Here is a 72,089-nt window from a genome sequence, read left to right as displayed (position 1 = left end):
CATCACGGTCCTGTTAGAGGGCCCGGGACAAGATAGTGCTATGACAGGTATAATACAGGAAGAATGTAGACCCAGGTGTAAATAATTAAAGTTGTAATTCAAACACAGCTTACCGGTGACATCATTTGTCAATGTCACTAGAATCCTTCAATGAAATTACAGCTTTATGTGTAGAATTTAGATGTACACCGTTCGTTGCAATACATGAAGAATGTTCCCATTAAACGTAGATGCTGGATACATTAACGTCAAGGGGCAGGACTCGATTAGAATAACTGAGCCCCTATTCTCTTTTCTTCTTCCACCAAAGTGAACCCATATATTGCTTACTTCTAGATTCAACGAACGTAACCTTAGTTTAAAAATGATTGTCCTCTCTTTGGAGGGCAGTTCAGAGAACAAAAAGCAAGGTTAAAAAGGTGAAGAGGTCAAGTGGTGGGCACGGATGAGTTAGTGAGTCAAAAAGTAAAAGCTGATGTCAGGTTGTTACTATGTATCAGAGACTACCTTGAGTTGCATCCAAATTTTTGTCAAGATTTACATTTTACCAGATTGGGGAAAATGTCAAAAGAGAACTTGGATTTCTGCTAACAGATATTGTAAAGTGAGTACGTTATAAGGCTGTAAGATAAATTATGCCAGAATATGGCTATTTCAAAACAGCCTTGGTATCATGCGCGATAAGACAAAAAGAGGAAAACATAACAGAAGTTGGAAAACAAATTGTTCTAAATAGAGTTGAAGGCTAGGGTCTATACTTGTCAGTTTTTACTAAGCTTTATCAATCTGAGATGCCCACCCATAGATTGTTTCGGTAGAAACTGATCTTGGAAGAGTGCAAAAGTCATCCACACTCTTTACATCTATATTCCTCTCTTCATTTATCCCTCTGCCTCTTGTCTTCCCCCAAAAAGAGTATCCTAGGCATATCTCATGCCGAGAGAAACCATGTACGTTCATGGGGATTTAATAAGACAACATCACATTAGTATGACGTATCTACTACCGTTCAAGTTTTCTGGAGGACAATTTAATATCAAAAGCTTTAAAAGTATGCATATCCTTCACTTCTCAGAAAGTCGGCTTCTAGAAATCTATCCCAAAGCTAAGGTGCACACACATGTTGGTCACTTGCAGCATTCTATAATTAGAAAAATCGAGAACAATGTAAATGGTTGACAATAAGAACTTGGTTCTTTAGGTTATGACAAATCCACCCATAGAACCATCTGCAGCCCTAAATGATTGTGCCATAAATGCACAAAAATATTGAATGACATGAGAAAATCTTTGCCGTGTGTGAAGTGATGAAAAGGAGGTTCAAACCTATTTGTACAGTACGATCTGATCTTAGTCTGTTTGGGCCGCTATACAACATGCCATTGACTAGCTAGCTAAAGCAACAGACGTTTCTTTCTCACAGTTCGGGGAGCTGGCAAGTCCGAGAACAAGGCACCACCAGATTCAGGGTCTGATGAGGAGCTGCTTCCTTGCTCATGGACAGCTGTCTTCGTGTTGTGCCCTCACATGGCAGAAGGCTGAGAGGGCTCTCTGGGGTGTCTTTTATAAGAGCACTAATCCAATTCATGAGGACTCCGCCCTCATGACCTAATCACCTTCCAAAGGACCCACCTCCTAATACCATCCCACTGGGGATTAGATTTCAACATATGAATTGGGTTGGGGGGGCACAAACAGATTTCAGTTCTGCAAAAGAAGCTACATACTTTATATACGATTTTAGATACATAGAAAGGACTTCAGAAAAATTGTCCTTAAATTTAGGGATTATGTGTAATTATATAATCATAGTAACTTAATGAACAATGTTGTCTGTGCCAGGCTGTCTTCCAAGTGCTTCATACGCACCATTTAATTTATTGGAATTCTTCAAACAACCAAGAAGAGAGGCTTTATTGTCCCACTTAGAAGATAAAATCAGGTACACAGAAATTCAGAGGTCTGCTCAAACTAACAGTGGTGGACACGGGGTGGAACCTTAGCGCTCGTTGCCAAGAACACATTTTTAATCGCTATATTATAGCAACATCCCAATCTTTATTCGTTTAGGTTTTATGCTTTTGTCCAAACTTTCCAGGTTAAATATGGATTATTTTATAACCGGATAACTATCTAATCCAATCTTATTATTAAAATTATATTTAAAAAATCATACTAGCTATTGTGAAAGAAAAGAGAAAAGCTCCTAAGTACTATAGAATAATATTTCTATTTCAAGAAATAGATGTTCTGAAAACAAATTGATGGATTCGAGTTTCCTTAAATTTTCTTTTGAGTTTTAATAAAACCACGTAAGTGATGAAATAATAAATGACAACATTTCTGCCTTATTAATCACTTTTTTACTTTTTACTTTTTTGTGTAGATGATCAACCCACCCAAGAAACATGATATTTCCGTAATATGACTGTGTCTGTGCTTGGTTGCCGTCTTTCCCCTATGTTTTCCCTTCCCGAAGAAGCCTATACACCTCCTGGAGACACATGACAACTTGTTCTCCTTATAAATAAGGAGAGAACAGAGTACAGAAAATGACGCCGTTGTAGAATTAAGCTTATCATCCTTCTTTCAAAAAGAATTGGTCACAATTTGCTTTGTTGGTGCAATCGGTCCCTTGTTACAGATTTATATTGCTCTGTGGGACTGTGTTAGAAAAACATTATTATTATTAGCAGTAGTAATACTTGGCAGCCAGTCAGCACATTTCATCAAAGACTCCAAGAGCTTAGCCATCAATCAAACTTGCCTTGGTGTGCTCCTGGGAGGAGGTGGTATTATTTCTGTTTGGAACAGAGGTTAAGTGACTTGCCCAAGGCCTTGAAGCTAGTGAGGTTCAGAGCTGGGAATTAAACCCTGGAGACTTGACACCCAGCATCCCACTCTCCTTCCGAGAGCACATTCCCTCCGCCTGTCTGAAAGATGTAGGGATAAAGAAAGCATCTAATAGAAAAATGTCCTGCTCCCCAGCATGCGTGCTTACGCTCAAGCTTTTCTGACATTAAATTAGAAAAGCGCAAGTCATTTCCTCCAGAACTTGAGCTGCTACTTTTCAGTTTGGGCGCTGGTTTCACGCATTCCTTCATCAAATATTTGTTTAGTGCTACCGCGTGTTAGCAACAATTCCATCGTCGTGAGCGAGACGGCCATGACCTGCAGGGAGTTTGCAGTCTGGCAGGAAAGAAGGACTAATAAACAGACCATGGTGACACCGCGTGATGTTGCTTACCGTTTGCTACTGTGTCATGGTCCACATTTGAAATCTAGATTCTTTCGCCGAATTATAGATTGTAATGATGTACCATCTATATCCCAGCAATCTGAAATCATATACCATACGTGTGTGTGTATATATATATCCTCAGATTTTGTACTTTAATCTTCAATAAAGTATAAATAGGTAATAATCACTCTCCATCATTTTTTAGAAGTTACTAAGAAACTTTAGAATTAGAGCATGACTCCTGAGGGGCAAAATTATTTTTTGTTCTTCCCCTTTGCTGTAATAGAAAATAACTATTAGATGTAAAAATCTGTTATTGGATTTGAGTTTAGTACTTTCTCTCTGAAGAAGCAGTAGCGTGCAGTATTCCTGGTAGTGGCTGAAAAGCTCTGTGTTCTCATTGAGGGGATGGTTTCCTGGGTACACATATTAGTCAAAATTCATCAAATTGTGCACTTAAAATGTTCACATGCATTGTATTGGATATGAAATTCATCTTAAAGTTTATTTTAAAAAATCTGACATAAATGTAACATTCAGGAAATATAAATGTTTTGACTTAATAACTGAACCTAATTTATTTTTATTTTTTACTAAGTTTTAAATTTTAATTCCAGTATAGTTAAGATACAGTGTTATATTAGTTTCAGGTGTACAATATAGCGATTCAACACTTCCATACAACACATTGAACTCATCACGACAAGTGCCCTCCTTAGTCCCCATCACCTGTTTCACTCATCCCCCCCCCACCTCCCCTCCAGTAACCATCAGTTTGTTCTCTATGGTTAAGAATCTGTTTCTTGCGGGGCGCCTGGGTGGCACAGCGGTTAATCGTCTGCCTTCGGCTCAGGGCGTGATCCCGGTGTTACCGGATCGAGTCCCACATCAGGCTCTTCCGCTATGAGCCTGCTTCTTCCTCTCCCACTCCCCCTGCTTGTGTTCCCTCTCTCGCTGGCTGTCTCTCTCTGTCGAATAAATAAATAAAATCTTAAAAAAAAAAAAAAAAGAATCTGTTTCTTGGGGCGCCTGGGTGGCACAGCGGTTAAGCGTCTGCCTTCGGCTCAGGGCGTGATCCTGGCGTTATGGGATCAAGCCCCACATCAGGCTCCTCTGCTATGAGCCTGCTTCTTCCTCTCCCACTCCTCCTGCTTGTGTTCCCTCTCTTGCTAGCTGTCTCTATCTCTGTCGAATAAATAAATAAAGTCTTAAAAAAAAAAAAGAATCTGTTTCTTGGGGTACATGGTTGGCTGTTGGTTGGGTGTCTGCCTTCCGCACGGGTCATGATCCTGGAATCTCGGGATCAAGCCCCACATTGGGCTCCCTGCTCAGCAGGGGAGTCTGCTTCTCTCTCTGTCCCTCACCTGCTCATGCTCTTTCTCTCTCTCAAATAAATAAATAAAATATTTTTTAAAATCTGTCTCTTGGTTTGTCTCTGTGATCTTTCTTTGTTCATTTGTTTGTTTTTTAAATTCCACATATGAGTGAACTCACATGGTATTTGTCTTTCTCTGACTGACTTATTTTGCTTAGCATAATACTCTCCAGTTTCACCCACATCATTGCAAATGGCAAGATTTCATTTCTTTTTATGGCTGTCTAATATTCCATTGTGTGTGTGTGTGTGTGTGTGTGTGTGTGTGTATTACATCTTCTTTATCCATTCATCTGAACCTAATTTCTAATATTAAAGTGACACTGTAACACTTTTTGCCATAAGATGAACTTAGAGTTAATACAATTGAAGATTGACTCTTGTCCTCTACCCTATTCCTGATCTCAAAGAGGGAAGCGGAACGGGCTGAAGTTTTTTATCTTTTTATATGCCCGTCTGTGCGTGGGTATGAAAGATAGGAAAAAAACTCATGATGACATATGGAACTTTTCAGTTCAGTGTATTGGTCTACACTATAATTTTCACCATCCGTATTCTTATATAAACCCCAACTAATTTTATTAACCTTTGTTTTATGCACCCCATTATTTTACATGACTACATTTTATATACTCCACTAATTGCTTATTTTTTAAAATTTTTCCTATGCTCTCTTTTATCACTCTGTAGTAGAATTAATCTTCAGTCAATTTAGTGTTTCTTTTTCCTCTGGTGTTATGAATCCTAAATTCTGAGAAGCTTCTTCACATAATTGCCAAAGCATGGAGAAGGGTAACTGCTGGCGTCCGATGAGATGTCCTCATTCCTGCTCTCTATGTTTGCTCTTGTTACATGGTCCTTTATTTGTGATGCAAGATTCCTTCAGCTCTTGTACCCGGCTGCAGCCCGGCACTCCTCCCCTGGCATGGGAGACCTAGCAGGACTACCTATAGACTTCACAGTCTCCAAGATATTCTCTGGCCACATTGGAATCATTCTACTGTTCTTACATAATGCTAAGCAGCTGGTAAACAATGTGATTTTGAGTCCATAGGCTTAGACCTACACCACAAATACCTGTAGTAGCTAGATGGGTAAAGAGGGAGCAGAAGTAGGCGGATAGTGGGTTCCATGATGATCTGGAGAACAACTTGTCCTGTTGGAGGAGGAGGGTGTTTTTAGTTCTAATCAAATACTTCTATGTGCTAATGTAGACTGATGTTCACAGATCTTCTGAGTTTTCAAGAAAGTAGACATGAGGTTTAATGTGAAACTTGCCAGCTGTAGGGCACATCCAGCCTGTGGGCGGCCATAATCATTTTCTATTGCTTTTGTAAGAAATTACCACAAACTCAGTGGCATATAACAGTATGAATATATTATTTCACAGGTCAGTAGGTAAGAAGTCCACCATGGATCTCACTGGGCTAAAATCAATGTGTTGACAGGCTATGTTCCTTTTTGAAGGTTCTTGGTGATTCTGTTTCCTTGCTTTTTTCAAGCTCCTTGAGGTCACCCACATGCCTTGGCTCAGGGCCCCCTTCCTCTGTCTTCAAAGCCAGCAACGTCATCCCTCTCTGGCCCCTTCTCTATTGTCACAGCTCTCTCTGACTACAGTTGGCAAAGGCTTTCCACATTTGATTAGATTGGATTAGACTCATTTGATTAGATTGGACACATGTGGATAATCCGGGATAATCTCCTCATCTCAAGGCCTTTAATCAAAGCCAAATTTCCTGGGGCACCTGGGTAGCTCAGTCAATTAAGCTTCTCTCTTTGGCTCAGGTCATGATCTCAGGGTCCTGGGATCGAGCCCCACATTGGGCTCCCTGCTCCCAGGAAACCTACTTCTCCATCTCCTCCTTGCTTGTGTTCACGCTTTCTCTCTCAAATAAATAAAATCTTAAAAAAAAAAAAAAAAACGAAACTAAATTAAATTTCCCTTTGCCATGTAAATTAACATATCGATGGATTCCAGGGATTAGGGTTGCAGCGCTGGGGGGAGGACTCATTATTCTGCCCACCACAGGTGCCAATTTGACCTCTGACCTAAATACTCTATGAAGTCTTCTCTATTTTGGGATTCTTTCTACTCCTTAGAAAAAGGCTTTGGGCTTCTTATGCTTTCTAGTTTTCCTGGCCCTACCAAGTTGCTGTCATTCTTGCACAAGTGAAGTTTTGTTTGGAGTGATTGTGAACACTCAGGCTCCCCTATCCTGGGACCCACAAGCACCTATTGCTTCCTTGCTCACTCCCTGCCATATGAGGCGGGGCCCTGGTCTTGGGGAGCAGAGCAAAAGTCTTACTCTGGCTTCATCTGAGTGCTCTAAATCCCTAGTGAACTTGGGGCTACGCTTTGGAAAGCTTATTTCAAAGAAGGTCACAGTTTGTTTTTGCCTGAAGGCTATGGATATTAGAGGGCAGCAAGGTTTGGCTGCCCTAATGAAAAGAAGATCATAAAGCAAAGAGAATACTAAGGGAATGGATTAGTTAAAATTTAATTGTTTTGTAAAGAATTTTATTTGCCTCTATTTCCTTTAAATGTGAGACTTTTACATGTGTATTCAATAATAAGTAGACAACACTTAACTATTGAAGATGGGATTGAGGGGAAAAAAAAAACAATTAGCAAATATGAGCCCTGAAGGTCCTTTGTTTTAATCGTAAAAGCTGTAGTTTATGTTCAATTTTCTGTTCCGCTTGAACAAAATGCTTAATTATCGTGAGTCAATAATAATACATGAAATTTGTTTTCTCATAATTTATGCTATTATGTTAAACTTAAAGTCTCATAGAAAATAATAAATCTATCACCTTAATTCCTTAGAATGGGGTAATTTTAAATAAAGTAATATTATTTTCTTATTTCCTTTGAATATTGGGTGCTCTATTTGCAATACTTTACAATTTCCAATTTGCTAAAAGTCAATATTACTACTAACACTACCTTTAGGATGGCTAGTGATTAGAGAACAAGATTCAATATTTTATTTCAATTGCACTTACTTATGAGTGTGTGAAAAAGCATTCGACCTCATTAATAATTAAAAGAGGCAAATTAGAACAAGGGCATATCATTTTTCACTTATTTGATAAAGAGTTTTCAAAAGATAATAAAATCCCAATTGTCTATTGTGTAAAATAAATTAGGAAGTTATTTATTTTGGATGTCATTATGACAATAAATATAAAAGTTTCAAAGTGTATGTATTGGTTAGAGTGTCAGGTAGGTCCCCAACACATAACAGCTCAAAATCATGGAGATTTATTTCTTGTACATATAACAGTGTTGAGTCAGGGACCATGTGAGTCAAGAGCACTTCTCTACACCGTCCTGCCAGCATCCAGGCTGACAGAAGCCTCACCAATTTTTTTAAATTATTTTTTTATTTTTTAAAGATTTGTTGTATTTATTTGGGGGGGGGAGTGGCAGAGGGTGAGGGAGAGAGAGAATCCCAAGCAGACTCCCTGCTGAGCACAGAGCCCGATGAGGGGATGGATCCCAGGACTCTGTGATCAGGACCTGAGCAGAAACCAAGAGTTAAAAGCTCAGCCAGCTGAGTCACCCACGCGCCCCTCACCAACTTGAAATACAGGGCTTCCAACCTTGTCCCAAGGAACACCGTCACTCCAAACGACTGAAAAGGAAAAAATGTACGGACGAGTATGCATAAGAGGTTTGTATGGGTCACTGTTGCTGGGCAATCATGAACTGAAACTCATCCTCATGATCACATACCGGTGCAGTGTAGACAGGGAAATGTAACCTGGCTGCGTCCAAGATGAAGAGGAGAAGATGAATTTTGGTGAGCAGGTCAAATTCTCTACTATGTTATGTATAATGCTTGACCCAGCATTTCTACATTTATCCTAAGAAGACATAAGGTTCAATCTTTGCATTACCACGTTGCTAATTAAAGCAATGTTTATAATGGTGCACAACTGGATACCATTTGAACGTTCAGCACTAAACGGTGTCCTGATTAAGAATTCAGGATGATGTATGTATCATCAGAAAGAATGGAATATTGTGCAAGAACCACTAAGGCATCCACCAGTGTTACGGGTAAATATTGAACTACTACATAGAAAGCCATCTGTGGTAGATCATTAATTTTAACAACCAGGTTATGAATCATATGTGCAGTTGGTGCCGGTTTTCCTAGTAACATAGACTGATGCGTGAAAAGCATCCTGGAATAATATTCACCAAGCCTATCATGGTAGTTACCTCTAGATTGTGGGACAATAGGTGCTTTTATTCCCTTAGCTTTGCGTATTTGTTGTTTCTCCTTCTGTTTAGGTCTTCAGCATTACCTTGTATTTATGTTGTGGCCTTCCAGATAAAGAACACCAGCTCTCCGGTAAAAGCATCTAAGCACTTCCTTTCACTTGTTTGCATAGGTTACACAGACACCCCAACCCGAGAACCGTGTTCGTATCTATAGCGGGTTACCTGTCTGCTCCAAGGCGCTCTGCCCGTGAGCACTACCTTGAGTGATGCAGGCCGTATTTGCACGTGGCGGCGACGGAGCCACACCGTTCTGCTCACACAGTAGCTAAAAGTACTTCAGAACTCTTCTTTTGACTTAGGCTAACGTGCTCTTACGATCAAAGGCGGAGTGTGTCTTCTGTGAGCAGCCGAACTGATTGGACCTGTCTCGGATTATGGAGAGCACGCCCCCTCCTCGCTTTCCAGTGAAGTGTTGTGTAACGTAGTGCAGAAGAAACAGGGGCATGCTGAGAGTGCTGCTTATCGTGAACGAACGGAGCACACCTCACTGTGACCTTGTGCTTGCGTCCAGGGGTTCGCAAGCTTTCTTAAGTGTAGAACGTACTAATTTTACAGTAAATTCTCAATTAAATGTGTTGGCTTAGTACTGAAGTGCCCTGGCTTTTAATTTTCACAATCAGCATGGTCCTTTGTCTGTAAGTCTCATTTGGTAAATCAGGGGAGAGTCCTTGTTTAATGTTTTCAATTTCTTCCTTGAAAAAACTGCTCAAGAGCACAAATATATACTTATAACTGAAAACATTAGCAATTTAAAAATCGTAAGCCTTGGAGAGTGATAGCTTAAATAGCCATCGAGGATCTATTAACGTTAAATCATTATCCTATCTGCAAAGAACAATTCCCTGCTAAGTTATAAAGATCAGCATAGGGGGCTTCGGTGGGGTGGTGCTCCGAGGTAAATCTCTCTGAGGCTTGATGGGGTCTCCACGTTGCACTCTGCTCTAGGGCTCATGACCAAGGGCCTGTATCAGGGCAGAGATCCAGACTTTATTCACTTCAGCACGCTGTGCACCCTTGTGTGAGCCTGTGTCTGTCTAAGCCCGTGAAGGAGAACTATCCTTAGTAGCACACAGGCTCTGATTGGTTTTTGCTGTCTTGGGTGTTATTTAAGTGTGAAGCTGCAATACACTTTATTAAGCTTTTTTTCACAGTTAGAACCAAAAGATTTCTCAGTACAGCCTTGAAGGTTAGGATGAACACGAACTACGTATTGACTTTGCTAGTGTGTTCGTTCATTCAATCATTCATTCATCCATCCATCTATTCATTTACCACATAGGCGCTGGCTTCTTATTATATGTCAGTCATTACACTAAACTCAAGAGATGCAGAAGTGAACCTAGGGGACCCTACCTTTGAGGAATTTACAATCTGGCGGTGGTATCATTTGAAAAAATGGTAATTAACAGGGAACAGAAGCACGCTCATGAGAAATTGCTTGCTTCACAATGTCTAGAGGACAGGAAAAGTTCTCTGGGGTCCAGCACCAGCCATTATCCTAACTGAGTTCTAAGGTTTTTGGAGCATAGCTGTGAGTAAGAAAATGCCCAGGTTTAAGCAGTCTCTAAATAACGTTCATGGTTCTTTTTCAACCCTTTACCTCCAACATCCTCACCTCTGTTTTATTTAGCTTGAAACTCAGCCAGTGAGCTTTCATGTGAGTCCTTAGCCCATCCAGGCACTGAGTAAGCTCTAAAGCCGAACTGTCAGAACAGATGAAAAGAAGGTTGCAGAGTGCAGGGTACCACTAGTGTTCTGATGATATTCCAATATTTGCATCAAGAGAACATAAATATTTTTCATCAGAATTCAGAAATTCCTTGTGCCCAGCCCGATTTTTAGAGGAATACCCAAAGAAATTTTGTGGAAGTATGCTACAGAATCAGTGGGAGAAGATGAATTGATCTTGGCTGGAAAGAGTCAAAATAAAAGCTACGAGCTAGCATAGGTCATGTATTTCTGGGCTTTTTTTTTTTTTTTTTTCTTGTAGGTATGTATGATTCTATAAAATCGAATTTGATGAACTCTTTTTAAAGTGACTTCTAAAGAATGATATTCTTTCTTGTGCAAAACAGAAAGGATCCATTTTTTCCCTCCCTTAGACACGAGTGTAGCAAGTAAAACAGAATGCCAAAACATTCTAGTTAAAATGCACGATGTCAGAGATTGAGCTTCGTTGCTATTATGCCAGAGCAGCCTGGTACCTAAGAACAACGGAACCCGAATGAACTCTTCCCGGTGCGGTCTGCTTTTTTGAGCGCGGCGCTTCTCTTAGCACTAATTTCCCTGATTGACAGCAATACCCGCAGTGGGAAGGAGTTATGGGTATCATTAATGGCGAGCAATGGAAGCTTTTAGGTACTTTCTTTTTGTAAGAAACGTTCTGCCTTTCAAACTAATATGGTTCGAGGTCCTTTACTAAGATGAGATTCATAGAACGTAGAATGGAAATCGAACACGCTCCATTCCGCCGGTATGCGGAGGCAGTTTCGAAACTTTTCTGAGGCTGGGTAGGTGGCGGTTTGTCAACTGTAAGGGTGACAAAGATGAGAGGCCATCGTGAACGTTTCTCCCTCCCCCCTTGGTCTGTGACTGGTTATCCAGACAAAGCTCTCCTTGACGTGGGTGGTGCTGGGTCAGTATTAAACACTGCACTCAATCTGATGCTGGGCAAATGAGATTGTTGTTACAAACAGCCAGAAACGATGTACTTAAATTCCAGGAGATTACATTAATGTTACCATAAATGGAAAATCAAATTGTCATTGTCTTAGAGGAGCAGAGAAGGGGGAAAAAAAAAGTATACCAGACACATCATAAAATTAAGTTACCTCACAGAAAATATGAATTACTTGAGTCTCAAGAGAAAACCATTAAATATAGGCATATGCAAGATTGTTTTGACTATAACAGAAGCGAAATGAACTCAGGATCTGCTTGGGTCGTCACACGAAAGCAGAGTTGCTAAATAGACCCCGGCAATGGCAGAGCAGTCCATTTCTGAGAGGCTGAGGACTCTTCACGGCGGAAAATTTGGTGACAAAGAGAAGGAATAAGAGGGTGGGAGAGGAAGTTCCAGGAACAGCTGTGTTAAGTGCCACTTCCCATTGCCTGGGTCCAATTCTGATTCCTTCTGCCATTGGGAAGGCTCCAAGCCCAAGAATTCGATAAGGAAATAGACTAAAAAATTAAACCTGCATGTTAACTATTTACAGGTTTGCTAGCCCAGAGGAATAGGATGAGAAACAGCAGCAGCGGCAAGTTCAAAATTGGCTATAAATCTCAAATGGGAAGTCTAAGGCTCACATTGGTCATGGCATACTAGGATCAACTTTAGAACTAAGAGGTTCTATATAGATATATACAGAGAACATCTTGCATTAGTTCTCTCAGCTTGTTGAAAAAAAATTGCAGCAGAGAATTGGGACCCATGGAAAAGGCCTATTACTGAGGAAAAGCATTGTTGATATTCTCTGCTTTGTTACTGTAAGTGTTTAAACTATTAGCTACTTTGCTGAAGTAAAGAGGGTTATGTTCCAAACAAACAAATGGGGTCAGAGGAGAACTCAAATATGGGCTCTTTCTTTAGTCTCAGGCAGGTCCTTTAGACTTTGTCGATTTCATCTGTCTACAAAGCTCATTGGAAAAGTATCCAACCTCCCTCAACAGAATTGCTAATAGCCTAGGGGTAGTCATGCCATCTTGAGGGGTCATCTGATACTGGGGGACAAAGTGAGTGTCCATACACTTCCAAGAGCGATCAGGCATGTTTGAGGTGTTGGTCTTAACCCTAGGGCCATTGTCATATTGGCCCTGGGCATTTTGCTCTCTGTAGTCTTGTGTGCTTGCAGCTGTTTTCAAATGTTGGAAGTTCTTTCTACAAGTAAATATGTTCTGAGATTCAGCTGAGCCAGTTACATTTTATCTGTGTTTTCACTCATTGAAACAGATTTTGAGAACAAACACGATGGTGGGCAGTGTGTTTGAAAAGGGATTAGAAGAGAAGCTATGTTGTCCAACCTTCAAGGATGTAACAGTCTAATAGAGGAAGCAGACACAGAAATTAACATTACCGTGTAACGTGATCAGAGCTATGAAGGGTCACGTGAAGTGTTTTCAGAGTACGAAGGGTGGTAGTAGCAGACTTGATCTCAGGAAGCTGGAGGAAGCTGCACAGGGGAGGGTGCAGAGACATTGGAACTGGGTTTGAAGAGTGAGGTAAACAGAGTCCACTCTGTGGGAGCCATGTGAGGGGTGCTCTTACATGAGGTTAGAGGAAGAGCAAGGGCCCAGAGGAATGAAAAACATAATGTGTTTACAATAATTAGAGATTTTTAATGTGTGAAATGGAGAGTGATAAAGAAGAGATTGGAAAGGTAGGTTGGTCCTGAGCTTAAATGCACTTTGAATGCAATTCTAATGCCAGGTCTCAGTCTGTTAGCTCATCGTGGAATCAATTCACTGACTCACCTTGCCAAGACTACACACTTGCAGTCTGAAACATAATTGTTTTACCTTTCTTCTGAATCATCTGTCAACATATATACATGTACCCACATTTACCCTCTAAATAAAAATTCTTTCTTAATGCTAGGTTTTCCCTAGTCATCCCTCTGAGCTACTCTCTGTATCTGTCCATAGTTAAAGTTACCTTTACAGATATTTCTCAAAATTACTTCTTTTATACATATTTTAGCCTTTACCAGTTGTGATGGTTAATTTTGTGTCAATTGACTAGGTCACAGGGTGTTGGTCAAACATCATTTTGGGTGTGTCCATAAGGTTTCTGGATGAGGTTAACATTTGAGTGGATAAACCGTGTAAAGCAGATTTCCCTTCCTAATCTGGGTGGGCCGCATCTAATCAGTTAAATCCCTGAACAGAACAAAAAGACTGACTCTCCTGTAAGTCAGAAAAAATTCCTCCTGCCTGATTGCCTTTGAACAGGGGCATCAGCTTTTTCCTGCCTTCTCATTCTAAGAAACATCGGTTCTTCCTGGGTCTCAAGGCTTCTGGCTGTTAGACTGGAAGTACACCCTGGGCTCTCCCTGGTCTCCAGCTTGCCAACTCACCCTAAGTATCTTGGGACTTGTCAGCTCCCATAATCGTGTGAATCAAATCCTATTGGTTTTGTTTCTCTATACAATCCTGACTAATATACAAACTAATACTCTCTGGGTCTCTCTGTCTTTATCTTTATAATGGAGTTAACAGTATTATCTACCATTGGGTTTATTATAAGAAAATGTTACTAAACTGTCTACGTGTGTAATATACGTATTTATAGTGCTAAGCGTCTGGTGAAAATAATTGTAAGCTTTTATCATTCTTTTATTTTCTGCCTACATTACTATTTGGGCTTCTTTGTTCACACTCTATGATCGTTATATTACACACCTCTCAGGGTGTGCCTCCTGTCTTTTTGGATCACTTTTTTTTTCTTTTTTCCAGTTATTTCTAGGCAAACAGCTTAGCAATGTGCAACACAGCAGCACCTTGCCTTACCTGTACCAAGTATCACTCTCCTTTTATTAGCTTTATGGAGGTATAATGAACATACAATAAACTGAACATATTTAAAGTGGACACTTCGGTAGCTTTTTTAAAAGAGATTTTATTTATTTATTTGACACAGAGAGAGAGCACGCATGTGAGCAGTAGAGGGAGAGGGTGAAGCAGACTCCCAGCAGAGCAGGGAGCCCAATGCGGGGCTTGATCCCAGGATCCGGGAATCATGACCTGATCCAAAGGCAGACACTTAACTGTCACCCAGTTGCCCTCAAAGTTTGTTTTAAAATAAGTCCACGTGAGCTTCCTGACAGATATGAGGTAACCACAGCAGCTAGCAGCCTGTGATATGCCATGGATTGCAGACGCTGATGAGTGCATTCTATGCATCAAGCTGGAGGAAAGGAACCATCCAATGTCAAATGTCACAGCTTCCGTGACATACTCTCCATGGAGATGATTCCTGAGGGACAAGTGAAAGGAAGAGTCAGTTCGAAATGACTATCATTAGCATTATAGTGAGTGCAAGAGACTGAACACTTTCCCTTGAAGACTGAGAATAAGTAAGGATGTGTGCTATTACCACATCTATTCAACTTTATACTGGAAGTCCTAACTAGCGCTATGAGATAAGAAAAATAAAGAAAAGTACCTTCAGTAGACAAACCCAGTAAACAACTCAAATGTTTATTACCTTGTTAAAGGATAATGAAATTTGTCATGTTCATACATTGGAATACCACTCAACAATAAAAAGAGAAAAAAATACTGATACAGATGACATTGATGAAATACAAAAGCATTTTCTTTTTTAAAAGATTTTTATTTATTTTATTTGAGAGAGAGAGAGCACAAGCAGGGGGAGCAGCAGAGGGAGAGGGAGCTGAGCAGAGAGCCTGACATGGGGCTTCATCCCCGGACCCTGAGATCATGACCTGAGCTGAAGGCAGACACTTAACTGACTGAGCCACCCGGGTGCCCACAAAAAGCGTTTTCTAAATTAAAGAAGCCAGATACTAGAGGCTAGATACTGTATGAGTGTATTTATATGACATTCTGTAAAATACAAAACTAGAAGGAGAATAATAGTTCAGTTGCAGGATGGGAGTAGAGGGAGAGATTTGAGTAGGAAGGGACCAAAAGGAACTTTTAGGGATGATGGAAAATTTCTGTCTTGATTGGGGTGGTAGTTACATCTATATACGGTTGGGAATTTTTCTTAAGAAATTCAATAAATTTCACTTAAAAAGTTAATTGTGCAAAGAATTGTAATAGAGATATGTAGAATGGGTGGGGAAAACATAGACAAGGGAAATACAGCCCACAATAAGGTGATGGGATGCTTTGACATAAATACAAGGTGTCTACTGTTCTACATGACATTAAGCATCAGGTGTCCAAATAGTAAAATATCTGAGCTGCTGGGGCTCGATAAGATGTTGGATTATGTTACATAAAAGCATCACTACACTCATGTTTCTGCCCACTTGACTATATGCTCCCTGAAAGCAAAGGTTTCATCTCATTCATCATATTATCGGCTGTGCTTAGCACAGTGTTTGGAAATCCAGTGGCACACCATAAATGTTTCTTGATTGACTGAGCATCTTGTGCGAAATCAGTTTTAAGTTCTCAAACCCCATTTACAAGGTTACTCTTCTTAAAAATAAAAATGGAATGTAAAATTGGTACATTTCCACATCAGGAACATAACATAAAAACAATAGTCAATGGCTAAAAAGTGTTTGGGTGGGAAAACAGAGGTAAATCTGAAGCAAAAAGAGTTATTGGTAATAAGCTGCAGCAAGAATTTTGCAGAGGGAACTGCAAGAAGAAGAAGGAGGAGGAGGAGGAGGGGAGGAGGAGGAGAGGAGGAGGAGAGAGGAGGAGGAGAAGGAGAAGGTGAAGGAGAAGAAAGAGAAGGAGAAAGGGGAAAAAAACACAAAACACAAGAAACCAAAAAACCATGTCTCTACTAATCTCAGTAATGAAAAGTAATCTAGTAGATTTCAAATGGAGTCATAGAAGACCTGGAGATACTAATAAGTGCCCTGTACAAAGACCTCCTAGACTTGTGTGTGCGACACACACAAGGAGAACAGTGTGGAACATATAGGAGAGTTTCGGCCAAATTTAAAGACAAAAAGAGGAAAGAAACATAGTCTTCCCAGGAGGGGACCTTTCTCTTTTTCCAACTTAACTGGGTAAGAGGTTTTATTTATTAGGGAAGAATATGAAATTAAACTTTATGTCATTATAGTTTAAATGTATATAATTTTGCCTCCTTATATTAAATTCAACTCTTTTTTGTTCTTTCTATAAAGTCCCAATGATAAGTACTCCAAGTTCAGGTACCCGTATATCAGGACGTAGGCTCTTGAATCATCTCACGTGACACTGAACCAGGTGGGCATCACGAGGCTAAGAAAAACGAGCAAGTAAGACCTCTTTAGGGGCTATCATAGTAATTAGATTTATTTCAGACTGGGAAGAGGTTGGTCCCTTAAGACCAAGGGTTGTACCTGTGGTTCAGGAATCCAGGTTGGACTCCAAGTCGACCACTTTCTTCCCAATATTTTTTTTTTTAAAGATTTTATTTATTTATTTGACAGAGATAGAGACAGCCAGCGAGAGAGGGAACACAAGCAGGGGGAGTGGGAGAGGAAGAAGCAGGCTCATAGCAGAGGAGCCTGACGTGGGGCTCGATCCCGGAACGCCGGGATCACGCCCTGAGCCGAAGGCAGCCGCTTAACCGCTGTGCCACTCAGGCGCCCCCCCCGCAATATTTTTAACATCCTTGCTCAGTATTTCTTTCGCAAATGTAATTCAGACCTGGATTAATTTAATGTCTTCTTTTATTCTAACAGTATCCCCAAAGAGATGTTATTCATCTCCACTTTCTTTCACCCCTCGACCGATTCTTAATGTCCAGCTACATCAAAATGTTTACTGTTCTTCAATTATGTTCACCCAGTCTCCCCACCAGAGGCAGGTTTGCACACTTCCTCCCAGAAGGATGCTGGTCTCTCAGGCCTGGATGAGTGCTCATCAGGTGTGTTCTTTCTAATTTGGTGCTTATTACAATGAATAAACACATACTTATCTTCCCCTCGAAGTAAACTGTAAGTGTATGTGGCCAGGATCCAAGACTCCATTACTCATCTCTATATTCCACAATGGAATATCAAGCCTTCCTCATACTGAACACGCTATCGATAGTCACTGAAAAGAAATGGATAGTCATGAACTTTAATTTTCCTTATATTAATGATTCAGTGAAAGGACTAAGCAAACAGAATCTTACTGAAGCGGAGTAACTTGTATCTTGCTGAAGAGTTTTCTTAATCAGCACCCTCTAGGGTCTGAACCTATTTTTATTTCTGTACCAGTTAAGTACAAAGTTAAGTAAAGAATAATGCCAGACAGAGAATACAATAAATTCTCACAGATTTCTTATAACCTCCCACTAGGAAACTAATAAGCTGAGGCAGGGGCAGTGGTAGTAAGGAAAGAATAAAATATCCTCTGAACAATGGCTCTACTTAAATATTTCCTTAATAAATGCCACAGCATTTGGGAATTCATTAAAGGGAAGAAGTCTTTTCTATATGTTAACTGCAGCTTCAGCAATAGGAGAGATAATTAAGAGATTCTTTGACTGAAACCCAACTTTCTCAGCAGCAGACTAATAGCTACGATTTTCCTAAAAAGGACTTTCCTAATAACCTGTAAGCTTTCCTAATCCCTGGTTCAGGCCTGTTTTCTGTCTATGAATAAAAATAGAATAGTTCTAGAACCCAACCTGAAGTGCTCAAAATGTAGAATCTCGAAGACAGTTTGGCTAATAAGTCTCTTCACTTGCTGAATATTTTTCTTCCTACCCCTATTTCTTACCCACACAGGGCTCCAATTCAAGATAGAAATTTCCAGCAATAGGCATTCATAATATTTACCCTAAAATTGGGATGTATTTTAAAGAACTTGGATAATTTAGTTTAAAAAAATCATTTGTAAATAGGGGTGTCTGCATGGCTCGGTCAGTTAAGAGTCTAACTCTTGATTTTGGCTCAGGTCATGATCTCATGGGTCGTGAGACTGAGCCCATGCCAGGTTCCGTGCTGGGCTCCAACCTCAGCAAGTAGTCTGCTTGAGATTCCCTCTCTACCTCCCCCTCTACCCCCCCAAACCAGGGTTTCTCTCTCTCTCTCTCTAAAATAAATAAATCTTTGAAAAAATCATTTATAAATATTATTTGAAAAAAGAACAAATTTCAGATCAATAGAATACATTTTAAAGTAAAAACACAACATCTGAAAAAAATGTAGACCTCAGATTTATGAGATCTCAATATTGGGAAAAGATTATGAATTTATTTGGATACAACACTGTTAGCGTTATATGACTCCATGGAATGTTCCAGGTATAGAAGATGAATCAAAGATGTTAAATAATTGTCTGGATACAAAAGGCAAAGCATTGCATGATTAACTCACATTTCTCACAGATAATTTAAGATAAAAATTTAAAATGCTTATATACCAATGTAATAAAAGCAAAGTGAAGGAGAAAACAAATAATTATGTAAATGCTTCAAGTTCTCATAGAATTTCTACCTATAACTTCTAAATTATTGGGCAGAAGGCTGCCTGATAATTTCCTCAAGTTTCATTTTGTGAAATTAGCTCTCTATGTGCCCAATCCTATCAATACTAATGTAGAAAGGGTGTTAGAAATTTATATAACAGCATTAAGAAATCACATGCTATAGCATAGTAGGCTAAAAAATATAGATATTCCAGTGAAACTGTTCCAGGTGAAAACTATTTCTAACTTCCGATGATCTTCTTGATAAAACAAGAATGAGACTCAACAAAGAATGAGAATGTCTTCTCTCAATAAGTTTTCCAGATGGTAGCTACTACACTTGTGGTAGGCACAGCATGATATAATGGGTTGTTGAATCACTATGTTGTGTACTTGAAACTAATGGAACGTTGTGTGTCAACTACACTTCAGCTTAAAAAAAAAAGTTTTCCATGAGCTTTATACTAAATCAAATTTTATTTTATTTTTTTTAAAGATTTTATTTATTAATCAACAGAGACAGAGACAGCCAGCGAGAGAGGGAACACAAGCAGGGGGAGTGGGAGAGGAAGAAGCAGGCTCATAGCGGAGGAGCCTGATGTGGGGCTCGATCCCATAACGCCGGGATCACGCCCTGAGCCGAAGGCAGACGCTTAACCGCTGTGCCACCCAGGCGCCCCCTAAATCAGATTTTAAATTTGGCACAAATGCCAAAAGATATTTGAATACTTTGATCAACTTTCAATTTTTGAAAGTAGGTATTTGTATGTATATATGGATGTGCAAATGGAAAGTTTTATTCAACAAATGTTTGATTGTATACAAACATGTGATTTTGATTGCATAAAAACGTTTGATTTTGATTGTATACAAACATTTGTTGTTCAAAAATTGGAAGTCGGTCGAAGTATTCAGTCAAATAAAATGATATATAATAAAGAGATTTAATCAAATCAAAAGAACATTTAGGGGATAGAATGCTTCCCTTTGGTTCACCTACTTTTCAAACCCCGGCTACTCATAAGAATTATCTAGGAGATTCTAAAAGTTTGATGCCTAGACTACACTAATTAAATCAGAATCTCTAAAGATAGGACCTAGTTGGTTTTCAAGTTCTCCAGGTGATTCAAGTGTGTGCATGATTTCAATGTGAGACTCGTTGACCTAGAACAAGTAAGAGATAATGAGATGAAGTTTTCAGTGTGTGCGTGATTTCAGTATTGACCTAGAACAAGTAAGAGATAATGAGATGAAGTTTTCAGTAATTTAACAGGTAGAATCAACACAAGTGGAAGGAGTGATTAAATGGCTTATCCTCTTGATCTAGACATTCAAAATTCGTTCTCTAAAAGCTGTCAGTCTTTCAAAAGCTCTTGCATGACCTTGAACAAGTCACTTCAACTCTTCGTGCCTCAGTTTCTGATCTGTGAAATGAGGATTATCATATAAGGATTAAATGAATTATCTTGTGCAAAGTATTTAGTAAGAGTCTGGCAAAATACAATGTAAGTATCATATAGGTGTTTATTCACTTTTTTTTTTTTAAACACAAGCAATACATGCACCATGGGGAGAGGAATGCAAGCATAAATATGCAAAGAAGAAATATTTATATACCCAGAGATAATTGTTATTTATATTTAGGGCATATGACTCAGCACAAATATTCATACTTAAATATCTGGAGTCAGACAACACTTTTTTGAATCCTAGCTCTGTCCCTTCTTGGTTTTGTGAATGTAAATCGTATAAACTATCAGTGATTTTCTTTGGTATTATATCATTTGACTGTTTATGTGTTAGCATATCATGTTTATTTTTCGTTTCCCCACTACAGAATGTTAAAGCTCCAAAGAGACAACAGGAACATTGTCTTGGTCACCCATGCTGAGCCCCGGTGTCTGCAAAGATGTGTAAAGCCCTGCCTGCGTACATGAAAGTTGTTTGACGAATATTTGTTGACTGAATAAATGCTTAGATCAGACAGGCATTCCTTGTCCTCAAGATTATGTAATTCTCTACCTGGAATTTTATTTTTATTTGAAATTCATCACACAATGTTGGGTTTTTTCCCCTCAACAGTAAGCCAGCTATTTCAGTATCACTTATTGAATATAACTGTGGCTATTGCATTTGAATTGCCACCTTTATCATGTTTACATTGTTACATATATATGGTTCTGCTCTGGGCTTTCTTCTGTTGTGCTAACCTGTCTGACTATGACTTAATTGACTGCAGCCGTATACTGCCTTTCATTCCAGAAAGAGCATATCCCCCTTATTGCTCTTCTTCAGAATGGTACTGCCTATTTTCACATGTTTCTTGTTCCAGATGACCTTTAGAATAACTTAGTGAAGTTTAAACATAAATCGTTTCAGTATTTTTGGAAAAAAATGAAAACTCGATTCTTATTTTACATGTTACACCAATATTCAAAATGAATTATAGAACTACACATAAGAACTAAAAACATAAGAGCTAGAAAACATGCTAGAAGAGAATATAAGAGAAAGTCTTTAGACAGGATACCCACATCATGAATCATAGAAGAAAAACATGATAAACTGGACATCAAAATTTGACTTGCTTATCAAAAGATGCAATTAAAGAAATGAATGAAAAGACAAGCCACGGACGGAGAGAAATATTTGTAAAACACATAATTGGCCAAAAATGTATATCCAGAATTTCTAGAGAACTCTCATAATTCAATATTAAAAAGACAAAAGAATAAAAAAAATGAGCATTTTAAAAAGATATAAATAATCAGTGAATACATGACAAAGTGTTCAACATCTTTGGCCATTAGGAAAATGTAAATTAAATCTACAATTACATAGCACATCTTTAGAAATACTAAAATTAAAAAGACTTGGGAGGGTAAGTGGAAATCTCATATATTGCTAGTGGAACTTCAAAATCAGAGTCACTTTGGAAAACAGTTTGGTAGTTTCTTAATGAAAGTTAAACAGAGGGGCACCTGGGTGGCTCAGTCGGTTAAGTGTCTGCGTTCAGCTCAGGTCATGATCCCAGCATCCTGGGATGGAGCCCTGCATCGAGCCCGGCATCGAGCCTCGCATTGGGCTCCCTGCTCACGGGGGAGTCTCCTTCTCCCTCTTCCTTTGCCCTTCTCCCTGCTCATACTCTCTCTCTCAAACAAATAAGTAAATAAAATCTTAAAAAAAAAATTTAAACAGAAAGTCCATACAAGGATTTATCCACTAATATGCACAGCAGCATTATTCATGATAGCCCAAAATTAAAATAACCCAAATGCCTGTTAGCTAGGAAATGGATAAACAAACTGTTGTCTATTTATACAATGGAATACTATTTAGGAATAAAACAAGAATGAACTACTGATAAACGCAACAGTGTGGATACATTTCAGAATCATTATACTAAGCAAAAGGAGCTAGACACAAAAGATTACATTGTATACCATTCTATTTACATGAAACTCTAGGAAAGAGAAAGCTGTAGCAAGTCGAAGATGTGGAGAGAAGAAGGGGGTGACTGGAAGAGGGCATGGAGGAACTTTTGAAAGCCCCAAAGTTGGAATGTGGTGGTGGCTGCATTACTCTGCTTTTTCACCAAAAGTCATCAAGATGATGACTGAAACAGCTGAATTTTGTTTCATGTAGTTTACATTTTAATTACAGGTCAATAAATTGTGAAAGGATTATCTTGGTATTTTGCATAAATTACGTACTTGAAGAAGAGTTGAAATCTAAAAATACATTACACAGATATAAGATATAGATAGATAGATAGATAGATAGATAGATAGATAGATAGATAGATGTAAATATTTTATTGTTTTCTCCATAGAGGTCTATTCCTGGGTAGCTTCTATTTTGCTTATTATTTGATATAGACTTTATTTTCTGTCATATTTTAACTTATTAGGAACTGAATTTCAGTGGTGAAAAAGGACTTTTTTTTTTTTTTTTTTTACCAAGGAACTTAGATTGAAGTTAGTATGTAAGAAAGCTATTGAGTTTGTTATGTGACCAATTTAATGAAATCTCTTGCTAGTTCTAATGGTTTTTCAGGTAATTCTCTTGACTTTTTTTCCATGTGGATAAATCATATCATTTTAAGATTTAAAAAATTGCTCCTCTCTTTCCAGAATCGTAAGACCTCATTTCATTTTCCGATTGCATTACTTAGCATTTCCAGAAAGACGTTAAATACTAACAGTGAATTGAGTACCTTTGCTTTATTCTTAACTCTAAATGGAATTACTTTCTATTCCAACATTAAGCATGATGACAGTTATTATGATGACATAGATGTTTATATCAGGTTAAGAAACTATTCCTCAATTCCCTTTTGCTAAGCATTGTTTTTGTTTTTGTTTTCTAACATGAATATATATTAAATTTCTCAATTGCCTTTAGATCATCTATCAAAATGATCTTTGATTTTGCTCTTTTGACCTATTAGGAGAATTAATTATATTGATTCTTAATATTATAGTTAAACTCTCTTTTTCCTATATTGCTTGGTTTATTTGCTATCATTTCATTTAGGAGTTGATCTATTTTCAAAAGGCAGATAGTTTTATTTTTTGTCACTATCTCTTGTTAGGTTTTGTTAATAGGGTAATTTCACTATTGCATTTTTTTAATTTATATTAATTTAAAAATTTCCCCTATTAATTCTATGGAACATTTAAAAAGAATGGGATTTACCTTTTTCTTGGAAGTTTTGAATAATTTGATTATAAAACAGTGAATCACAAGGCTTTCGAAGAAAATTCTTTTATAGGATTTTAAATATCATGTTTATTGATCTATTTAGACTTTTTCTACTTTTTTTTTAAACTTTTTTTCCTTGACTCAGTTTTGGGATCTATATTCTCCATCAATATCATAAATTTCTCAAATTTTCAAAATTACTATTCAATTTTATTTATAACATTTCCATACACTTCAAAAAAATCTGTCCAATAACTTTGGTTATATCAGATCTCTTTTTTCATAATTTTTAAAAATTTGTTCCCTTTCAATCTCATTCATTTTCTTTGTCTCTCTCCCTCTGGGTCATGGATGAACCTCATCAGATGTTTTTTCTTTGATTAAAAAAAAAAAAGAGCTTTTGAATTTGTTAATTTTACTTTTTTTGTTTTCTGTTTTATTTCTACTTGTATTGGTAAGAGTATATTTCCCTCCAAATATATTTCTATGTGGCCTAAGATTTGGAGCAGAGGCTTTTAGCTCACCTTTTTAACTAAATAATGGAATCCTGATATTAATTTGGACAGCAATATGTTTTGTCTGAAAACCACCTTCTTCACTCTCCTTTGTAGTTAGATGTGACCATGTCCCTAAACCTGGCTAACAAGAAACGTAAATGAAAGGCGGTGGGTGGCACTTTCAGATAGACTTTTTAAGGAAGGTACCTGTTGACTTTGCTTCCCTACTTCCTCCTGCTGGAATTGTGGATTCGATGGCCAGACATCCAGTAGCCACCTTGTGACTTTGAGACTGGAATCAATGTTCAAAGGATTATAAAGAAGGATAGCAGAAGGAACGTGGGTCTTTAATGTCTTATGAGACCTTCAAATTGGCCTTGGAATGCTTACCTCTGAAATTTTTTCAAATGAGAGAGAAATATACTTGCCATTATTATCCTGTTCTCACCAAGATCTATTCTCAACATGATAGCTTCATTAACTTTTTTAAAGGAAAAATCAGATTATAGTTCCCTTTTGTCCTACCTCTTATTATTTGTCTTGCATTCTATATTGTTGATTATTTATATTGGCTCTTTGTGGTTTAATAACTTTGTTAGTAATATCTTTGGCTATGCTTTAATTTTTGGTCTTTTCTGTCATTTGGCTTTAAGTATAACTTGTAAATTGCTTATTATAAAGTTTAATTGTTTGTTTCAATTCCCCGTTTACTAATATAGTTACTTTTATTGAATACTTATGATATGCACTATGCAAGGCCCTTAGATGTTTTTTTCTTGTTTTAATCCTTAAAACAATCATAGATTTTGTCATAAATTATCAGAAATACTTTTATCACCATTTTGCAGATGTGAGAACTGAGGCTAAAAAGGGTGAAATGATTTGCCTAAGATAAAGCATCTGGTAAAAGGTGAAAAACATTTGAATCCAGCAATTGGATTTTTTGCTGCCTCAGAAAGCCCGAAATGTATACACATGTATTATGGGAAGTACTGTTTTATTACATATGGAATTATCATATGTTTGTGATATTTTGCTCAATAATTTTTTATCTTTTGTTTTGCTCAAATTTTCCCCTAATCTCTGTAAAGAGCTTCATTTCCTGAAAGCTTGTACTAATAGATAAAGTCAGAGATTATCTGGAAGAGCAGGACTAGTCCTTTCTAGACCAGAACAGCTTGGAATAATAACCTGGTTGTCAGGATGCTTACTATTTCATGTAGGAAAAACCAATGAGCCATTAAAGTCTTACAAAGTGAAATATAGGCAAAATACAAGTGGAAGTCTCTAATTATTGTCTAATTTGTGAGCCAGTAATTTAAGGTCAATATTCACTAACCACTGGAAGTCTGTGTTCTTTTTCCTTCAGCATATGTGCCTCCGACAATGCAACTAGTGTAGCTTCTTGATTCCCCTCCTTTTTTAAGACTACTTGTAATTCAATGGTATTCTCACACTCACACCCTGAGTCCCTTGCTAGAACATTAAAGTGGAGGTGCCATGAGGTCCCTGGCCTGAATTTAGTGAACTGAAAATGTAGTAAGAGTACATAAATAGGATAAAGAACAGATAGAACCGATTCTTGGAGAACAAATTTTTACAAGCTTATTGTTTTGGCAAATAGGCACTTACTCACTAGACATTGGTGATTATCAATTTCTTCCAGGGACGAAGTAATAAACGCTGCCTTCATTCGTCAGTGATCTGCTTTGGGGACAGGGAACTGTTAACCTTGAAAGTGAATACACACTATTTACATTCTTACATAAATCTGATCAAGAATTATCAAGGAGGGGGAAAGTTTCAGCTCAACACATACAAAAAAACCACATATAATGTCACTCTCAATCTTTGGCATCAACAGAATATTTTGCAAAATATTGCTCATGTCCTTCTGCTTTAGAGATCTCAGATGGCATCTTCTTTTGCATATAATTTTGGTTTTGGAGGAAGGAGTCAGATAAGAAATAATTAGAAATAGAGAAGAAAACTGAACATTAAGATCGGTGTATGAAAATTATGAAAGATCAAGGTGACAAGAGAATATTTTAACCAGATATAATTAATTTCACAGTATATTTCCCTAGATTTGGCTTGACATGCAGGTGTGACCCCAGAGTTAGAAAATTTTCATTTATCTGAAAAGGTGATGTAATAGAAGGTATATAAACTACCCTATTTAAGATCAAAAGCATTTTGTTGTTGAAAGTGTTTAAAAAAGATCACCTTTCAGAGTTATTTTGCGATGGAATTGACCTAGAATGAAGTTTATGACTTCTGGAAAATTAAAATTGTTAGAATATGACAGTTTCAAGTTTTGGTGACAGCCACATTAAAAATCAGTGCGGAAGACTGCTTTTTGCTCATGAGCAAAACAAAGAGAAAGATAATGCAATGACCTTCTCCTCATTCTCTTATGAGTAGGATGAAAGTGCAACTTTTCTTTGAAAGTAATTATCCTAAACCATAGCCTAAAAAGTTTTGAATTACATTTTAAAACATTAAATGAATACAAATGATTCCAGATTGAAAAGACAGTGTTTTTCTACAAGAAGAAAATAATCACTGTCAAAATGTCACCAACATTCAATTCAAGCATCATATCATTAATGGTATTCCTAGACATGGGGCAGGGGGGGACTATAAGTATAAGTAAGATATCCTTCTATCTTTAAGGAATTTTCAGTGGGGGAGACACACAGATCATATGTAAGTATAAATCAAAGCAGAAAAAATTCCCAGACTTCTTCGCAGGTGCACCCCCTTCCATACCAACCCCTACCCCTGCACACAAAAATTCACACCTTATAGGTTTTTATGTGGTGATATTCCTCAAGGACGGGTCCTTGGCTCTTATCCCCTCTGATACTATATATTTTCTAAGAAATTAAATTTTTAGGCCAATGAATCTCAAATTTACATCAAACACAGACTTCTTCCCTGGTCTTAAGTGTACCTTAAACAGAAGTTTCCCCATTCTGAAAGAATCTTCTCTCTTACACCTGATCTTCCAGTGTTCTGTCTTGGTGGATGGTACCACTACTCATTAGGCATAATCGCAAAACATTGACATCTTCCTCTCTCTCACCCTCTATATCAAACCATCCCTAAGTCTAGATGATTTCATGATCTCAATATTTCTCAAATATGTACACTTCTTTTTATCACTACCACAACCCTAGCTACCAATTCTCACCTGAGCTACAGTAGTTTTAGGAATGGTTAGTCTGCATCCTGTTCTGTCATCCTCTGATAATTTTCCATATTACCACCAGAAAGTTCTTTACAAAACTGTGTCACCTCCCTGCATAAAACTCATCAGAGGTTTTCCATTTCTGTTAGAATTAGGACAAAATCTGGATGGGTACTCCTTGTCACAACAGATTCTTTCACATCATTCAGCCCTTGCTTTCTGCACTTTAACCTCTCTTTCAGTTCCTTAAATAAGCCATTGTCATTCCCGTCATGAAGCTTTTTGCATTCTCAGCCCCTCTACCTGTGATGTTTCTTCCCTCTTCCTTCCAATTAACTCCTAGTAGTCCCTCAGATCTGTTTGCCTGTCAATTCCTCAGCCAAGTTCATCCCAACTGTCCAAGAAAAACTAGTTATACATTCTCACAAAACACTCTCCTCTCTTACAGAGCTTTTTTCTTAGTTCATGTCACTTTTTCCTTATATTTTGGGGTCATTATTTGATTAATACCTGTCTTCTCCATTAACCTGAGCTCCATGAGAGCAGAAACTCTCACAGGACAGAGCAGAGTGCCTGGTTCACTCGAGGTTTTCAATAAACTTTTGTTGAATGACTTGATGGGTGGAGGAATGGAGGAAAAGATGATTGAATGAGTAGAGGGATAATCAAGATGAATTAAAAGTAGAGGGAGAACTGATTTAATTCTGAAAGTAGGATCAGGATAGGTTTCTTCATGTGATGGCTTTTGAGTGAAACTAATAGAAAGTTCTTCTAAGCTAGGGGAAGAAAAGTTTTAAAAAGAGTATAAAAGTATTTAGATGTTGGCATCACAAATTAGCCGGTATGGCCAGAGTAGGAATCTGTGAGGTATTATGTAAAGAGCATATGATGACATGCTAAAAATATTTTTGGTTGGTAGTGAGAAACCAATGAAAATTTGGAGGAGGGATGTGTCATTATCTGACCTATTGAAAGATAAGCTGAATTAGAAGAATGGACTAGAGAGTCAAGAGATCATAAAGAGAAAAACTAGTTGAGAGGCTACTCAGGAAAGAAAATGAATGTCCCAGCTAGGGCAATGGAATTGAAGTTGGAAAGAAGAAAAGGGCTAAACGCATTTCAGAGATGAGCTATATTGTGGGTGACCATATGAATGAGGGGAGAGGGATGTGATGAGGTTGAAGATGACTTGGACTTCTCTGACCTGTGTGAGAACGTAGATTGGATACATTATAGGACCATAGTGGAGAGGACCAGGATTAGAAAGAATAATCCTGGTGAGATAAGATCAGATTGGGAAAAAAAAAATGAAAATTGGATACACCACTATAACATTCTTAGAGATGATTGGCAGGTAATAATTGCAGTCCTGTCCTTAGATCCTGGCAAAGGAGTCTTTGCCCTGGGACCCACAACTGAGAGGTGTCTGGTTTGGATATGCTTGCCCTTGGCGGGGACTTCACAGGTCCAAGAGGGATGTGCCCTGGTGTCCACTGCCCATGGATAGATCAACTCTGGGTTCCTGAGACCCTTTCATGTCATGATAAAATAGCCCCAAGCCCACTTCTGGGATTGATGCAGCCCTCCTCATTGGGTCCATCCTCTGATGTACCTCCCCTAGGCCCAAGAGATGATCAAAGGTTGCAAGGATATGGTTGAATCCTTCACCTGAGGCATGGAGGTCCTCATGCTTATACGTGAGGCCCTATGTGGTATTGGATAGGGCCAGAAGGTAAAAAAGAAAAGGAGAGGGGACAAATCTAGAGTGGTTGCCCCCTTCTGTTATTCTGGAGAGGAATTCCCAGAAATATAAGAGGTTAAATTTGAACCTGGCCTTCCAAGTTTTTTTGGAGGAATACTTGTCAGGATAGAAGAATCAACTATACATATTTTTAGCAGTTTGTTAGGTGAATTTATAATTTTAACATATTTAGAAAAATGGTACGTCAGCTTCCATTAGTACTCTTGAACCAAGCCCTGCAAAGGTTGAGAGAAAGCTTGCTTAAAGATTCAATATGGGGCATCTGTTAAGCTATCAGGACTGGAGATAGAGACTCAAGAGTAATCAGCTCAGAGATATTCACTGACACCGTATATATGGAAGAAGTCTCCTCTGGACCAAGCACAGACGGAGAGGTCATTATGGAGGATTGGATGTGGAACAGACAGAAAGAAAGGAGTCAGTGAAGGACTTAGCAGGAGCAGTCATAAATGTAGAATGCTGCTCATATGAGCAATGAGAAAGGTACAACGCCGACATGAAAGCCAAGGGAGAGTTTCAAATATAGCAGGATTATTAATAGCATCTTTTTATAGAGAGGTCAAGCTGGATGAGAACTGAGAAGTGACCAATAGATTCTCAATGACCTTTTAAATAATTGTTGCAATGATATTTTATGGGCAGTCATAAGATCTTAAGGGATTAAGAAAGAAATGAGATAGAGGAAAGTGAATTTCATAAGTAATGAATATTTCCATGAAATATTTAGTAGTGAAGGGAATAAAAGAAACAAATGGGAAAATTTTTATTAGAATAGGAGACAATCAAACTTGTAGCCAACAGTGTAGAAGACATGGAAGATGCAGGAAAATGTAGATAATTGACGGAGCAAGTATAGACACTTGGGAAGTGGCAGTGTTCATAAAGTGGGTTAAAGTGAGTGGCAGAGTTAGCCTAGAAAGTAGGGATTGCCATTACAAGTAAGTTTGGAGAGAAGTAAGTGATAGAAATTAAGAGAATTTGTACCTGGTGATCTTCATTTTTTCTGTGATGTACAGTATGGGTTGTAAATAGGGATAAGAAAAGCAGAAACAATATGAAGTTATCAATGTAAAAAGAGTAGTAAGTTAACTAATTAAATGAATTAGTGAGCAGTACTGGTCTAGCAAAGGCTGACATATGTCCTGGTCATCAAATAATTCAGGTTTGGTGATGTCACTTTTTGACAACTTTATTCAGAAAGTCAGGGAATTCAAAAAGAGAAAGTAGATTTTTGGGGTTTGCCCATGTTTATTTAACCACCTAATATTTATTGTTTTGCCTAATTAATGACTTAGGAAAGCACGGAACCTTTATTGGGGCACTAATTGTACAGTGGCATTAGTACAAAGTCAAGTAGTAGAGAAAATTTTGAATACTTGTGAATAAACAGTTGAAACTTTTCATGAGGATCGGGGTGAGTAGGAAGGAAAGTAAAACCAGATTGTAAACAGATCAGGAACAACTGAACTGTCTCTGCAAAATCTGCATTGACCAACACAATGTCTAGCAGAGAATATATTTTATTTTATTATTATTACTTTTTAAACTTTGAAGTAGGTTCCACGCCTAGCATGGAGCCCAGTGTGGGGCTTGAACTCACAGCCATGAGATAAGACCTGAGCTGAGATCAAGAGTCAGACACTTAACCAACTGACCCACCCAGGTGCCCTGAGAACAGGTTTTAAATAACTACTTGATCAATAAGTTAACAAATGAGGTTGGTCTGATTAAAATTAATGAGTCTGATATAAATGATGATGAGAGTAGAGAGAAGTTTGACCGGGAAGACTGGATGGAATTATAGAGAAGCCTTGGTAGTAGTGCAGGATTGGCAGTGGAAACTCAACAGTAAGGGTCAGAGAGAAAGAATTTACAATTTAATATTTAAGACTAAAAGAGTCTAAAAATTGTAGGTACTAGGGTATGGCTGAATTAAAATTGAATAGGGGTAAAAACATGTTGGATTTCATCCAGGAACTGTTATCTGAGTATTGGGCCAATGGTCTACTGGTTTCAGGAATTCCAAGCATGAAGGGGAACATCCTGAAATTAAGTAAAATCATCATGATAAGAATAGGAATAGAAACATACACAAAAATTGGGAAGAAAAATTAAAGGATTCTGGACAAGCAAAGACTAACTGGCAACAAGAAAAGGTGGATTTTTACTGTATCTTCTGGTTCTGAAATATTATAAGTTTGGGGCAATGAACCATTTTCATTCGAGAGTTACTGGAAAAGCGGATCATCTGAAGGAATCCAGTTTTCCTTTACAGTGGAGGAGCTGCGGCAGGCAGAATAGTGGTCTCCCAAAGATGCTCACATCCCAATCACCAGAACCTGTGCATATATTACCTTACAAGGCAAAAAGAACTTTGCAGATGTGATTAAGTTTAAGGATCATAAGATAGGGAAATTATCTTGGATTATCTCCACGGACCCGATCTAATCATATGAGGTCTTGAAGGTGAAACATTTTCCAGTTGTGGTCCAAGATGATGGCATGGGAAGACCCGACACCCTGTTGCTGGTTCTGGGAAGTAAGAGGCCATGTGCAAAGACTGTAGACAAAGACCTTCTCTAGGAGCTAAGGTACCTGTCAGCTACAGCCAGCAAGGAAGCAAAGATCTCAGTCTTGCGAACTGTATAACACTGAAGTCTGTCCAGATCTACGTAAGCAAGACACAGATTCTCCCTAGAGTCTCAAGATAAGAACACAGCCTGCCAGCACTTCATGTTGTCCCAGTGAGACCCATGCTGGACTTCTGACCTACGGAACTGTGAGATAATATATTTATGTCATCTAAGCCACTAAGTTTGTTATTTGTTCATTTGTTACAACAGCAATAAAAAACAAACACGGGGTCCGTTACAGGAATAAATTGAGACTTTAAGTAATTGGCTGACAGAAGAATGGGCATTTTAGAAAAACATATTGAAAATATTTAGGAGGATAATTGATAAAAGACTTCTCAGATTTCTAAAAATGTGTGGATAATTTACTTTTTAAGTGCCATCCACTCTTTGATAAAGTTCCTTGGGGGTAAAAGATCTCAAATTATATGCATTAAAATAGAAATTAAGTAATATGTCAAAAGTGAAATGTCAGTTTGACAATTAGTTCTAAAAAAGGTTTATAATCTATTAATACTATCAAAGTTTAGCTTATTATTTTACTTATTATTAGTACTATCAAACCCCACCACAAACCATTATTTTTTATAAAGAAAACCTTTTTTGTAAAAATAAAATGGGCTAATTTCCATTGTTACAGAAGATTGACAAAATAAAAAATGATTGATTTCTTGGCTTCCAGTTTACTATTTACATCTTTAAATGGTCTAGAAAAGATTTAGTCTTAGCTCAGAGTTTAGTCCAGCTCATACACCAGTTTTGAAAATTTCTCAAGAAAAAGGAAGGCAAAAACCAAAAATGTCTCTTTGTACCTTTCATGGTTTCACGGCAAAGACAAATTTCAATCCATCCATTTCCATTCTAGTCCTACATGCCCCACTGGTCTGGGAAAATTGTTCCTGACAGAAGGATGAAAACAAATGAGAACTTGCCTGTGTTTTGCTGATGTGCAGGAGAGATCTTTCCCAGAATTTCTTTTTGGCGAAAGCAGACCTTTCGATTTACATAAAAGTGACTGTGTTTTTCCTTTCACTTGTACCCTTTTGATTTACATTCTTCCTTATTGACTCACTTCTTCCTGGCGTGTTAAAAATCACTCCTCAGATTCTAGAATGACTGTGAGTCCTTTTTGGCTGTTCTTCAGGACGTGCTTCTTCATGACCACACTCATTCTAATCTCAGCTGTTTCACCCCCTATGACTGGCCTGAAGAATGGGGCTCATTTGGGGGTGCTCCCTGTGGACCTATTCTCTTCACATGTTGGGGAAGTAAAAACATATTTATGGCACAAGACCCTGTATGGTATTTGAGTGCCTAAAATATTTCAAAAAAGCATTATTTTTGTAAAAGAGATCAAATGTAGTAAAGTCTTAGCCTACTAGATAGTAAAGTCATTTTTTAAGAAGAACAGATAAGGATGGTTTCAGGAAGACTTACAAACAAATCCATTTTTAAATGTCGACTGTACATTTAAACGATAAAGGAAAGCAGAAAGCAATAATTAAAGGCCCATAGGTTTGGGGACTAGATAAAACTACCCTAGGTATGAACACAAGTTCTGTAACAGATTTGCTCCGTGACCTTGGACTTCATATTTACCCTTTATTTTTGCTGTTGTCCCCATCTGTAAATGAGGATGGTGACATCTACCCTATAAGGCACTCGTTGTAAGGATTAAAGCACAGTAAGTCCTGACACATTGAACAACTGCTTGTCATCTTGTATGCTTGTTGAGAGTGAGAACTGTTTCTTCTCACTTTGTTTTTCCCATGTTAAATACAGCAGCAGCTGGTAGACAAGCAAAAGATATACCTTGAATGACTGACCAAGGCAGCAGTGTGAATAATCTAGAATAACAGGTCATTGGAATGAGTGTATTCCTGGTAGGAGAAGCTTACTTGTGGCTTTTCACAGAATGAGATTTACATGATTCATGGATAGCCAATACCTGCAATTAGAACGCATTCCATGGGAACACACAAGTTGAGCAGAAAGCCACCCAAGACCTTGCTGAGCAATTAAGGGGCAACTGGCCTGGGACTAACAGCCCTTATAAAAATAAATAGAAGTCAATAACAATGCCAGTCCCTTTATACTCATTCTTTCTTTCTTTCTTTCTTTCTTTCTTTCTTTCTTTCTTTCTTTCAACACTAGAATCAATGGATCTAGGCTGTTATTCATTTTATATTATATTGCCTTAGGAGTTTATCTTACACCATGGATTCTTCTTTTGGCATATTGAAATATAGTGAATATATTTGATAGGGTAGTTTGGAAATTTAGTGGGTCTTGCCTTTTTTTTTTTTTTTTCTGTGAAGCCTCTGATTCTAGAGTCTGGAAAAACCTAAATGCTAGGCTTGAACAAACTTAATTGAAATGTGGCTTCAATTTTTACTGTCTAGTTCTGACAGTTCTTAAACAGGCTATTAACTTATTTGGAACCCTGGTGTGAGAACATCTTTGAGCTGAAACTTGGAGATCTTTTAATAAATAAAGATGGTAACTCAAAGAATGAGACAACATTATCACTGATCGGGAAAAGATTTATCTTGAAAACAATATTATGGGTTATTACTAGTATTTTTAATGTACTTTTTATAGCCAATATGGCTTGCTATGGATTGCATTCAACCAAAAATGCCTCATAAATATTTTAAGGTCTTATGCTTTGAGGACAGTCAATCAAATTTAAATAAAGCACATGTTTTAAAGTGGCATATTTAAAATTTCAGCTACAAAAGATCTTCTTTTAGCCTTAGAATGGCATCATGCTTTCTTTAGTGAAGCTAATTGAACCAGAGAATGAATATGAATCACTCTTAATTTTATTAATCTATTTATATTGCTGCTCTGTCTGAATCACCAAAATATGATGACTTTTAAGAAAGTCTGCTGTTTTGCTCTTCTTTGTTTTGCAATAGTTTAATAAATTCACATTATATATTACTTGGGAGTGCCTAGTATGAGTGGGAAAAGTAATTAAAGACTTGTGATAGCAAACATTTTTTGTGCCTGATAACATAAACCCAATGGTTTTAAGTGATTTAACAAAAGATTTCATGTTATTTTGTAGTAATAAATATGATGAAAAAGAGAATCAGATTAATCTTAAAAGGAAAACAGAACAAATTTGTTTATCTCTAATTAAATTGATTCATTAGCTATGCTATTATAACGAGCCCACTAGGAAAGCATTGTTAAATAATTAAATACAGAGTCACTCAATATTATCATACTGCATTGTTTTAATCAGGGTGTCAACTCCAAAAATGTGGATAGATGACAGTGGGTTAAGGACCCAGGACATAGAAAGCTGACAGGATTTAAGGGGCAGAAATGGTGGAAAAGCAAGGAAGTAAGTAATGAAGAGATGATTCAGTGGTGCACCAGGCAGAGCTGGTGTTCTGGAACCAAGTGCAAAAGTTTGGCAAAATAGAGGGAAAGGGATGAGAGGAAGGCTGAAATTTAATATTAAAAGAAAATGTGCGTTGGTTCAAATCTTAGTTCCACTGACTGCTTACAGCAAGATCTCAGTAATGCCAGAGCTTGTTTTCTTGTTTGCAAAATGGAATTAATAACGTTTGCCTCTTATGGTTATTTCATGTTTACCCACCATTGGGCATTAACTTTGGACCGATCTCTCTTCTCCAGGAACTTATATTTTACTAGATGAGAATGTGTACCCAACTAGTAACAACAGAGTGTGATGCAGGCAGTGCGTATGCAAGGTCCTCTGACAACAGAAAGATGGGAGGAAAGAACTCGGCTTGGATAGGTGGGGGAAACTGCACAGAGAAGAGACACTTAACATTTATGTACCATTATTGATTATCCAAGGTCGGCACCTGTCTTAGTCTGTTTGAGTGGTCACCACACAGTAGGCAGCTTAAGCAACATGAACGCGTTTTCTTACAGTTCTGGAGGCTGGAAGTCCTAGAGTAGAGTGCCAGCACGGTTAGGCTCTGGTGAGAGCTCTCTTCCTGGCTCGAAGACTGCTGCCTTCCCCCTGTGAGGTCACGTGGTCTTTCGCTCGGTGTGGGCTGGCCTGTGTGCTGAGAGAGCTCCCTGGCGTCCCTTCCATTTTGTATAAGGCCACAGTCTTACCCAATGAGGACCCCACCCTCATGACCTCATTTAACCTTATTTGCTTCCTAAAATCCTTATCTTCATTGGGGATTAGGGCTTCAATATATGAATTGGACAGTGGGGGCAGAGCCAGTTTAGTCCACAGCAGCACCTAGTTAGAGACAGGTACCAAGGCTGTGAAGACTAAGGGACAGTGGATACAGAGCCCACAGAGGCTGAGCAAAAAGAATACAGAGCTGAGACGAGTACTCTAGCCCACCACAACGCTTCACCAGAACAACAATTCTTCCCAATCAGGTGACAATTTTTCCTCAGACTAGGAACAGTTGCATATTCCCAATTTTTAGGGCAAAAGACAGTCTCTAAGTGTGGTTGTCCGAGGCTTTCTGGTGTAGCTCAGTGGGAGCGCATGGCAGAAGAAATGATGCTGATCTAGAAACAGATGATAGAGAAATGAGAAGCACTGCTGTCTCATGCATCTTTGATTTTTCCGTGGGGCCTGATTCACTGGCAGATGCTCGATATCAGTTTAATTAACTTGACAGGAAAATCCAAAATATCAAAAAAAACTTGTGTTTTTGGTCCAAAGATGACAGAGAGTATCTTTTTTTCAGAAAAAGAAAATTAAAGTGCTGCTTCATATTCCAGAAAAGGTGAGGTATTTGTTATAAAATATCTAAGTTACATATTCCACAGAAGCTCACAAATGCTGAACGCAGTGAAGAGTGGGTGCAAACAGAGTGCTGGCATATAAATTTCATTTCCACCTTCTCTTCCCTGCCTAAGAGGACTGCACTGTGCAGCCTTCCTTGAGTTAGACTGGACACATGACCGAGGGCTGGCCCATGAAATGTGGGCGGATGTGATACAAGCCACTTGTAGGCTTGGCTCTTAAATATACCTTGTATGGGCCTCAAACACTTCTTTGCTGCTAGAGGTGACACACTGACTTGGAGATGACATGCTGCATATTCTGAGGCTATAAGACAGAGGAGGCTCATTTAACCTGAACTGCCTTTGTGTAAGGGATAGGGAAGTCTATTGTGTTAAAAGCACTTAGATATCAGTATAGGTTATCTTATCCTGATGACTACATTGCCCTTTCCATGTGTGAGGAAAGTTGTTTTCTGTTCTGCTTAATTCTATTTCATTTTAGTTTTCAAAAATATGGGTCCCAAGCTATTAAAATGATTTAATGACCCCTTAATAGGTCCTGATTCATAGTTTGAAAAACACCCATTTAAAGAATGTTAGAGTTCAGACAAGGTAATGGGATGCTTGCATTAAAATGATTGAATCACATGCTTAAAGACTTAGACTCTGGGGCTATGGTTCAGACAAATCACAATTGGGTGATTCCATTGTCTTTCTAGGTAGCTAAAAGCCTACCCCAGCTTTCTCATCGATTGGTAACAATGGAAACCAACTCTAGAGAATTGTCTTTTTCAAAATGAGGCAAATACTATTAAAACATCATAAATATTAATGAGACATTCCATAGAAAGGACAAAGAAAATGAGATACCAATTTTGAAATGATTGGGTTTTTGTGGTTGTTGTTGTTGTTTTTCTTCTTGATCTGTGATGGTTCAGACTGTTTCATTTTCATGCGTGGTCTTCTTCAATCTAGGATTCCCAGCCTTTTACTTCTTATTTCCCGATTCCTGGAGCAGTCTGGCTAGGGCCCATCCCCAGGAGTATTACCTGTCCAGCTGCTTTTCCTCCTTGAGGCTTGACTCCTTCAAGATAAACACAAAGCCAGTTAGGTGCTGACCTTTTGATTAACTCAAATACTAAAGTTCTCTCTAAGAAAGGTTGTTCACTCTCTAGACATCTGTCACTGTGTGGCGAAACATTTGCTCCCGGTGTTCATGGTACCCTCAACCAAGAAACTGTTTCCTGAAACTTTGAAACTGCTCTCAAAGAGAAGAATGTTGTCAACACCTGTACCTCCTCTTGGTTGTTTTGAATTCTTTGTTTCTTTTTAACTAATATGTTGGTCAAACAAGGGGGTATTGGGCTTAGAGACAGGAGATCTCCATCCCTTCTGAAAAATGTAGGAAGTCTCAATATCCCGGTGTATCCTAGATTTAGATATGACTCAGCCCACCCTCCTATCTGCGAGTTTCAAATTATTTTGAGCCCTAAAGAGATTTTTTTTGTCTACCCTGTCACTACTTGAACTGTCAGGAAGGTTTGATGACAAGGAGCCAAGTAAGCTTTCTGCTGATAAGAACTTTTATTTAAAATTTTTTTTCATTAAGCTATCTCAATATTTCAACAAAACATATTAGGAGCAAATTTAAAACAGATTCTGACCTAACTTCTTCACAGGTTAAAGTCCTCTGATGTTACTTAGTTTTGGGGGAAAATGATTAGTAAATATTTTCACAACATAGTTAAAAGCATGTGGTCTTGCTCTTATGCAAAGATTTCCTATTCTGTGGACTAGCAGAACAGGAAGAGAAATGAAAGAAAAATGCATGAAAGTACATCAAAGTATATAAAAGCCACAAAATGTGAGATAACAAGCAAAGGTACAAATAACTTATATTCAAATATGACATTGCCATTTACAACAAGGCAGAGTCAGTAAGAGTAGAAGAGATACATTTGAACCAGACACTTAAGGGCAGAACAATAGCAGAAATCATGGTAAACTCTAAGTGTCATTCTGAGGGGACTTATTCTCATCACAATAAATTAATCCCTATGACAGTTCCTAATTTGATTATTAACTGTGATTATTGTGTAAGGCCGCTGGTAACTGGCATGTGCTAGAAACACAGATAATCAGGCCGTTATAGCCCTGATGGGGGCTGGTGTTTGGGAAGAAGGAGGAAGCACTAGTTATAAAGGAGCGGGAATCATCTGAAGTGCGCAACCATGGACATCGATGGCCTTTCCATTGTGAAGAGCAAATCGGGGACAGAATCAAGGGCTCTTGAATGCAGTGCCAAATTGATTATTTTTCCTTTCACATAAAAGGAAAACCATCAGAGGCTTGAAAACAGGGTAGAGGCCTGATGAATTTGAAGTTTGGACACAATCCTCATTGGAAAAGATGGATTGGATGACTGGAGGTAAGGAAGTCAGAGATAATAATCTAAACTCAGGCTGGGGTGTAGAAATGGAGCTAGTGGGTAAAGGATTCGTAAGAAGGCAAAAGTAGAACCCCCAGGCTAGAGAACCAACTGAATGTGAGAGTGGAAGGGGAGCAGAAATCAAGAAAAGATCCCAAGTTTCCTTTCATGGCGACTGCACAGATGGTGATACAATGAAAAGAACATAGCAAAGAAGTAGGTTTAGGGATTATGATCATCAGTTTGGTTTTACACTTGTTGAGTTAATTTTCAAGTTAGACCCGATTTATGATGGTCTTTGAAAAGCAGTAATTAGACAAGAGCTATTGAAGAGCTAAATTATGGAATAGTAAAGATGTTGTTAAAGTACAACTTATTGTCTATCCATATATCACTTTTAAGAAGAAAAAATAGATTAAGAAAAATCCATCTTGGAGATGCTAGTGATGTAGGTACGGTGATAGCAATAGAAAAATTTAGCAATAGAAAAATCTCCTTCAGAAGGGAGATCTGATGTCATGTCATGTAAGGAACACAGAACCCCCAACTATATAAGATCTGTGTCTGACTAAGAAGTTGACTTCTCCAGATAATAAAATACTGCAGGTGGAAATCTTGGCTGGTGGACCTGATAGGGGATGCCTTTGTAAAAATTATAAAAGGCACCCCTTTCTTTGGGAGGCTACAGCCCCTTGTTGGGAGTCATCACTTAGCACTGGGAGTGTGGCCTGAACTCTGGCTCCCATTTACCCCTCTGACCCAGCTTCCCTTTGCAGTGTGGGTATGTGGGTGCTGGTGCCAGAGGGAGGGTAGATAAGCCTGGAGGCATTTGACTAGATAAGAGAAAAGGAAGAGAGCCATGTTTTGTTTTTACTTTAAGTAGATAAAAGACTCTTTGGGGGAAGGAAGATTAGACTTCCTTCTAATGACTTTACAGAGCAGAATTCTGACCAGCAAGCAGCTATTTTGAAATACCAGGTAAACTTTTTAAGTAAATAAAACTACCCCAAAGCATGACTGACTTCTCGGGAGATAATGAATTCAGTCATTGGTAGTAACAAAATGGAATCTGGATATCTGCTTAATAAACCTTTTATAGAGGAATTCTTCAAAAATTCTTCAAGCCTGTGATTTGACAATGACTTGCCAAATGAGTGTTATGGCTAGTAAATCAGTGATTGGAATTGGGGAGGCAGAACTTGGCTTGATTCTTCTCAGAGGAACATTTCCTCAAATAAAAAGATTTGGGAAAAAAAATATAGGAGCTCCCTACCGAACACTTAATTTTTAATATTCACACAGCTGTATAATATTTGCTACAGTTGACTATAACTCCACTAAAGGTACCAGATCTGCTTAGACTTCAAAGTTCTACCTGAATGGACTGATTATTACAGCAGAAGTTGTGATGGATGCAATGCTGATTTAACTTTGGCTACATTATTTGTCTGTATTCCCCAGATTTTCTAATGTAAATAATTGGATAGCCTAGTGTTTGCTTTGTGTTTCTGAATTCCATTGCTTTGATTTGATATACTTTATATCTCGGACATCAATTTTATCTCAAAATGGAGGTGTTCGTTATGCTGAATGAGGACTTTAGCTGCCTCCATTTTGACCTCAAGCTTTCTGGTTAGGTTCTTCTTTCCCGCTGTCTCTTGGTTCTAGGAGACCCAGGGGGCAAAGCACCCCCAGATGGGAACAGAAACTACCCCCTCAAGCAATAAGGACTGCCCTGAGCCAGCAAGACCCACACATGATTGACTCCAAGACTGTGATGGATTTGACCTTCAATACCTTCACCCACCTTTCCCCCACATTTCCCTTGTGTAAACCTGGAAGTATTTTCAGCACTTTGGAGACAGTCTTTGAGACGGCAGTCCACTAACTTCCTGGTGTTGGCCTCACTGAAATAAACTCCTCTCTTGTTTCACCACTGCTCGTTTCTCTGCCTGTGGATTTTGTCAGCAGCAAGTCGTCCAACCTGGTTTGTTTGGGACCCCGGAGCCAGATGCTCTTGCACTCCTGGGCCCTGGCTACATGGACTGACTGTAAGTGTACAGGTATAAACTACCTATATTTAACTGAAGCAAGAAAGTGAGGACAAAAAATATCAAAGATCTTGTTTTTATTTAATGTTAGATTAATTAATCCAACTTTAATTTTAGGAAAATGAACTTTCTTTGAAAAAGAATGTAAGTTGATAAAAATCAAGTTTCCTTTCAAAGACTTCTGCAATAGAGAAAGTGGAAAGGAAATGGAGAAAGGAAAACAGCTCACTAAGAAAGACGAAGGTTAGTTACACAGCTAATGTGACTTCTGCCTTTTCAAAGGATAAATAAAAGGTCAAGAAGATAAAAATCTGGCTTCCTGGTTCAGGAGGTTGCTGCTCATCTTGGAACATATTCTATCTTCCAACTAATTAGCCCTCATTGAAGACTAGAAACAAGTTCTAACAGATTAGAGTGTCTGGGAGTTAATGTTTTTATTTTAGCAAAGTAAAATATTGTGTCTAGAAACTACATAAAGCGATACAGGTCGTCCTGCTATCTGGAAGTAGAGCATTCCCATGAAATCTTTCATAAGCCGAAATGGCATAAAATGAAGATGTAGCTACCATTAATTTACATGGAAAAAATTTTGAGCATTCCCAGACCCAAAAACTAACCTCTCTTAGGCTTTTCTGATACCCTATAACATATCTTGCAAACGAATGCACAAAATAAATAAAGATAAAGCACAGATGCTCACAGACACGCTTTCCAAAGCTATGCTGGCTTGATGCTGAGATGTGGCATGTAGTTCCCAGGGAAGGAGCTTGGTGCTGCCAACTCTCACTTGGGGTGCCGATGCCTTCATGTGGGTTTGCTTCAAAACAAATGCTGAATGCTATGTTTGCTTTTTACCTTTTTCTCATAATAGCAAAAATTATCTTTGGATTTTTTTAGCTCAGCAAAAACAGGTACTAATGTAGGTCTTTCCCAAAAGCAACTGCCACTGGCATAATGTGACCTTTAGAAAATTCAGGGATGACTATACCTATTTTTAATGATAGCTGTGTGATCAGAATTGCAGTAAATAAAGGAAAATAAATATTCAAAATTCAGTGGTACAGTAAACCCATGAACTCATGGAAACTCAAATACTATATCATTTAAAAAAATGAATTCTCATTCAATTTATGGGAAACCCACTCATCAATAGTTATAGGATGCCTATCATGTGACAGTCACTCAAGATGAAAACAGCAGTAGCAGCAAGAGCAACCACCAAACACCTTTTAAAAAAATCAGTCATTGATGTTAGCTTGATGTAACAAGCTAACTGCCTAAAATAATATTTCAATTTGAGTAGCTTTAAGTGACTAGAAACATGCATCTTTATGGTGTAGCAGGTATTACTGAATTTAGGATACTATCATTGCTACTTAATTAAAAGTATCTTATGTCAGCATGCAGAAGAAAAATCAAAATAATATTTACTCCACCTTATGTGGCAACCTTTCATGGTTTATTGCCATTTGGCGTGAGTTTAGTCTAGAATCAGGTTCAGTATTATAAAGTATTATTGTCTTAGTTATCTATGTCTGAGTAACACATTACCACTTGAAGATTGGGTCCTGTCTGCCAGTTCCCAGAGCTGCAAATGCTTGAGGTATCAAAATTGTGCTGACTCTTTAAGCACTCATTGCATCAGACCATTGCTATGTTTCCTTAATGACTAGAAAAAAACTTTTCTCTCCACTCTGGCCAGATTTTGTCCCTTAGACCTCAGAGCTACATTGCTTATGCTTATGTTTAATGAGGATCTTCCTAAGAACATTTCCTTGACCTTCTGCTGAGAGCCCCTCCATCACAAGGTGTTTGTTAAATCCATGTGTCAACTTAGCTGGCACCATGGTGTACCCAGATATTTGGTCAAAGATTATCCTGGTGTTTCTGTGAGGGTGTCTGGATGAGATTAACATTTAAATTGGCAGACTCTGAGTAAAGCAGATTGTCCTCCACTGCATGGGTGGGACTCATCTGATCAGCTGAAGGCCTGAATAGAACAAAAAGACCAGCCTACCCCAAGCAAGAGAGAATTCATCAGCCCACTGGCCTTCAGACTGGAACTGCAGCTTTGACTTTCCTGGGTTTCTAGCCCACAAGACCCATACTCAGCAGATTTGGAATTTTCTAGCCTCTATAATCATGTAGGCCAATTCCTTGTAATACATTCCTCTCTCTCTCTCTCTCTCTCTCTCTCCATACACACGCATGCACACACACACATACACACACTACTGGTTCTGTTTTTCTGGAGAACCCTGACTAATGTAGACAGGACATACGGCAGGACACTCTGCCATTCTCTCCATCGTCCCTGTCTTGGCCCAGGGCATAAATCCTCTCCCTCCTTTTTCTGCCTCAATCAAAATACCTCAAGCAATTCAACATGCACTCCCCTAAAGTTGATTCCATAAATTCCTCTAACATATACATCTATGAATCCTACTAGTACACATAACTTTTGAGGTACATATTTGTATATAAATCATTGTCATCATTTTGGACTACTTTCCCATGATACAGAGAAGTGGAAGTCCTGGGTCAAAAGCTATGAGTTATTTAAGGATCTTCCTTCATACTGGCAAATAGCTTTCCTCAAATATATATCATTACTGGGACTTCATCAATAATGAACATTCACACTCATATAGTACGTTGTTATTCTAATTAGCATTTCTTTGATTGCTGGCCAAGCAGAACATAGTTTAAAAGTTTATTTGCCTTATTATTTCTTTTTCTGAGAACTGCCTTTTTATATCTTTTTATTCATTTGTTTTTGGGGGAAATAAAGAGGGTTAAAGACACTAACCCTGTATCTTTCATATAATTTGAAAATATGTTTCTCATTTTGTTGCTTGCTTTTACATTTTTATGAGGTTTTTTAATAAAAGAAATATATATTTGTTGTAGAAAATTTGGAAAATGCAGAAAATCACACAGAATTAAATAGAAATTATCCAAATTTCCCAGAGATGGCTATTACCAACATTTTGCTGCAAATTCCTCTAATCTTTTATTGCGGAGATATAGAAATAAATATATACACATAATTTTTTAGGAAAATATAATAATATTGCATATTCTGTTTATAACATTTTCAATTTTTACTCTAGGATATATAATGCAAATCTTATCATGTAATTAATTAATTTATTCATTTTTTTTACAGCATGATTTATTTGACCTATTTCCTGTTGGAAATTTTTGGTTGTTAACCAATTTTTATTGTAGCGAATAGGAAAAAACATCCTGGTAAATAAATCTTCCTATATTATCAGTAGTATTATAGAATTATAATTTCTTACAAAAAATTATGCATATTTTAAAGCTTCTGATACATATAATCAATCTGTTCTCTGAAACAATGCATAATCCTCCATTAACATAAGAAGATGCTCATTTCTCTATACCTCAATAATACTTGGTATGATTATTATAAACAGCACCACCAGATAATAACTTTGAAAATATGTAGGTGAAAATGAGTGTCTCTGATGCTTTACCTTTGCTTTGACATGTATTCTTGTATTTATTCAAATAACTATGGAACACAGACCAAGCACCGTGTTGAGTTCTGAGAAATCAGTAACATCTCCACCCCTTCCTCAATCATCATTTCCATTTCTTGGGTAAAGAGAAATTTGTGACATAGACTTTTCCTCCCAAGTATCCAAGTATCTTGAGAATACATTGTATCTTCTCTATCTCTCAATTACAGTATAGTTACTTCAATAGGACAGTGTCTGCTCTATTATGGCCAACACTCCAAAGGGTAGTTCCATCTGAGTAGTATTTTTTCTTTCTTTCTGATGCATTCCTGATTTTTGCTGCAAACGATGTAATGCAGAAGGTATGGACAAGCCAGTTGAACAATGAACCTCTGGGAGCAATTATGAAATAAAATTGAAAGGCACTCTGATACTGTAGAAAGAGGTGGATTTTGAGTCAGAAAGATCTTAGTTCTCACACTTGCACAGTAACCTTGGACAAATTACTTAGTTGCTTCTTTTGTGAAGTGTCGCACTGAATAAAAAATTCCAGAAGAGTACAAGCCACTGAGCAGAGCTAAGGATTTTCGGGTTGTTTCAGTCAGACCTCATTTGCTACTCAGTCTGTCTCCTTTCACCAACCTTCTCTCTTGTTTTGATACCTGTGTCTTCCCAGGCATCCTTAGTCTTCCTGCTGGCCCTGGAAAATGTGGTTCTCCACTTCAGATGACCAATGTGTGCTTTCTTTTTGAAACAACGCCTTGTGTTATGAACTTGTCTTCCCCCTGCTCATGTACAAACCCTTGCTCTGACCAGACCTTGTTTTCCACAGTGATAACTAATTATCAGGAAAACTGTGAGCTCTTCATGGGCAGAAAACATGTCTTCTGTTTTATCTGTCTTTCCACCCACAGTGCTTACCTAGCAGTGTCTGGCACTCCATAGGTCCTTAATGATTATCTATTGAATCCGAACTATTCATCTGAACTGGGATTTAGAGATTTATGTGTTCAATCTCAAGAGTGTTTTGATTTTCATTTCAATGCCCTTCTTTTGTTTCACCTGAAGATGTCCTGTATCAAGACTGAACCTAAATCTCACCTTCCCTGGGAGGCCTTGTACAGGTCCCCATGGAATAAGTTAATCACATCTCAAGGCTCTCTAGGCATTTTGTCTACTTACTCTCATCATCTTCTCCTTTGGTAGACTCTGATCTCTTATTTATCTTTGGATTCCTAGTGCTCAACATACCGAAGTAAGTGTTCAATAATCATTTTTCTGGACTGAGTGAAGGGGAAGACATGTTTAATCACTCCTATCACTTTAAATTTCAGTTTGTATGAAGGAGAAGTCAGTTTAAAATGTCCTTGAAGAACAGTAAGTAAAAAGATGAAATGTGCAATAATTGGGGGAATTCAGGGGATGAGGAGATGGAATAGGTTTTAATTGGTGGTTCCATAGCTTATGAGTGCATGTATAGGGGCCAACTTCCCCTTTCTCTGTCTGCCTCTAGTTTCTGTCTGGTGCCAGAAGGAAACCCACGGGAGGTGGCAGCACATTCCATGTCATTTCCTATTTTAGCCCTAATGCTCTTCCTTTATAACACACTGCTCTCCGTCGATGATGGAATTCCCGGGACGATGGCAGACTCATGTGCAGATATTTATGCTTCTCAAAACACAGAGGCCTCCGCAGAAAAATGGCCCTGCTGAGACTAGTCCATGGGCCTTCCTTATGTAACTCATTAAAGGAAGTATGTAGGTAACCAGCGCTGTAGTGAAAAGGCAGAGAGGTAAATAAGGATCAGCTTCAGAATCTAATTGCCGATCTTGAAAATCTGTCACTTCGCCCTTGCAAGACCTTCTAACTTTGTGTTGTTAGTAAATTTAATGATCATGCTTTTGATCTGACCTCTCAATTTAAAGATTGAGGTGTTTTTAAAAAGACTGGACTTTAGTTTTCTAAGGCTTTTAGAAGATATTTAACCTTTTCTTGTCAGCATTTCTGAGAAATTTTTATGTGTCATATATGACCTTAGACCATCCTGAATCTATAGGCATTTCTTCCCTTTAACTCCCTATTTTATACTTGAATGCCCATTTCCCATTTGTCAACTTTGAAACACTGGACCAAACTAAACTCAAGCGAGTCTTGGTGGAGGTAATTTTCCCAAGGATCTCTCTCAGGGGTTGCACGGTTAATAGAAAGGTGGACATATCCTCAGTTTTCCATAGCCCTTATGTTTCTCATTCACTGTGGGCTTGAAAGAATAAAAGTAAACATTGAGAAAAAAGAATTTATACTTGGGAAAATTTTTGTTCCTCTTAATATTTTTGGTTTGACGTTGGGAAAAGAAATGAATGTTACTGTTTTCAGACATCAAGTCATTTTGGGGTTTTGAATCTTCTACCAGTTATCCATCCAAGTGTGGAATCAACATAGGCAAGAAAGGAAAGAATAGGGGACTGATTACTTAATTTTTAAAAATAAAACTGATGAGACAGCAAATGATATTCAATCCTATTAAAGAGACTAAGCCCAGACGTTAAAAAAAAATCTTTACATTCCTTGCATTGGGATTGTGTGATATGGTTCCACAATTCAGGGAGATTGGAAATTACAGAACATCTGCAATGAAATTGGTTTTCTGTGGAAAACTGATGAATCACTTACTGCCAATGACTAGAAGGAAAAGCACTTGTTTATGCCCTTATGTAATGAATTTTTATGAGGTGAAGTTTGCTGTTTATAAAAAATACACTTTAAGCTGCTGTAGATGTAAAATAATAGAATTCAGAATTCAGAGAAATGTATTACTGCAAAGACAGTCACTAGCAGAATATTATCTGCTTACAAAACACCAAAACAGGGCTATTACTTCTATAATGGAATTAAAAAAAAAATCTCATCTATCCAGTTGGATTCTAGAAGAAAAAGTATTTAAAGAGACATAGCTGAAATTGACAGCTCCAAAATTGCATGTATTTTCAATGAAAAGTTATTAATTCTCTTATTGTGCTCCTGAATTCCAACTGTGTTTTCCCTCAAAGCAAGAATGCCACCAAACATTTTAAATTAAAAATGGCACTCCTAATATACACTACAAAAGACAAACTGGGGGTGCTGTCCTCTCTACACTGTTAAAGAAGTGCTTGTAGAAATTTTCCCATAATAGTACCATCAGTTGCTCTGCTTAGTATTTGTGAGGGGGTTCATGATCAAACCCCAAACTCCCTTGCCTTCTTCAAACACTTCCTAAGCACTGCACTGTGCTGGTCACACGTTTTGGGGGAAGTGCCATGAGAGAAAGATAGAGACAGAGAGAGAGACAGAGAGAGAGAGAACCTCTGTCCTCATCGAGCCTACAGTCTATTTCGCTGTTTGAGAAAGAGTTATCTAGTTGAAACTGAGGATATTCTAGTAGGTTTGAAAAGGGGCTCTAAGAAATATCACATGCAATATTGGATGGGAGGTGCTTGCTTTCAAAGAATATATTTGCTCTTTTGTATTTGCTCTGGAGCAAAGCATTTTTAAAGCTTTATTGCTTTACAAATTGACCATACTGTAGTATTTTATAATTTTTGTTGACTAAAAAGGCACTTTTACAAATCGATGTGGATTTAAAAGAATAGAGGCTATTAGGAGAGGATGCTATTTCCTGAATGCTTAGTGAGATATGATTACTAGGGAACCATCCTGGACACCTCTCAGAACAGTAAAGTCTCTGGTTCACTTACTCAGAATTTTGACTATGTAGATAAAGTCTCAGCTGAAGTTCAAGTTTGCAATATATCTTACTAGTAAACCAAACCATAAAAATACCTCAGAAATATCAGCATCTTTGTGTCCACATCTGGAAGGAATAGAGATCCTGGGTCAGATCCTGGGTCTTGACTCTTTGTTGAGGAAATACAGGCATCTTACAGGCTTAGGCGAACTGATACTATAAAATATTCATGTCAATTGTTTTGATCTGGTGTATGAGTTCTAGATATTTTAAAGTAAGTAAACTACACTTATTTAAAAATACCATACATTCATTTATAAACATCAAATACTTTTGGAAAAGGGAGTGGGCATTTTTTACCATTTTGTTGCCTACATACTTCTAAGTGGTTAAAAATGTATATATTACATGGAATCAAATTTAATATTTAATTTAAAGTGTCTGAAATAATTCAGACTCTTTCAACAGTTGTGGTTGTCCAGAAAGGCAGGATTTTATGCAAAAAATGGATATGTCATGCAAGAAATGGATACTCTAGGATTTTTTAATCTCCTAAATTTACATTTTTAACTTATTTACTAGCTATGCAGATATTTTACCTTTGAAATGAACTGAAACAAAATTGGCCACGAGATTTTAAAGAAATAAATAACTGGTTGGTGTAATAAAAAAGTATTACATGCTCAATGTAGAAAGTTTGGGAAATATAGAAAAATGTAAAGAAGATTAATGTCGAATAGTAATATATGTATGTTCCTGCTCATCTCATGACAAGTGCCTATTTGTCTAATTTCAAGATATATATGGGTCTATCGAGATCATATTGTATTTACTATCCAACTTTCTCCATGTTACTATTGTATCGTGAGCACTTTCCCATGTAATTGAAATTATTTATATATGTTTTTGCACAATTTTTTTCATGGTATTTATAGGACATTGAGTCAATTAAACAGCTATACTATTTTATTTCCCTATTATTGAGGATTTGTGTCATTTCACATCTTATGAATAGTATTCTAGTGAAAATCATTTCAATAAATCTATTTTCAAATTCTTATAATTTCCTTGAGATAAATTCTTAAGTTCAATGGATATAAACATGTCCCTACCCACTTGATTTTAAAATCAGCTTTACTTAACTTAGTAGATTTAGGTTTTATTGGGATTTCAGCACAGGATGGGTTGAATCTGTTAGTGAGAACAAGTTACTCTACTGCTAAATGGAAGGAAAGTGAACTACCTCTTGAATCCCATACTTTTGGATTTTCTGGCCTCAGGAGTGACTTGGATTAGTCTTGTTTGAATTGTTCTTATTGGCAGAAAACAACTCAAGGCAATGTTCAATGAAGTCCATTGGACAACCTGATAATGATGCTTACTTTTAAGAAAAATGACATTTTAAAACCATAAGCTTTGTCTTGAAAATATCAAGAGATAATAAGTGATGACTTGGGAACAGAAAGGCACAATCTGTCATGTTTCATGATTTACATACTCTTTGAAGGAATAAAAACCCCAGACACACAAGTGAAACACTTGTCAACTTACTTGTGATGAATATAAACATATTCTACATAATAGCTTTACCTGGAGAGAACCATGGAGCATCAGTTCTATAGATAATATGGCCAATGGTTTTGGCTGCAAAGTGTGTTTGGAATTGTTCTGTTGCTGAAAATATCTTTTCTTAATTCAGTTAATACTTCACCTATTAAGTACTATAATACTTCACCTATTAAGTACTATAAGGAAAACTAGCTTTTTGTTAAAAGCAAATGTTCTAAGTGAATCAAGTTTTTGCCTGTAAGTGCCAACATATTTTGAAGCCTTCCTCAAATATAACAATACTAATGTTCCTGCCTTCTTAGCCAAATTATACAGAATATAAGGTACCATTTATTGATGATCCGAGCTCATTTTTTAAACTGTTATAATTATTCATTTGGTCCTTAGAGCCTGTGTGTCCCTGCTCTGTCAAAAGACTATAAGGTTTTTTTTTCATTGATACCAGTTTTTTAAAAATTATTTATAACTGTAAACACTCTTGCTTTCATCATTTTTCTCCCTCCTCTTACCTGTTATTTTCAGTCTGTTGTTGAAAGTTCATTAGAATTCTATTCAAAATAAAGCAGCTTCTAAATGGGGACTCAAGGAAATACCTAGAGTAGAGCTTTGGTGTGTGGAATCTATGAAAATATATTCTGGTTTCCTACAGCTTTGTTTACTTCCAGGTTCCTGACCATTTCAGATAGTGACACTGTTAATGTACCACAAACCTAATAGAAATGATAACGATCATCGGTAGTACCAAATTGCCTTTTGAGTAGGTTTTCTGGCTTTTACTCATACCTATCTATACATTAATCACAGGGATCCTTTAAAAATAGGAACTTGTAACTTCTCTGCTTTCTCCTACTTGGAATAAATCAGATATTTTTTTTCACCATGGCCTACCTGGCTTGACCCTGTGCCCCCTCACCTCACTCACCTCATCTCTCCCTTGTCACTCTAATTCCTACTGCTCAACCAGGAATGGACTCTTGTCTCAGAGCTTGGGTACCTGCCATTTCCTTATCCTGGCACCTCTCCTCTGCTTGGCATTTCCCCTCAGTTCATTCACATCTCTTTTCAAACTTCAACTCCTTAGGAGGCCTTCCATGAGTATTAAGTTTAAACAGAATCCCTCACACTCTCCATTCCCTCGGCCTGTTTTCTTTTTTTCTTCAGAGTACTTCCAACACCTGAAATTATCTTACACATGTGTTTATTGTCTATTATTCCTCCACAAATGTAAACTCTATGAGAGTAGGGTTTTCATTTATAAGTACATCTCTGCCTACAGAAGAATGCCTGTAGGGGCTTAATAAGTAATTTTTGATAGGATGATGTTATTTAAGTCCCATTACAGTCCTAAGAGGTAGATATTACTGAATGTCCATTTCATAGGTTGATCAAATTGAACCTTAGAGGAGTTAAATAAACCTATCCAAAACCCACTGAGTTCTGAGGCAGGGGGTGTTGAGAGCAAGGAAGCACGACATGCCTTTGACTGGTATGTGCTTTAGATATGATCACTGAAGCAACTGGAGACATTATGTACACAAGCAGCAAACATGATTGGAGAACAAGTTACACTGAAGAGAAAAAACAGTGTGTAAAAGTTTTTATTTTCCCCAGGGAGATGCTCATAAGTGATGCTTAGGTTCTTGAGGCTAAAGCAGAAATGTGTCATGTAGCTAAATATGACCCAGTTATACGGAACCGTGAGCACTGAGACCACTGGGGAGTAGGAACAGAAGCACCAGTGTTAGAGCAAGTCTCCTGGCAGTGCACAGGGAGACAGAGACCGAATGGGGTCTGGGACCATCAGAGCAACTTAGCCAGCAGGCCACTGTCTCTGCAGTGAGTTGGAGTTCCCTGAGGCAGCACTTGAGTACACAAGTTAGTCCTAAACTGAATCATTTTAAGTTGAACACTTCCTGCCATTAGTGTGTTGGCAAGAAAAACAAAAATGGAAAACCATACAGAAAAATAATGGAGAGACAGTATTAGATGTGGTTAACACTAGGCTGGTCGCTCAGCTCCTCCAGGGATGGCTGGGTTGCCCAGCTGCGGGAGTGGGGTCAGCAGGCTGCCTGCGGTAGTCAGGTCCTTTAGCACCTGCCTCAGCTGCAGAGAGCTGTCATGCTCCAGGTCACACCCTTCCCAGAGCACATGGCTAGTGACTGAGAGCTGTAGGTAAAAAGGCCTGACCACTTTGACCCAATCCAGGCCCAAGTACTTCAAGTTCCTTGCAACATGTACTTCTGCAGAACCCAATCTCTGATATTAGGTTTAGTTGTTCAGCTAACAAAATGTCTCTATTGGTACACTGGCACTAAGACAGGTAGGTTCTGGTTATCCAGTGATGAGTAAAACAGACATACTCCCTGACCTCCTGTGGGTAATCACTTAGTGAGGGGGTAGATGTTAAATAAAAATACAAAATTAAAAAAAAATATATTGTACTAAGTGCCATTAGTGTCTGTGGAAAAACATAAAACCTCCATAATACTGACAACTCTATTAGTTAGCATATATGTAAAGTAATATTTTCATGTTAAAATGATAACAATATGGGTATTTATTAAGAACGCACTTTATCGAAATAACACTAGAACAAAATTGTTGGTATAACAAAATGTTTATTTTTTTAATCCTTTTAAACCTGTAATCAAGTCAACCATTCAGTTACTTATGTCCTTATCAACCCAGATCACTGGTAAAATTAAAGAATGCAGACTTTTGATATTTAAAAAGGCAAATGTAGACTCTAGTAGGGATCTGTTGTTTATAGCTGCCCACCATCCACTATTCTTATAATGGCACTTGAGTTTCCTGTGGTGAACTGCCTGCTCTCCTACTATGGGTCCATGAGGTAAACATCTAGTAATCAAGAGCAGTACTTTCCTGTTCTGTTTCACACATGTGTAATCCCAGGCAGACCAATGACAAGAAGGTCCTGGACTTAGCCGGAACTATTATGCAGGAAGCGCTCATTCCAGCGGGATCACAAAGCTGGCAGAACATCAGTCTGGAGCTCCTGGTGGCCATCATTTTGCCTGAGAATGAAGCCAACTGACCCCCTCAAAACAGGTTTTAGAGAAAAGCTTAAAATTACAACTGGGGCACTAGATCTTAAGGCTCAAAACAACAGGGTCTTACTGTCAGATTATGATGTTATAACACCATCTCTGAAAATAAATACACACTCATCCCAGAGTCTCTGAAATCGTTTTAGAATCTAACCTCTTTCCAGGAAGTAGCAAAATAAAAGAGCATTTTTAGTAGTCTGACAAAAACTGTCAATTATTCTTGACATTAAAAATTGAATGCAATGATTTAAAGAAAAGTAACAAATTATTGTTTACATAATATATTCAGAATCATGTGGTTTCTAGTGATTAGACTTTAGTCATGCTTGGAAAGGAACAGAAGACAGTGGCTGAGAAGCACATACCCTCATAAAAGACACCTGAACAGTATGCCTAGGATGACTAATATTAAGGATCTGAACATAATACAGTTTTCCTCAGAGGAAACAATCTTAAGTTTCTAAAGAGCATTCACTTCTGACATCTCGATTCCTGATTTCAGTGGCTGCACACTGTGTACCTCTGTGCCACACTTAGGACAAGTAAAGTACACGTCAAATAAGAAACTACTCTTAACACAGTAGTAACAGAAGATATGCTCACATCCTATGGTGTGAGGCATGGTGGGCCACTCTCCACACAGAGAACACTGTTTGCCGCTGGTGGCTAATGTATTGTCACTGTTAGGAGCACCAGTAAGAGGAATACACCACGAAGACAACTTAGCTTTCAACTTCTGGATATTAATAAGTGGTAAGAGAAAAATCAGAAACTCTGCAAAACCATGCCAGAGAAGTTCCCTATTCATATACTCAAAGCCAACTTCACGTATGTTTTGGGGCTTGCAAGATACAGAACGAATGCCTAGGAGACGTTCTGTCAAAGTAGCAAACTTGCCCCTCTGAAGGAAAATCAGGAAATTGATCAGTCCGCCTAATTTCAAAAGTCCAACCACGATATTCACACACTGCCTGGCTTTCCCAAATGACGCCAAATGACGGTTTCGAAACAGGTCATAGCAGCGCTCTTCCAGCCATGTCCCGCCAATCGTACACACAGCATACCACAGTTTCTGATTCTTACTGGGTGGCTGGTACCTCAGCTTTGGTGAAAAATCATTTTTGTACTGAATATTCAAAACGGATTGTCCCACAGTGGCATTTTTAGAGTAGATGGTGAATCGCCACAAGAAGAGCCACAAGAACGCTTTCACCTCTGGTTCAAAATGGGCTAACAGCCCTGGCTTAAATCCATGAAAGCACTGAGAAAACTGGGACCAAACTAGCTGCTCCAGGGCCTTGTTCAGTTCAAGTGCATCCAACTGACTTATTCTTAGCACTCTGCTTGTCCTTTTCATGTTCTCTTCTCTGGAAGCCATGTCTTCTTTGAAGGTCTCTAGGGGTAAAGTACAATTAGGGAACATCAAACATTTGCAAGCTTGTACCATCTCCTCAACTTACGCATCGAAAACTGTGATACACAAATGACCAGGGCCCACTGAAGATGGAGCTGGCAGTAGGTGTCAAACAGCAGTGAACAATCAATCACCTCTTACATGGAACCTTCTTTTTCTCCCCCCCTCCCTTCTTTTCTTTGCTATTCTTTTTTTGGACCCTCCTCATCAAAGGAATGTAGCAAAGGTTGTACATCAAAGGTTGTAGCAAGTTGTACCCTTTTCCCACAAATTACCTCCAAGTAATCCTCCTAGGTCATTTTAGCAGGGAGATCATAAAATCCTGATGCTAACAGTGACAAAGCTAAGAACATGACTAGTGGAGAAATACATGAACTTAATAAATACAGTGAACGCTATGGAACATTCCAATGAACGGTAAGTCAAGACCTCAGGTTAACTGCCAGTACTTCTACTGACTCCAAAGTATATATTTTTTTAACAAGTCATTTAATCTTTCTGAAATATCTTTTATATCCATAAAGTTAGGAGAAAAAAATTAAATGAACTATCAGTGTTTATTATGCTATCACATTATTGCAGAAAATAAATAGTAGCACAAAGCAACATGAATGCAGAAATGCTGTTATTCAGATACTAAGATACACATCATACAGTTTTCTAAGAAAATTATGTTGTAAAAATAAATACTAAGACCATTTCATAAATAAACTAAGGAATCATAGAGGTGCTAAGGGGACAAAAATCTTTTAAAATGAAATAGAAAAAGCTGATTAGTGGTTAGCTAGGTATGACTGACTCATTCAAAACACACTTATTAAACACCTATTATGTACAAGCAATGGTGATTAAAACACTCAGTGGCTGTTATTGCCAAGGAGTATACAGACCAGTTTAGATATTTTACTTATTGTTTAAAAAATGGTAAACCCAAACTATGACAAGAAATCCGTTTAAATTTAGTTTCTAAAATGGCCCTGACCACATGGAGCTTGATCTTGATCATGCATGATCTCTGGGCCTTCAAAAGGCCTAGTGCACTAACAGAACGCTAAGATACAGAGGGAGGCAGGTGTCCCACTGAGTTCACTGTCACCGACAGTGTGGCAATTGTGATCTTGGACAAGTCATTCACCTAGTTCTGCTTTATTTTTTTCGCTTACAAAACTGAAGGCCAGAGATAAAATGACCTCTAAGCTCCTTTCAAATTCTATTTATGATTTTTACTAAAAAGATTCTAAATGTAATTTGTTAGAAGTTAAAGGACTAAAAGGTTATCCTGAAATAAAGTTGTACCTCTTGAAACTGGGAATGTCTCTGACAATTAAAGAGCTTTTGCAGAGGGATGTTTTTAAATTACTCATGGATCCTAGACGACTTAGTGGCAGAAGACGACATGCTTAACAAGTTCAAGTATAGGAAACAAAAGTGCCTACTGAATAACCGCTGTTTACTGCTGCTTTCCTCTCAATCTAGACATTTGACAGGAATGCTTTTCTCCCATATATGTCATCTGTCTTCTGGGGTGATCTCACCTTTTTCCCCTTCCTGCAGCTCCCTCAAAATTTCAATGCTTAGAGCTATGGCAGGAGGGATTTTTGCTGCAAGTTCTGTGAAATCCTTGCCTCATACTAGCCAGGAGCTACAGGAAAAGAAGAAGGGGGTTAGAACCGAGTTCCCTTTCTTCTCTCTACAAATCTCATCAATCCCCAAGGTTCTGCTCTTTGCCCCAAATATTTTTCTAATCCATTCACTACTCTATCCCCTGCAGGCCTCTTCCTAAATTCAGCAGCTCTCATCTCTCTGTTGGATTACATCTAATTGGTCTATCCCACCTTTTGCCTTTTTCAGTGCATTTCCCACACTGCAGTTGTTCAAACACACAAGCCTCCCAAACTACCCCAGCTTGCTTTCCTTCCTAATCTGCTGACCTCTAGTCACAAGGTGCCCCCTTCTCTTGTTCCCTAGTGAACATTTATGGTCTGTTCCCTCCATCTGGAACAGTACGTTCCTGTTCCTTACTTGAAAAACTCAGTTTTCAGTTTTTAAGTACTAAATTTTTAATAGTGGCTTAGGCATCACTTCCTCCTGACTCTCCAAACTTGGGTTGGCTGCCTCTTCTAGTTGTTCCCTTAGCACTCCGTTCTTTCACTGTCTTGGCCTTTATGTACTGTACACAGGCTACATTTTAAATTGTTTATTTCCTCCACTAGAGGATAAACCCCATTGCAAAGATGTCTTGTTACAGTTGAATCTTAGCAACCAGCACAGCACCCTGTACACATAATGCATACGACACAGAGTAGATGAATAGGATAAAGTCAGGGGTAGGTGAAGGATAGGAAATACAAATTCCTACCCAATAGCCTTTAAAACTATTTCAAATTATCATATCCAGACTATTGATTATTACCTATCTCAACACGTTTGTTGTACATCAGCTGTTTACCAGTTACTAATGTAATAGTAAAACTGACATAGTCTCAACCCCTTGTGGAGACTACAATGTAGTGAGGTGAGGGGTGGGTAAGAATGTGCTATATAAAATAATAAAGAGGCAATTACAATAAGATGTTAGGAGTGATATCCAAGAGGAAATCCAGGGCATTACCTCTGACACTAGACCTCAGAAAGTCAGAGGAGGCTTCACAGAGAGGTAATATCTAGGCAGCTACCTGATATCAGCACTGTCAGGCTGGCAAAGGAATGCTATTCCAAGCAGAGGGAGAGCAGGTGACAAGGACTGAAGGTGCAAGGACAAAAGGCTGGAAAGGAAAGCAGGAGACCAACAGTAAAGGCCAAACTGAGGAGGCTGTATTTTATCAAGATGTTAATGGGGAGCCACCAGATAGTTTAAGAAAAGGACTAATCAAATTTGCATTTTATTTTATTTTTTTTTAAAGATTTTATTTATTTATTTGACAGAGACGGCCAGTGAGAGAGGGAACACAAGCAGCGGGAGTGGGAGAGGAAGAAGCAGGCTTCCAGCGGAGGAGCCTGATGTGGGGCTCGAACCCAGATCTCCGGGATCATGCCCTGAGCTGAAGGCAGACGCTTAACGACTGCGCTACCCAGGGGCCCCCAAATTTGCATTTTAGACAGCTTGTTCTGGCCACATTCAGAATGGATTTGAAGCCGAAAAGTCTCGAGGCAGAGAGACCAGTTAAGATGACTGTTACATGATTATTAAAATGATCAATGAGAAAGTCCCGATAGTCTAAATTATAGTATCAGTAGGGATGGAGAAAAATAGGTATCCTTAAAGCTCTGAGGAGTCAGAAGTGATAGGATTTAATGAGAAATAAGCCAAGGATAACTGACTTGAGTAACTGAGTGGATGATAGTCCAGTTCTCTGAAATAGGAAACACATGCAGTGATACAGGTTTGAAGGAGAGGTAATAACACAGTAGTGTTAGAGATCTGAGGCTCCCATGAGACAGCTAGAGCTCAGTAGGCAGTTGTGTGGAGACATGAGAGAAAGTGTGGGTGGAGATTTTGAGTGTGGGGTCCCTTTAGTAGAACTAATCTACTTTAAAGCTACTCAAACACTAAGATCAGGAAGGCAGTGAACTAAGCAAGAGCAGTAGATCCTGCCCACTTAAAACATGCTCAGCTTTCTTTGTGATAATATAATCTTATTCTCATAGTTTTCCTGTTCCAGCTAGCATGGCTCTTCATTGGTTTTATTCACTGCCATTACGTACATCTTTGGGCTTTCAATCTTTCTATGCTGCGGTCTTCACCATCAGTCCTGTAGTCTCACTGTTCTTCTCAGCTAGTGATTTTCAAATTTGAGCATTTATCATGATCACCTGGATTTCTTAGACTGCAGGGTCTCGGTTCCACAGTTTCTGAATCAGTAAGCCTCGAATGGGAGCCAAGAATTTGCATTTCTAACAAGCTTCCTGGTGATGTTGAGAATGAATGGGCTAGTCCACTTCAAAGCGAACTTCGTCATTCTTCTGGCATATCTACCATCCATATAGCTCTGTGCTGCTGCCAGCCCTCCCACTCATTTCTGTTTAGTTCTCATCCCTATATCCACAGTGGCTGTTACAAATCTTGCACTGACTCTGGCTCTCCCTTTCTTCGGTTAAGTAGACCCTGTGAGATTAGAGACTACTCATGAACTCCACAAACTCTATGGACATCAATACACCTAGCCCTTATGGGTGCTTGGGATGCAGAGATAAACAAAACATCCTGGTTCTCACTTAAGGACCCTAACCCTTCCAGTAAGGGAAGCAGGCAAGTAAACAGACAACTAGAGTAGTAACAGAGGTATACGGTATCGCAAGTTCTCAGAGATAATATATAACATTTTGAAACTATCTCAACAGAAAAAGAATTCTGAAATCCATTCAAAAAATCATCAGTAAATAAGATTATTTTTCTCACTTTTTCTGCAGTTTACAGATTTTCTATAACTTATAGGCATTATGTAATTGAGGGAAATAACTAGAACATTTTTTTTTGAAACCCCAGAAGCAAACCAAAATCCACAAAATTATTTGTCTACAATTACCAAATCATCTCTTTCTTACCTCATTACCACCTCTGGGATAAAGTACAAACTTCTCAGACACAACCTAGCCCAATTCTGTCTCCATCTCTGCAAGCAGACAAGCTACTCCTCTCCAGTGGAGTCCTTAATTCCATGCCATCCCTCAGTCCTAACTCTGTGCCTTTTCTCATGTACCTAAAACACTCACCTTCCCTGCCAACTCTTCCCACTGCCCACAACTCTCTGCCCTTCACATTCCAACTCTATTTCAACATTCTCTGTGAAACCTTCATAACTATCTCCAACTCCTATAATCACCACCTTTAACTCTGACAGCAACTGTCTGTGCCACTCACTTGAGCCCTCAATCAACTGTCCTGTGATTTCAGTCGTGCCAGTACATCTTTTTTCCCTAGTTTATCTGTAAGCTAGTTAAGGGAAAGTGCCTTATCTTATACTTACTTCTCAAAGCACCTGCCACCTAAAAAGATTCTGATTTCTACTCAGTTTTCCTCATGCAAAATTCTACAATCATTCATGGTATGTGGGAATATAGCACATGACTCCTCTACTGTCATACTGTCTACAATTCTGTATCTTCCCCAGATTTCATATTCCGTGGTGAGAAAGATAAGGGAAGCTCTCTCATTGTCAATTACCCTTGAAAGGCTCTGACCATATTGGACACAGACAGAAGTCCAACACTACCAGTTCCTTCCTCTTACCTCTCTCACACCCCCAAAACACTACCAGTTCCTTCCTCTTACCTCTCTCACACTGGATAGATTACTATTTTTTTCAGTTGGATATCAGATGAAATACATGGCTTGTGTTACTTAGAGGGCTAATTATGCCAATTCATGTATCTCTAAATACTAGAGTCATAATCAGTTCTGCATTGCAGCTGATGGATATGTTATTAATTATAGAATATACCACAAAAATGGGCTCACAGCAGTTGCTCAATAAATGTTGACTATGTGCAACGGAATGAGTAGTTTGGTAGCTAATTGGTATACTGACAGAATACTATATGAGAGCATCTGGATGAACTGGATGGTGAGGGAAGCCTTCTCTCCCTCAGGTTCCTTACTTGTATTTAGTGAATAACTGGTCTGAGGGAGTGGTTTCTCAGAAGACTCATCCATTTCAAATGCTTCATTTCTCGAAGAATCATACTTAACATTTAGCAAAGATCGGAATTTTCAATGGCTGCCAGAAAAGGAGACTTAACACACTCTCTAACCAATCCAATATTTAATAATCCTTATTATCGAAAAATTCTTTCTTATCCCTTCTGTTACAGTTTAACATTTTTTTTTTCTTTTCTCTTTTTCTCCCCAGGCCTGGCCTCAGTGTAGATTAAGAACAGCTGGGCTCGATCTCCTCCCTATGTAAGACTCTTTAATGGACCAAAAGACTATCATTAAACTGTTCTTCAGCCTTTGCTTTTCCAGATGAATAATTTGTCTATTTTTTTTTTGTTTCAGGTTTTATTTTTCAACATTTTAGTCATTTTTGTAACTTCTTTCAGTTTAAACATAGAACAGACACTGTCCATTACACACCATAGTTAAAATGGAATATTCCTCCTATGCTCTATATTCCTATTTAGGCAACTGTGACAGAGTAGAAAAAAGCATATTTAAAATCAATCAGACCTGAGCTCAAGTTCCAGCTTTGTCACCTACTTGCTATGTGATCTTAGAAAAAGTCATTACCCTCAGATTCTCTTTTTCTTTTTAATTTTAGGGAGAGGAGTGGGGGGCGGGGAGAGAACACGAGCAGGAGGGGCAGAGGGAGAGAATCTCAAGCGGACTCCATGCTGAGCATGGAGTCCAACACGGGCCTGATGTCAGGCTTGATCTCACACCCTGAGATCATGACCTGAGCAGAAATCAAGAGTCCTATACTTAACCGACTGTGCCACTTAGGCACCCCTACCCTCAGATTCTTCAAAAAGTTGGAAAGAACAACTACTATACACACAAAGTTGTTGAGATTAAACCAGATAATGTTATAAAAGTGGTCTGGAAACTGGCAAGTATTATTACTATATTATTGCTGCTTTGGCTAGGGATGGGCATAAGAAGAAAAAGACTCTGAGTCGATTTTGGCAAATTTATTTCAAAAGACTGAAATTTTCATTATTACTTATATTAATGCTTCAATCAATCTGTGGTGAAAGAACGTTTTTCCCCAGGAGATACTAACTACAAAATTAAAATATAATTGTGGCAGTTAAATAGTGAACATGATGTCACTATTATGTGTGTGCAGGTGGGGGACTAGATGGGACAGATGGGAAGGGGCAGAGACATGGTTCAGTGGAACACATCACACTCCTATATCTTATCTGAAAGGAGATTATGGAGGGGGAATTCTGAGAGCATGGGAATGGGTTCCAGCATGACCTGCTCCTTTGGTTATTTAACCCTCATCGATATGGTAATGCCTATTATCTGGAAGCAAAGAAACTTCAGGAATGCACACTGATAATATCTGACTCTAGGGTGCTTTGCTGAGCAGGGCATGGTACAGGCAGTCCAGACAGGCATCCAATTTTGGTTCATCACTAACGTGACACTCCGTTCCTCTTCCTTTCCTGTCTCCTCTTTTGCGCAGATACATTTATTCTAGAATATTGGCTTTAGAGAAGGGCAGGGCCCAGGAGTAGAAGAAACTAGTAAAACAGAAATAACTATAAGCTCAATCAATCTGATCATGGAATTCTTTTCCCTTTGCTGCTGTACAACAATATTTGTCCATAATAGGTGTAAAGCACAGAAAAATACCATAAATACCTTTAAGTCACAAAGTTATTTTCAATATAACATAGTAAATGTGTTTTAGTGAATCCTAATTCTCTGACAAATGGCTCAATTTAACTAATATTTTTTGAGCGCTTACCAAATGCCAGGGAACCTCCTAGGTACCAGGGATTCAATCCAAAAATTTAACTTTCAGTTCACTTTTATTCAAGCATTTTTAAAGAAAACAGGATGTTACTATAATCAGGACTAGGCATTGATCTCTGAAGCAAAGAAGAAATTTTGAAATGTGAAGACACCATGAAGGATCACAAAACTTCCTAGACAGAAAAGAAAAAAAATGGCATTTAAGACACAAGAACAGGTTGTGCAAACTCCAGATCATGCAAGCCATGAAACCTGGCTATGGTTTATCTGGGAGATACTGGGATGGGTTCCAACAGGGGCTGCCTCCTCAGTGATTTAATTCGCATTCACTGTGGCTGCGCTTGTTACCAGGAAGCAAAGACTCAAGTCATCTGCCATGACTGCACAAAACAAGCCTGCAGGAGAGGCTGGCTGAAGAGTGAACCCACTGCAAAAAGCCCACTGTAGGGAAACCACAATGATTTCATAGGCATGAATTATCACTGAAGAGAAGAGACATAATGAGATATATTTTTAAAGGATGAATCTGATAGCAGAGTTCAATAAGACTGAAGAGAATGAAGGCTGCAGCTCCCAGAGGCCAGTTGATTCCTGCAACAATGCAAGGCCCTTACTGAAGGTGCTAATAACTTTCTGAAAAAGTTAAAGTAACGACCTGCTTCATTAAGAACTAATCAAAATCAAAAAGATTATGGCGCCTTCACATTTTTAAATAAAAAATCCCCAACGCTTTTTTTGTAAACCAGTACTTTCTGATTCTGTTACAGTGACTGCCATCCACACCCAATTATTAGCCAGTCTATTTCTACTTACCTTCAGGAATTTAAAGTAAGGTTTAGCGATCCCCATATTATTGGTTCTTGCAGATTAGTATCTAGTTTCACAAAAGTACACTCCAACTTAAATAGTTAAAAAAAAAAAAACCAAACTAATCTTTTTCTTTAAAGCTGGGATTGTTCAGAATTGAAACGAACATCATCAGATTTAATTCAAATTGATTTTCCCAGAATGTCAAAAACAGGCAATACCTTTTCCTATTCTGCCATGAAATCTCATTCTTTTAATACACAGTTCTATAACCCTTTCCCTTCCCAATCCGCACTTCCCAAACTGTACTAATTTAAGATTCTAAAGGGCCAACCTAGGGGAAACATTTATGGTCATGTAAAGAGACTTATAAAAATAATTAATTAAAAGTATAATTGGCACTACATAATATGTGTTTAGTGAAGGATACTACTACATTAAGGATATGGGAAAAAGATGCTCAAGGCAAATTATAGCATCTATAGGGTTAGTGTGATTAACTTATCACATAAATATGTTTAAGACAAAATGATCTAGCACAAAAAACTATTAAAAAGGTCTCCTGCTGACATTTTATCACTAGACACGTCATACTGCTTTTCTTTCACAGAAGAAAAAACAACTGAAATTCATTTACTAAGAGCAGAGATATATAAATCTATCCTTATGTAACTCATCCTTTCTTTTTATGCTTTCCATTCCCCCAAATAAACTGTCATCTATATCACATTCCAAAACCAAAACAAATGACTGTATCTCACTAAAGAAGGAAGAATTTTCAAAATGTATTTCAGAGCTTTTACTGAGTATAGTACAAATTATGAATGAATATATTTTATTTAAAACATGTTATTGACAGAAATCTATCAATAATAATGTGAGTATTGTCAAGGGTCTGTCAATATTAATGTAATTATGATTAAGGGGATAACATAGATTTTTAGCTATAATACCAAGTAACATCTCCTACATTGCTGCTATCAATATACACATTATTATTGACCTGTTTCGAGACTCTCAGTACTAGATGTATTACCATTAGGCATATTTGTCAATGTATGCTGCCTACAAAAACTCTACATTTAAATTTACAGTCCTGTAAACTTTGTCAGCAGAAACCTGTGATTCCCAAGTATTCTCTAAGGTATCAAACCCATATGTGCACCCACTGCCAGGCTATCTTTTTTCAGATCCACAATAATCAACCAAATTTTAGTATGACAATGTTGCTGCCACACTATCCTGAGGGTTCAAGTAATCAAAATGGATGAGACAATATATGCATTTTTTCTTTTTAGGTTTGAAAAAATTTTAAACTAATGTTTCCTATTATGAGGTTATGTGAATAAAGTTCTATAACTGGAGATCTTAAGCTTTGAACTACACCCTACTATTTTATTTCCTTTGTGTAGTCAGATAGATTTACTGTCCATTGTATTGAAATCAATACTAATAAATGGGACATGCTTCAAAGAGGGATTTAACAGGACACCGATTCCCAGAACACATTTCAAACATGAGCAAAAGAGAAAAAGCTATGACTGAGACCCATTAGGACACTGTGACCTCTGGCACTGTGAATAGGCCTAGAAATCAACAACTAGAAGTTCAAATCCCACTTCTGCCACAGGCTGCTAAATGACTTGTCACTACTCTTTTGTTCTACTCTTTCATCAAATATAAACCAAGTTTCAATAGTTTATAGATATCCAATGTTGTAAGTCCCAACTGTGCTCTTTTGAATACAGACAAGACATGTGAAATTTTAAAATTCTGTGGTGGACGCTAGACTTCTAAATTACTCCTAACTTAAATGTAATCCTCATCAAATCCAAATAGGATTTTTCTTTTTGGGACTGGTAGTGAGTGAGTACACAACAAAATGTTTCTAGGATAAACTTCAAAATCGCATAAATTGCTCAAAAAGATGAACATGGATCAACGACAAGTAACTTAACCTAGCAGACGGGAAATATAGATATATTTTTTAATTTGGAGAGAAAAGGGAACTCAAATCAAATACTACAATCATTAAGATTATAAATAGTCTTATACAATTGAGTACGCTCCCTATTTCATTTACTTATTTAAGATACTTATTCAAGTATTTAAAACTAACACCACCGTTTCCCTCTGTTTTTTTTTAAACCTTAAAACAGAATTTCCAATACCTTGGCCTAGTTTTACAAAAAGAAAAGCATGGCACTCATAATCTTTTCTTTCAGAAAGTTGATACTTGAGTCTTTAAGAGAGAAAGCATGTCGTGAAAATAAAGAGCAGATGTTTGAGTGAATATGGGGAAAGAGAGTTAAACTGGTTCTGATTAGTTCTGTATCTTAGACCAGGTTCACCAACAGGCTGTGTGACTCTGGACAAGTCATTTTCCCACACTATACTCTCTAGCAGTTAAAAGATATAAAAATAAATTTCAAAAAATCAACTGCAAAAGTCTACCTATCTAGAATTCTTATAAGAACTATTTTAGGAAACTTTGGAAGAGGAAGAAAAAAGTAAAAGAACAGCCATTTCCAACTGCAGAAATGATAAGTGTGAAAAAGGCTAGAGGAAGTGGAGAAATCAGAACAGAACACATGAGACAGAGACACAATCACAGAAAAAAACAGCAAAGCATCTATAGACAATACCCACCAACTTAAGAGTTTACGACTGTAGTAAATATATACTACTTACCAGTTATCAAGTGTTAACAAGGGACTATCATAGCTAAGTATCCTTTGCAAAATCAAATATTAAATCATTTAATCCTTACTAATATTATGAAAGAGGTTCTTTTATCATTTATGTTTTAAAACAAGGAAACTGAAGCACAGAGAGATTAACTGACTTGTGTAAAATCACACAACTAGGAGTGGCAGAGTCATGCTCCAAACTAGTGTTCTTGACTAACAAACAAGGTGGTGATGGGCCTAAAAGATGAACATAAACACTTAAGGAGGACACCACAGGACGTGCAAATGGGGCTATTTTAAAAGGCTAAATGTTAAGAGATTAAGAGTATAGGCATGAACTACAGCAAAAATTACAATCCAAGGATGAACAAACAAGAGCCATATGAAACACATGAAGCTACTAGATCTTTAAGTACTCTACGAATTTAGAAAAGGAATCTAGACCTCAGAAGAGAATTTTAAATGACTTGCAAATTATTGGCAAACCTGTTTAATTGCATATTTTAGGGCATTCAAGACAACATGGAGGGACGCCTGGGTGGCTCAGTTGGGTAAGCCTCTGCCTTCAGCTCAGCTCATGATCCCAGGACCCTGGGATCTGAGTCCCGCATCTGGCTCCTTGCTCAGTGGGGAGCCTGCTTCTCCCTCTGCCTGCTGCTCCCCCTGTTTGCACTCACTCTCTCTCTCTCTGACAAATAAATAAATAAATCTTTAAAAAAAAGAGAGAGAGAGACAACATGGAAATATATCCACAAAGGAACAGAGGTATTAGCAATGGGCAAGAAGGAAGTACCATGTGATACATTACTATGTGTGAGGCATTATGTTTTGTTCACACTCTTTATCTCATTTAATCCTCATAACACAGTAAAGACTATCATGTCCATTTTAAGAAGACAAAAGTTAGGCTTGAGAAGATTAACAACCTGTTTAAGGTCAGACTGATAATCAGTAAATTCTGGTAAACAGCAGAGAAACTGTGGGACACCCAAAGGAAGTTAGTAAGTAGTATGGAAATGTGGTAAACTTGGAACAAATTCAATCCCGCAGAGCTCAAAGCAAATTTTTTTCCCTCAAGATCATTCACAAGACCAGACTGCCAGTCAAGCTCCCAGGACTGTAAATGGGGAAAAAAGTAAAGGAATGTGGTAAAGTTGCCCATGTTGCCTGGGATGCATCTTGTGTACCTTCTCTCTCCCTGACTCTATACTTGTCAGAGAACCGTTCAAAGAGACTGAATGTCCAATCTGAACAAAGGGAATATCTGGGTGAAAAAATGAGGTGTGAACATTCATTTCAGTGTTATGAATACATACTATATGCAAGGTAGAGGCAATGCCCATTCACCTAACACTAGAAGGGAACAGTTATGCAGAATCAAAACAGAATTACTCTACAGCTCTTCGGGTTTTTGACTTAATAGTAAGAAGACAACGTAACTTGGATGAAATTTTATCTCACCTTATTGACAGGCAGTTAAGAAGGGAGAGGTCTGAAAAAAAAAAAAAAAGAAAACATATTAAACAGAATAAAAAGCAATATAGAAAGGGCATTTTGATTGTATAGATGGTAAAAGACTGAAAATAAGTTGACTAATAGTGCGCAATGGGAAGGACGAGAGTGTTAGACATCCTCTTCCCTGCTTCCACTTCCATGGAGAGCAATCACAGTGCTGGCATTTGCAGTGCCAGGATTACATGGGGCAAATGGAGCAGTACAGAGCTTTTCTCCAGACGTTTCTTCCACATTCCAAAGGAACTGAAGAGGAACATGGAATGTTTAGAAACTGCTGTCATTTCACAGGAAGGAGGTAAAGGGGACATCCAATTTGCTTAGAGGTTGCCCAAGATAATCAAGGGAGGAAAAAAAGGAGCAAGTGATTCAGAGCAGAACTTTTGTCCAGAAATAAAGATTGTGCATATGGCATACATTTTCCTCGTGCTACAGGAACCTGAGCACAGTGAAGTGCAAAAGAGAGAAAGAGACTTTAAAATTACCTGATGTGCGAGGAAACCATGCAGTTAAGACTTAAAATGCAAATTTACTAGTAATGTAATGTTCGGCAAGACTGTTAATGTCTTTAAGATTCAGTTACAGAATATGTAAAATGGAAAATATCTGCCCTCCCTATTGCAAAGATTATTATAAGCTTCGAAAATAAGCAAAAATTTTATGGCTAAAATACCAGGGTAGGAGGAAGAGAGAAAAATAAAGAATTATGATTCTCATCACAAAGAAATTTGAAGTTTGTATTTATTAAACAAATGAAACAATATAGACTTGTTTGTGTCTTTTAGTCATGACTTAATAATGAATGTATCTTTTACTATTAAAAAAACTACTCATCGAATGAATGCACACTGGATACAAATGTGTAATTTGAAACAGAGTCATAATGCCAGAGGTAAACACAGATAATCTAGTCTAAGATATGGATTTAAATTTAACAGAAACACTATTTTTCAGACAGAACACATAAAATAGCTGCTCTTGTAAAATACGGCTGAGTGTCTGTTTGCTTTGTCTCTCCCCTATGTAGCTCCAGGAAATTTCCATAGAAATTCTTCTTCAGAACAGATTTAAAACCACAGATTGAATGCTACCCCTAATTTCTAAAAATGAAGAGAATAAGGCCACGAGGTAGGGCCGGTCAAAGGAAACCAGAGTCAGGACTAGCACTCAATTCTCTTCGCTTAGTCTAATATTCTCTTTACTATGTCCCGTTACTTCCATTTTCTTCTTTTTTTTTTAAAGGAAAAAAATATATATAATAAATAAAATAAATAAATAATAAGTCTAAAGGTACATATATGGGTGTTTTCTTTTTCTTTTTTTTTTTTTTTTTTCACTTTTTAAATAATTCCATTGTCTCTCTTCTTTCCAGTCCCTTTCTGGCTCAAATCATTCAACTCTAATGTTTCTGGATACAAGTAATTGATAATATGGGCAGATCTAAGAGAAGATAAAGTGGAAAAAAAAAAGTCAGCCATCCCAAGTTTATTTTGTTCAGGTTTAACTAAAAATAACACATTGGGGAAGGTGTTTAGACAGCGAATTGTGGTGTGGATAAAGTCTCAAACTTCCTGTAATTGCCTGAAATTGTTAAAGTAAAAAATTCTCAAGGGGCATCACAGAATACCAGAACAAGTTAGATGTGGACGTTCAACAACTTGGTCTCGGGAAAAGCCCTTTCACTAAATGTGGTATTTTTGGAAAATGGGACCTAAAGAAATAAGAAACGACTTTTAATTTAAAGCACCAGAAGAAAAATGTCAATTATTCTCACACTCTCGGTTATCAGAAATCAATATTAAATGTTAACAAACTCATCGCAAGCAATTACGTATGAACAATTTCAACAGCTCTTCCTCCCGAAGAAAATTAAAACTGCTTCTAAGTTCACAGGCTTTCAAAAATGTTAGAAACTTAAGCATCCTCTATTTTTGTACCAAATATAACACTTTATATGAGCCACCCGATATTAGTTTGGACACTGCATACTTTTTAAGCCATTCTTAAAAAGTAAATCTCACCACCGACAAGTGCGCGGAAAAGATTTTGAAGTGTTTAAAAAGTCATCTCGTGGAAGGCAAAGGAACTCAAGTTTAGCTGTGTTTGACTTTTTTCTTCTAATGGTGTGACACTAAGACTATTTTTAGGCGCTCGGGCCTACTTCACTGCCTTTCCCAAATCAGACTTTGATTTGCTTCTTCCAGGAAAACAGGAAGCCAATAAACAGGGAAACTCAAGGTAAGGGCGACAGCGACAATGTCGTGAAACTCCACGCCCTCCCAGCTGTAAGCAAGACCTCAGGTTTTCACTCCGGCTCTCTCGGGCAGACACTGACCTTAGGAGTCTGCGAAACGCCCCCGTTCCACGTAACTTTCTCTGAGACATTCTCTGGGAAGCTTGGCTTCTCCTAGCAGAACCTGGATTACCCAGGCTTCCGGAACTCGCCGGCTTCCGGAGCGACGCAGGACCCGGAAGTGTCTGAGAAAAAAGGGGAAATTAAACCAAGAAGAACTAAGCTTTCGAGCGCGGCGGAAGGCCCGGGAGGGCCGAGCAACAGGGAACGCCGGAGAACCGAAGGGCCGAAGGGCCGAAGAGCCGAAGAGGATTCCCGCGCACGGTGATTGGTCGGTCGGCCACTCTGAGGAAAGCGTATCTGATTGGCAGGCCAGTCGCGAACCCGTCAGTCCCAGGTCGGGGCCGAGCGTGAAGAGGCCTCGGTGTGAGGAGGCCGCGGGGAAGCCCGGGCTCTCTGAGGGCAGGATTTTCCCTGCCCTCGGACGGCGCGGCGTGCGGCGGGACAAGCGCCGCCGAGTGGCAGCGGGGCGTCTCCGCAGCTCCCGGGCTCCTGGCTCTCCCAGGGTGGAGGGCTCGCAGCGGGATGGCCTCTTGGGGGAGGAGAGCCCTGGGCGAGGGGGGAGCTTCGGGGCAGGGGCCGTTTTGCTGCGCGTGCGTGTCGAGGGTGGGTAGCTTGGTGACTTCTGCAGGCTTAGGAAGGCGGGTAGCCCCGTCCGTGAGCGGTCCGCCCTGCACAGCCTCGGCCAGAGAGGCCTTGCTGGTCGGCTGGACGCGCTCGTACCGTGGGGGGGTGGGGGGTGGGGGGTGGGGGGTGAGCACCTGGGAGCAGCAGGATCCATGTGAATCACCCAGGAACAATTAGAAATACGGACAGCCAGGTCGCCCAGCCCTGGGTAACTGAGTCTGAATTTCTAGGACTGGGGCCTGAGGGAAGTTATTTTTTGAGAGTTCTCCAGGCAATTATGTGTGGCTGCGTGAATTGTCACTGCCTACTGCTTCTGTAGTATGGACGGCAGTGACTTGGCTGGAGAGTTTGCTCTAAGCTTTGAAAAGAGGTAGGTAAACCTTCCTGCACATAGTAGGTCTTAAGAACGTTTTAGTTGTCGCCTCACCGCCTTCTTCTCCCCAGGAGCACACAGTCCTACCACCGCTGTATTGTTAGGTGTTCCAGAGCGTATCCTGTAGAAGCAGTATTACAAGACAGCTTTTATTTTTAAATATTTTTTCTGTGGAACAGAATTCATATTCTGTTAACCAGAATATGAAACATTATGGATAAAATAACATTTATTAATGAATCTTAATACTGTTCAAATTCATTTTTACATCAAAGGTGTACAATTTAACATTGACACCTGCAATTTTGTTGTCTTCCACGTATTAAGGAGATCTTGGTAAAAGCAGCCCTAAGAAGGATGATGTTGATGGTTTCCCGAACTAGTTAACAAAAAAGTCCTTGCCAGCACATGAACCAACAGTACAGATGAGACAGAGTAGTAGCTACAAGTTAATAGGGTGTATAGTTCGCTTAAGCACAGGAGTGGGGGGGGGGGGTTTCTAGAGCCGCAGTTGGTCCATATAGTAGCTCCTAGACACCTGAAATGTGGGTAGGCCAAACTGAGATTTAAGTAAAATTCACACTGGATTTCTACAGGTACAGTATGGAAAAGAAAGAATGTAAACTAGTTCATTTTATATTGATGACATGTTGAAATGGGAATGTTTTTGAAAATTTAAACTTAGAATGTGGCTCATGTTACATTTATGTTGAATGGTGCTGTTCTGGAGGGTAAGAAAATCTTTTTGAATAAGACCAAGGCTTTCATTTAGTAATTGTGAAGGCAGCCATGTTGTACTTCTTAAGTAGGCCAGCAGATAATACTTGCTTCATTTAATTTTTATGGAAGTGGGAAAAAGCACCCCAAAAAGAGTAACAGAGGACATTTTCAGAAAGCAAGTTCTAATTTATGGAACCTTATGTATGCCACATGAACATCACAGTAGCTGTTGATAATAATAAATGTACCAAGCTAGCAAGATATTTGTCTTATGTTTAATGAATCTGATTAAGAACATAAAACATGTAGAACATTTAAGATTTTGGTTAAAAATAAGCTCCAACTTTTATCATTTAACCTCTTGATATAGTATACCTCTTTAGTTTTCCACTGAGCTAATAAGCTGAAATTTCAGGGAAGCTTTACTTCCAATTTTCTATACTTAATTTAAAAATATATTTGTTTTTCATTCCTTTATTTAACTTTTTTTCCCTTTATTTAAGACTGCTGGGGGCCAGGAGTATTGCTAAGCAGTGTAGATGAAAAGGTGAACACCCAGACATGGCCCTTACTCTCTTGGACCTAATGAGTACCAATTCAGAGACAGTGGAAAAGTAGATAACCACAGCATGGTGTATTTGGCCTTTGAGTGTTTTACCTCTGTAAATGCAACATGTTAATGTTTAAACCTAAAATTTATACATTTCTGTCAACATGATAATGAAGAGTCTTATTAGGACTTGGCTATGGGCTTAAAATATACTAGTAAAAAATCAAAGTATAATTAACTCATCCATTAATTATGAGAACTTAAGAAAAAAATAGAGTATTTCCTTAAATATAAAGAAAAGATTAAAAGAATTATAATAGCATCTTATTTATGATACTTTCTTCTAGCCTTTCAGCAAATTTTAGGTTCTAAGGAATTCAATAATAGAAATGTAAAGGAGACATTGATTTATGCCCCTAACATAGTTTAATGTTGCTGACTTTAAAAAGTTAAATCCATTTTAGCATATTACATAGCTCTTAAATCAATATATTTGAGTCTTTAAGGAAAAAGTTAAACATAGATCTTATATTAGTTTACTACTGTTGCTGTAACAAATTACCATGAAGTTAGCAGCTCAAAACGACACCAGTGTATTCTCACACAGTTCTGTAGTCAGAAGTCCAACTCTGATCTCACTGGGCCAAAATCAAGGTGTCCATAGGTCTGTGTTTCTTTCTACAGGGTGTAGGGAAGAGTTTGGTTTTTTTGTTTATTCAGGTTGATGGAGTTCAGTTCCTTGCTTTGGTAGTATTGGT

At 38.2% G+C, this 72,089-nt stretch overlaps 1 protein-coding gene across 10 annotated transcripts; it reads right to left on the bottom strand.

Annotated features, from left to right (window-relative positions):
- Window positions 1-14,511: 14,511 nt before the first annotated feature.
- PEX2 (peroxisomal biogenesis factor 2) lies at window positions 14,512-69,557 on the bottom strand. 10 transcript variants are annotated; one of them, XR_006781136.2, is made up of 5 exons: window positions 69,044-69,557; window positions 66,658-66,688; window positions 37,402-37,615; window positions 25,836-25,910; window positions 14,512-14,881 (listed from the first exon to the last, which is right to left on the bottom strand). XR_006781136.2 is itself a non-coding variant. In XM_045806088.2 (5 exons), exon 5 carries the CDS (start codon window positions 54,238-54,240, stop codon window positions 53,323-53,325), a length of 918 nt encoding a protein of 305 aa, XP_045662044.2. In that variant the 5' UTR covers window positions 54,241-54,257; window positions 55,812-55,918; window positions 61,692-61,872; window positions 66,658-66,688; window positions 69,044-69,466; the 3' UTR covers window positions 52,379-53,322. The 10 variants fall into 10 exon arrangements, 5 of the variants coding, with proteins under 5 accessions (XP_045662044.2, XP_045662045.2, XP_045662043.2 ...); XR_015725820.1 differs by having other exon boundaries at window positions 25,840-25,910; XR_015725821.1 differs by having other exon boundaries at window positions 25,836-25,907.
- Between the last annotated feature and the right edge of the window lie 2,532 nt (window positions 69,558-72,089).

Source organism: Ursus americanus, chromosome 9, assembly GCF_024610735.1.
Source record: "Ursus americanus isolate L20-20 chromosome 9, mUrsAme1.1.p, whole genome shotgun sequence".
Classification (NCBI taxonomy): domain Eukaryota; kingdom Metazoa; phylum Chordata; class Mammalia; order Carnivora; family Ursidae; genus Ursus; species Ursus americanus.
This window is presented reverse-complemented; position numbering and strand designations above follow the sequence as displayed.

Excerpts from the sequence above, each read along its gene's own strand:
- PEX2 (XM_045806088.2), bottom strand. The coding sequence starts at position 54,240 with ATGGCTTCCAGAGAAGAGAACATGAAAAGGACAAGCAGAGTGCTAAGA.